General features: G+C 37.5%; 1 long non-coding RNA gene and 1 other non-coding gene across 2 annotated transcripts; both read right to left on the bottom strand.

The window, feature by feature from the left end:
* Nucleotides 1-3768: 3768 nt before the first annotated feature.
* On the bottom strand, nt 3769-3872 carry LOC122737637. Its single transcript, XR_006354451.1, has one exon. It is a non-coding gene; the product is annotated as a U6 spliceosomal RNA (small nuclear RNA).
* An 11023-nt stretch (nt 3873-14895) lies between these two features.
* Nucleotides 14896-39226, bottom strand: LOC122747044. Its single transcript, XR_006355606.1, has 3 exons — nt 39070-39226; nt 17500-17584; nt 14896-15124 (listed from the first exon to the last, which is right to left on the bottom strand). It is a non-coding gene; the product is annotated as an uncharacterized LOC122747044 (long non-coding RNA).
* Between the last annotated feature and the right edge of the window lie 32863 nt (nt 39227-72089).

Raw genomic sequence — 72089 nt, 5'->3', positions numbered from 1 at the left:
TGCTTCAATCCTCTTCCCATTGTAATCCATCAATCATACAACTACCAAAGTGATTTTCCTTAAGTGTAAATATGACCATATTACTCCTCTACTGAATTAACTGCAGTGGCCCCCTATTACTTCAAGGATCAAATATAGACTCTCCTGTTTATGATTTTTCAACTTCACAACATCCACCTTCACTTCTCTCTTGCCTCCTTAAATATTATTCCTGTTTATGCACTTATTGGTCTGTTTGTCCCTCCCAGAGGGACAACACAGAGGAGTTTATGTTTTTTTTCCTAGTGCTAAAAGAAGCCACCAGAGTTATCTGAATAAGGACTCAAATGCCCACATCTAAGCTTAAGGAAAGTCGCTTTGGCAGGATTGTGAAGGATGGACTGAAGTGGTAAGGGACTTGAGGCAGGGTAACTAATTAGAATGCTGTTCCAGTAATTTGGGATAGAAGAAATGAGGGCTTGAATTTAGGTAATGGCCATGTTGGTAAAGAGAATGGGTCAAATGTCAGAGATATTGTGAAGATAGAAGAAAAAACAGCAGGATTTGATAACTGATTGGATATGTGAGTTTGGGAGAGTGAGGAGTGGAAATTGTATAGAGATTATTAACCTAGGGCATTAGAAATATGGTACTATCTTCTACCATAGGCAGCTTTGGAAGAGGGTAAGGTTTTGGGGGAAAGATAATGAGTTCAGTTTTGGACATGCTAAGGTTAAGATGTCTCTTTTCATCCATTTTAAAATGTGCAATTGGTGATGTGGGACTGAAGGGGAGAAAACAGGCTGGATCTCTATGCAGAATATATTCATACACACATAAACATGCATGTGAGTATATTTAGCTATGTTTTTGTATCTGAGTTGTTTAGTCATCTGCATAGTGATGAAGATGATAGTTAAACTCATGTGAGCCAATGAGGTTACCAAAACAGAGGTCAGAAGGAGAAGAAAAGAGGATCAAGGACAGAACTTTGGGGAATACCCACAGTTAAAAATAGATAATAATAATAACAACAACACTACCACCACTACTACTATTACTACTACTACTACTACTAATAATAATAATGGTGTTATTTTATGTTTATAAAGCATTTTACATCTATCATTTTATTTGTTCCTCATAAAAACCTGGTGGGGAAGATGCTATTATTACCAACACTTTACAGACAAGGATCCTGAGTCTGAGAGACTTTAAAGGGCTTGCTCAGAGTTAAGTAACTAATAAGTGTCACAATTTCAACTCAGATTTTCTTGGTTCCAACTGCAGCACTATGCCACCTAGTTGTCCTTTGCTAGAAATGTGTTATGGATAACAAGCCAGCAAAAAAGACTGAGGAGTGGGGTTCTGACAGGTAAAAGGTGAATCTGAAAGGAGTTCATGAAAAGCCCAAGGAGAAGAAAGAAGACCTAGGGCAAGCTGTTGCCCTGAAAATAATAGGTGTCAAGTAAATGTTGATAAAGTATGGTTTCTTATACTCCTCAGGGCTCGGGGATACCACCACTTGTGTAGAATTTTTCTCAGGAAATGGATTTTCTTTGAACATATTTCAGTTCCACTGATGACACCAAGAATGCCTAGTAACTAGGATCATGCATGCATGTGAAATTGTTTTGTAATTCTGTAAAACATAAAGTATTTTTAAGTAAAATAATTTTCTTCTTTTTTACCCTACACACACATTGAACTGGTAGTCTTGAGGGCATCTGAGAAAATTTCTCAGCCTACCATTTCTGGTCCCAGTTGTGCTGGTTGTCCAGATTTTAAAGGCATATATTTTTGTTTTTGTTTTTGTTTTTTTTGTTTTGTTTTGTTCTGTGGGGCAATGGGGGTTAAGTGACTTGCCCAGGGTCACACAGCTAGTAAGTGTCAAGTGTCTGAGGCCAGATTTGAACTCAAGTACTCCTGAATCCAGTGCCAGTGCTTTATCCACTGCTCCACCTAGCCCCCCCAAAGGCATATTTTTAGTCACAAAGTGAATAGGGAAGGATTGTGGATGGATTACAAGAAATCCTTCTTTGATTTTATAGAAAAGCTCATAGAATAACAGGAATTCTGGCTAGAAATTAACTAAGCAATCATATAGTCTGACCCCCTGCTTTTACATCAAGGAAACTGAAGACTAGAGAACTAACCTGATTTATTCAAACCACACAAGTAGTAATAGAACTAGAGTTTGAACCCAATTCATTTGGCTCCAAGTTCATCATTTGTCCGATGCTGTGTTCCATGTTTTATTGATGTTGGCTAAAAAGTGCTGACCATGTATAGAGGACTTTTGGAAGTCAGAAAAAAACATATCATCGGACAGTATTAGTTCTTTAAACAAGCAGAAGAAGAAATCTGGTAACTTCTTATGCTGCATAAATGGAGAGAGAGAGGAAGAGAGAGGGAGGGAGAGAGAGAGAGAGAGAGAGAGAGAGAGAGAGAGAGAGAGAGAGAGAGAGAGAGAGAGAGAAGGAGGGAGAGGGGGGAGGGAAGGAGGGAGGGAGGAAGGGAGAGAGAGAGAGAGGGAAGGAGGGAGAAAGGGAAAGAGAGAGAGAGAGAATGAGTTTAATCTGAAGCCCCCAGGAATAGGCAGATTTCCTGGATATTATTGTTTGAAGTGCTGATCAATCAGAGGAATTAATACAGTTTAGGTATGGAAGATTACCTAAAATCAATGGTTCCTGAGGCTATTTCAAGCATCCATGCTATGGGCCAAAGTTAGAAGAAACTGAGATCCTATCTATGCTCTTTCTGACCCTTGCCTGGGATCTTCTGCATCTGGGAAATGTTCAGCTTTCAATAACTTTGCATCCATCTTCTGGATTTGATCATGTTTTTGGCAACAACAGCTAAAATCATGTACTTAATGGATAATTATTATGTTATGTTTGTAAAAACGGATCTTGTCCCCTTAGAAAGATGAAAAACAACTTTTAATTGCATTCTGCTCCAGTAAAAACTGCAGATTTTTTTTAAAGCACTTGCTATAGCTTTATTTTTATTTGTCTGACTAGTGAAAAATGATGTTTTTTTGCTGGTTGCAGGAATATCTTGTGCAGAGCAATAATGATCAATCCCTGATGAATTGTGTAGCAGCTCCAGGCCACCACTGGCAGATACTAAGAACCTAATTTTTTTCATAACTTTGTTTAAATAAAGTACAGGGGATTTTTTGTTTGTTTGTTTTTCATGGAAATGACTCCAATAAGTCTAGGGGAAACATGAGACAGATCCTTGGTATTAGTTCATCTAATCCATATCTCTTCAGATTGAATGTCAGGATGAAAGGCATTGTGATCTAGGAGAAGGATTGCTGAGCTTGTAGAGAGAAGAACAGCTTTGAAGTAATGCAGGGTCCACCTGCTGGCCGTGTGACCTTAACCGGTCACTGAACTCTTCTCAGCATCAATTTTCTCAGCTATAATATGGAGATAATAACGCATATAGTACTTGTTGCTCTGACAAGTAGTTGTTCTGACAAAAATAGTTAAAGAATAGAAGATAAATAGCAACAAGGGACAGTGGGAAAAAATACTGACCCTGAATCTGAGAACCTAGGTTCAAATGATGACTGAAACTTATTAGATATATGATCTTGAGCAAACTAACAAATGGTATGGGCCTGTTTCCTTGTTTTCAAAATGAGGAGGCCAGACTAGATAACTCTGAAAGTCTCAAGGTCAGGATCTATGATCTGGCAAAAAGTAATTTATAAGAAATAAAATGTTACATAAATATTAGGTCTAATAGCTTCCTTTCCCAAGAATTGTTGTGAGGCTTAAAGACATTTACTACATGAATTTGCGTGTCATCCTTGGGCAAGGGCCATGCTAATGTTCTCTGTATTGTTCTAATTTTAGTATATGTGCAGCCAAAGCAAGCACCTTAAAGATATTTAGTATGTAAAATTACTCTGTATTGAAAAAACCCAGTATAAATATAAGCCATTATTAGTATCGGGGTCTGGGGTTCTATTTTCAGAGGATGGTGGATTGAGACCTAACAGAAGTTTTAGATATTATTTCAAAAGTTCCTTGAGAGTAGAAATTGTTTCTTTTTTTGTTTTTTCTATTCCCGGTACCTAGTTCTTGATCTAGTCCAAATCCTTCATTTTACAGATGAGGAAATTAAGGTCTGGGGATTTGAAACCATTTCCTATGACTTCAGAGTCACTGTCTTGTTTTGTTTTTCACTGTGTCTGGATCATATGCTTATTGGCCTCTATTTCTCAGTCTGCACATCTGCAGATAGTTTTACTTGCCTGTTGCAGAGACTGACCTGAGATTTAGTCCCACAATGCTTCCCAATGTGTTGCAGGTCTCTTACATAGAGTTCTTGAGTTGGAAGTGAAATTAGGAAGTAGAATGTTAGCACAGAGATTATTAGAACATAACATGCTCAGAACAAGAAGAGATCAACTAACAGCTAACTCCCTTCATTTCCCAGTTACGTCCCAGAGATGGGAGAGGATTTTTTCCCCCAAAGTCATGGTCAAGTTAACGGCAGAATTAAGACTAGGAACCTAAGTTTCTGAATCTGAGTCCATTTCTTTTTCCCCTGAAGCACACTATTGCATCTCAGGTGGCAAGACAGCCTTCAAGTACAAATCTTTCCTTCTTTCCCTTATTCTTCTGGGAACCTGTTCTTTATTCTTTCCAAGTCCATTTCTCTTTAGTGGCACTCTTGATTACATTTGGGGGACTTTTCTGGGCAGAACAAATCTGAACATAATGCAGTCCTGGGGCCTTGGTCATAGATCACAGCTTATGGCTTCTCCCCTGGGAAGAATACAATCCTTGGATTGGTTCTAAGTGTGTGTCACCATGATATACATTGTTTTCTGTATCAGTATATCATGGAATGGAAAGGGTGTCTCCCATGGACTGAGAGCATCCATTCTCCTTTCCTGACACTTCTCCTTTTCTGAAACAAGACATCGTTGTACAAATTATATTTTTGTCTCACTTGCCCACTAATGTTTGTCTGCAGAACAGATACTGGAAGGAAGGTTTCTTTTTGATATTTTATGAAAATGAACTAAAGGAAAGTCAAATGGCAAAGTCAAAGGTTTTTGTTGTATGATTTGCACATACCTTCTCCATCTCATTTCTTCAGCAGTGGTTCTCTTAAGAGTTCAGTAGAGGTTCTTTCCTATATATTTCTTCAGTCCAGTCATCAACTAGACTATCCTTCATAGAATCTTTGAGTTGGAAGAAAATTTAAAAGTCTTCCAAAATCACCTGTTTACCAAAGCAGAAATTCCCTTTACAATACCTCTAAAGGATGCACATCCCTTCTCTGATATACAATTTTCAGTGATGAGGAACTACCATCATATAGCAGACATGTTTTAGTAGTTAGCCTGAACCAGCTTTTAGTTTCCTTTTTTTACAGTGCTCAGTGACTGGAAAGCATGTGACAAATGTATTTGTAGTTAGGACTGCATTTACATTGAAAAAACAACAATATAGATTTATACACAAGAATGAAGAGCTAAGTCAATAAGCATTTATTAAGCACCTACTCTGTTCCAGGTAGGCAGCTAGGTGGTACAGTAGATACAATACTGGGCCTGGAATCAGGAAGACTCAGCTTCATGAGTTCCAATCTGGCCTCAGACACTTATTAGCTGTATGACCCTAGGCAAGTCACTTAACCATGTTTGCTTCAGTTTCCTCATCTGTAAAATAATCTGGAGAAGGAAAGGGCAAACCACTCTAGTGTCATTGCCAAGAAAATCCCAAATGGGGTCATAAAGAGTCAGACATTACGGAAAATTACACACACACACACACACACACACACACACACACACACACACACACACACACATATACACACACACATGTTCCAGGCACTGAGTTGGCTAAGCTTTATAGCCTTTTAATTACATCTTTGGTGCTAAATCTTCTGGCTCTTTCTATATTTACACCATGATCTGTTTACTTTGCCTATTAATCTCAAAATCTTTTTCTTATTCCTTGTGTTGTGTTTTTGGTTTCCAATCCTTTCTGATGCTACTTTCCTGGATTCCTCCTCTATCACTGATAATATAATCCAGAATTATTTACACAACATACTTAACTTGAACAAGAAACTCTTACCAGGACCCAAGGTCAAGGTGTTAATCCTCTCATCCACCCTTGGGATTTTCATATTCTCTGCCACACCCAATACAGGGTGTAACCTATAATGGGTATTCATTCATTAAAGAACTATTGATTCATTGGTTGATTACATTTTTCAGAGCCAGAATTTCTATGCCATTATTTTTCATTCTAGGTTAAAATCACAGGATTCCTTGCTCATCCCAATTCCCAGGGCAGCATGGAGAAGCAGCTATGTTTCAGTGGACTTATTGGCTCTGCCTGTATTTAGGATTGTGTCTCATCTCCTACTGACTTTATCTACCTGCAAACAATCCAAATAACAAACATCCTACATAAAGTTAAGCTACTACCTATAGTAAAAAGCCAACTGTTTCTCCCTGGAAAGGCTCAGGGGAGCAAACTAACAATTACTAATGTTATAAACTCACCCAAACAATCCTTCAACTACTTTATTTCTTTTGCAAGAAAAAAAAAAAAAAAGATGGCTCCTCTCAATATGCTGATGCTGAAAAGAGCACTGACGTTTGTTTTCCGAGTGATGTTTGACTGTGAGAGCTCAATAATTAGAAATATTTAATGCGGGCAAACATCAGCAAGTTAAAATTGTTTTCTGCTTAAATCTTGGCATTTGCCAGAATGGAAATGATATGTTAGACATGTTGCACTCTTTCTCAGTATGATAGCAACTAAAGTGGCTTAAAATTGGATTCATTTATAAAGCTGGACACTATTAATATCATTCCCTGCATGATGGTAATTCATTTTACTCTGCTTTGTCTCAGCAGCAGTAGGGGCTCCATTCCTTATATTCAGATTGCAGTCCTAATTAAGTATTCATTATAGAATACATATTTTTTCATTTAAGACAGAATATCAAACATTTATGTGCTGTATTACACTTGTTTACCATTGGGTCAATGTATTAGGAGGCTGCACACCCAGTTGTTACATGCCTTCAACTGGCAAAAGGAAGTACCTGATGTGGTTTAGCCGGAACCCAAACCTGTGTTATCTTCCCAATTGGTTATTGTCTCCCTAAGAAGGCACAAAGGGAGGGGGCTCCCAAACCATAAACAGTCTCTTCATTCCCTCTTCAAGTGAAGAGAAGGTGCCCTGTGCCCTGTAAAACAGAAACAACATCAGTAACACTGGATGCGTTGGAATGCTGTGGTTTTGCAAACTTTTACTATTGGCAGTTGAAGGGGGGTAAACACTAAGGAAAGAGGGAGCAACACAGAGAGGTATAATGGAATAAAATTAAACCAAAGAAAATGGAGTTAGAACATCAGGAGGAATTGCCATCTGGTGAGATCTGTTAAACTGTGGAAGCATGTTGAAAGGAAAGTGTTTTGCAAGAAACGAATCTGAAAGCCTATTAGTTGAATCCTTTCAAACTTGACTTAATTGGCAATGGAATATGGATGTAATAATAACAAGACAACACTGCATTTATGTGGCACCTTCACTCAAAGAGATTAAAGGTCCCTGAAGAATTTATTTTACTTAAAATCTCACTATCCTGACTAGTGCTGGAGCTCTCCTCCATGTGCACCCCCCACACCCAAAGGCAAGCAAAGCTGAATAATTTCCACATGGGGGGAGGGGATTGTAATGAGCAAAGGCATGGTTGATAAGGAAGTGAAAAGCTCTTTCTCAGGGTGGTGTGGGGGTGGGTAGATAGTAAATGCCCCCAAAGGATAACTGTACATTGTAAGCTCCTGGAAGTCAGAGTGGCTTTCTTTTTATAAATTATAAGCCTAGCTCTTAGCACCATATGTGGCTCATAGTAGGTGCTTAATAGGTATTTGTTGGATTAGAAAAGTATTTTATTGTGAGGGCCTCGAATGAATATCAGGCTAAGAATGTTTGCTCTTGTCTTGTTTCTACCCATGTGGAGTGATTTTGGTGACCTACACCTTTGCTGCACTGTTCCTCCTCCCATGTTAAGCTCCTTCCTGATATCCTCTATGTCCTTTGTATTACTATTATAAAAATCTACAGTTCTGTAAAAACTGCATGTTAATTTCCTTGTAATAAACGTAGCTTTCACATAAGTCTCATGATGCTGTGATTGCCTGTTGACAGAAGCTGAGACATTATCTTACGTGTAGGAAATTACAGAACCAGAAAATGTCAGGGGTGAAATAGACTTCAGAGACCATATAGTTCAAAATATATGTGACAAGAAATCTCCTTTATAACATGCCTGAAAATTAGTCATATTCAGCCTTCATTAGGAGGAGTGATAAAGAAGTGATAATGGATCATGTTTCCAACTTTTTTGGAAAATAGTGAAGGCCTAGAGGTGAAGAATAGGGCAAGATTTTTCATATACGGTCAAATTATACATATATTTTTCCCCAGGGGAGGGCTTTTATGTTGCAAAAAATGTCTGAAACTTATGGGAGTAGTAAATGGTTATGATAATGATACCAAAAAAAATGAAAAGAAAGGGGAAAAATCTATGAAACATTTTGAAAATCATACCAAAGAATGAAGGAGAAGGTTCAAAATATACCTGCTAGGAAAATAAATGACTTTTTAAAACTGCCAGCCATTTGAGGTGGGATTGGAACTCAGATCTTTTCCTGACTTCAAATCCAGCAATCTATCCACTAAATCACTAAGTTTCCTATAATGATAGAGATTTATGGTATCATTCACACAAACACACACACATATACATATATACATATTTTCATTTTTATATTTATCAAGTTCATAATTGTTAAAAAAATAATTTTCATGGCTTCTGATGAGGGGCACAAACTATTGCTTCCTGAAGCCATCAGGACTACTTTTAGATAGTTCTAGTCTAATTCTTTGGAATTTTTTCTTTAAATCAAAATTAAATTTACTTCTCTACAACTTCCATCCATAGCATTTAGTCTTGCCTTCTAGGGTCAAGTGTAATATTTCTCATCACTTTTCTTTTCCTGCTTCTTATCTTCTCTTTTGTTTTTTATGATGTATAAATGTATATATAATACATATGTAATTTAATTTTTTATAAATTTATAAAATCCCTCAAAATAGTTCATTTTTATAACATTGATGTTTTTAGTATATATTGTTCTAGTTCTGCTTACTTTGCTCTCTCTCATTTCATGTCTTTCTATGACTTTTTAAAAAATTTAAACTTTTATTTTTAGCTCTGACTTTTCTAATCACATTTCCACATGCAGTTTTTCAAAGACTTGACTACAGCAGTGTCTCCCCTAAGTCTTTTTCCCCGCTCTGGGATAAATAGTTCTAGCTCCTTCAACTGTTTTTCATATGACATATTCTTGATTTCCCTCAGCCTCCTGGTTGGCCTTCCTTTACTGAGCTCCACCTTGCAAACAACCTTCCTAAAATTTTGGGCCTAGAACTAAACACTGTATTCCAAATGAGGTCTGACCAGAATAAAATAGAGTTGTCTGCCACCTTCCATATTTTGCCCACCATGTCTCTCTGAAAGATAGCATAGCTTTTTAATGGGAAGATTTTTAAATAGCAGGGTAACATAACAATAACGCTGTTATAAGAATATTCATTTGGTGGTGGTGTGCATTAATTGGAAGAGACATAGATTAAAGTGGTGAGATCATAAGTGCTTAATGGAGATAGTCCAGGCTGGAGGTGATAGGGACCTGAATTAGGACATTGACAGTGGAAATGAAAGAGAAAGTACATATATAAGAGATTGTTAAAAGAAATTTGACAAGACAACTAGTTCTGAGTGCTTGAGACCTGAAACAATCAAAGTTGGCTCTAATGTTCTGAGCATGGCTTACAGGGAGGATTTCACATTTAACAAAACCAAAGGGAAGAGGAGGATCATTTAGAGAGGAAAATGGATGTGTTCTATGTATTGTGAAATATCAACAAGAAATGAGACAATGAGCCTAATGAAAATCAAAGGACATACCTAAAACATATTTTAAATACTCTATTTTTCTAATCCTTTTGTGTCTCATTTTTCTTTTGGATTTCATGGGAAAATAAGATCAGTGATTAGGCCTGCATGAAGCTAAACTATATATTTCCAAAACACAACTGAATTACCCAGCCCCGCTCTCTACATAGGTAAAAGTATTCAAACAACGGAAAAAACCACACCCTATATCAAGGTGTAAATCCCAGTGAGTAAAAATTAATTTCTTGTCCATTCCATGGATGACTTAAAGTTTCTTAACAAGGTGCAGGTACCAGGGATGGGATTAGAAAATGAGTTTTGTCTTGGGTAGGAAATTGAACTTGCTGATTTCCTTACAAAGTTCAAATTTTATAATCTGCATGTTCAAATTTTGTAAAGTAAACAGCATCCTGAATGGTTGGCAGTGGAATGTAGGGTGTATATGTCTAAAATGGTAGTCTGCAGCAGCTTAGTGAAATCTAACTTTCTGTGTCCCCTACCTAAACGACTCTTTTATGAATCATTTTTAAAGACTGATAGTTTTCTCCATTGGCTCCATTCTTTGTTACAAATCTCAGCTAATTTTCCTGCTTTGTGACTTTATGAAATGTCAGAAGAACAACAATGGACTGAAAATGAATCCAGGGGTCAAAGAAGAAAAGGCCCATTTAGATAAACTGTAGACTCTAAGTCATCTCTTCATTATAATTCAAGAGCAAGAGGTTGGTACTTTCTGAACCCCTTGTGAGTGATTCACCCATGCAAAAATGTCTATGTAAGACATCACACCAACAGCCAAGAAAGCCTCTCTTATACCATTAAACTATTGTGTCTCATTTTTCACCTTCAGAGGTCTTTACATAGATCAGCTAAATTCATACTGCCAGGGCTGCTGGGAAGATGGCGGCTTTACAAATTCTGCCTTTGACAAATTTCTCCCTGGAGAGACATTAAGAATGTTGATGGTAGAAATGCATCTTGCCAAGATCAAAACCCACTCAGGGCATGGAGGCTGACAGTTAGAAGTGGAAGGTGCCCTTTTGGGCTAAGGATATACGTATGTCCCAACTGAAGTGAGCAAATATTTATCAAGTGTCTCTTATGCTTAGAATATTTTTTTATATCCCTTATTCCGATGTAGGCTCATTGTTGGTAGGGTTTATTACATTTTTAACATTTATATCCCCAGTGCCTAATAAATGTTTGATGATTGGTTGATTGAAACTGATTGGGAGAGATAAAGTTTAGATAAAACATAATGTCTGCCTTCATGGAGTTTACAGTATATTAGGGAGATGTGATATATTCATAAACAACAACTATATGTGCACATATAATACATACACTGTATAGTTATATATTATATATATACATATATACACATGTATGTATATATATGTGTGTGTATATAAAGATATAAAGGTATGTGTGTATATAAATATATAAATATATCTGTCTATAATATCTATATTGATCTCCCTAAATATCTATCTTTCAATATACATATATGTACCACCTTTGTGGTAAACATAGGAAGAGTTTAACAAAAGTCACACAGGATGGGCTGAAATCTGCATTGATGGAGGGTAGGCCCAAATTCTATTACAAACTCTTTTGAGTATTTGAGTTTTACAACTGCACTTGAATTTCACAAGCCTCTTTTTATGTTAGGGATTTAGACTTAGAAAATACTTTGATGTGGTGCTCAACCTCTGATCCAGGCAGAAGGCTTTACTTAAACAAACATATGATCAACCTGGAAAATGGAGTCATGAACAGAAATACAATTCATGGATTTTTTTTTTTAATCTAATTACTTTTTGCCTGCTGTGGATATTATTAGTCTGTGGTAGGTATTTGGTTAGGTATCTCCTTTAAAGGGGGAAAAAAATCTGGTGAACATGTCTGTTTTGTTTTTTCATGGCAACAAGTTATAGTCAAATGAAGCTTAAGTAAGTCTCTCATCTCATTAAAAGTAACAAATAAAGACAAAACCTTTTTGATTTTGGATATGTTTTTGTGGACTATCATAGCCTTAATTTAGAAAATGTATGTAAACTTGGAATTGGGGGGAATTAAGCACTAAAGAACCTTTGGGAATTTTTAAAGGTCAAAGGCTTTGCCAAAGACACTGCAGTGGGATTTTAGTTGGGAAACTAGGACCTCTGGAGTTAACAGCTTCTTCTCAGACCCTTGGAGCATATCTTTCTACAGAGTAGAGAAGAAATTGGCTACCAGAACCAGCAAAGTATATTTTTCTCTTGGTCGGTTCCTTTAAATAGAGGAAATAGATGACTTTTCCAGGGTTAGAATCCAGAATGAGCTAGAAAATATCCTACTTATGCAAACCCGTGAGAAAAAAGGATATGCTTTGAATATGACTGAATAAGAATGAGGGCACACAAACTCGGCAAAGGGAAGACATGTTACAGTGCTTAGCAGTAATGGTCACAGTCTCAATTTCTGACAAACGGGTATAGAATATAATCACAATGTGAGCTCCATAATTAAGGCAAAGGAAGCCGTGACACTTTTATTGTATATTTCAACTGCTGAATAAGTTCCTTTCTTTAAAACTCTCCTAGAAATTATTCATTGCACAGGCAGGAATAAACCAGAGACTGAAACTCCTAATTGCACCTAGTCCCCTTCTAAGAACAACTCCAGGAGAGGGTGTCATGTGTTAAATAGAGGAAGTCAAAATTCAAAGTAGGATACAAGCTCAAGTTCTGAGTTTTCTTCTGCCCTTTGGTCAACCAATACAATCTTCATGAGCCTACCCGATAGGACTGGATATTAAAATGTGGATTCTCTGTAGATTCTCCAGGTTCATTATGCAGAGTGAAGGTTAAGACCTCAAAAATGGGATAGTTTAAATGGAACCTCCCATTAAAAATATTTATGAGCTCAGAGGATAAAAAACAAACAAACAAAAAATAAAAAGCTAGCCACAGGCTAGATTGTAGATGACTTTTACATATCATTTGACTTCTTTTAGGCTTTACTATAAAAAACTTGGATGCTTTCCATGCTTCCCCTTGTCCCCTCTTTAGCCTACTTCCCCCATACTTACATACTCACTGATTCATAGAATATAAGAATTATAAGAAATTTTGGAGGTCAACTAGTTCAACCCATACCTGGCCAAGAATTGCCTTGATGACACTGATTACAAGTGTCCTATAGTTTCTACTTATAAACTTTCAGGGAAGGGATAGAAAAGAAAAAGATAATAGTACACAGTCAAAGAAAAATCTGTGTCCCTCCACTAGACACTTATCTCCAAGTTGACATCTTCCTATTTTTATCTGTTTTCTCCTTTGGTCAGTGAACTGGTTCTAAATCTACTTCACTATACCAGTGTAACCTAAACCTATGTGTCTCCCTTGCATTCACAAGGAAAACAGGAAAATTTTTCCCAAATATCTCACTAAGATCTGAGTTTAATTTTTCTACACATTCTAACAGTTCATGAACTCTAAATGCTGTTGTTTTCTAGAATTTTGCCAGCAACAGAATTCAAATGCAGTGGCCTGATAGTTTAAAGACTTTCACCTTTTTTGTTTGTTTGTTTGTTTGAAAATCGGAACAATGTGTTTTCTTCCCCAGTCCAGCAGCTCCTCTTTTGTCTTTCCCTAATCTGACAAATACCACTGTTAGCAGCACAGCAATCACATCTGCCAGTTGTTTTTCATAACTTAATATAAAGTTTGTCTGGGCTTGGTGACTCACTGAATACCCCATACTTATCTTTAGTTTCAAATGTTAGTCATTTTTATTTTATTCTTCTTCATCTACAATGGTTATTTGTTGGAAGAAAAAAGGAGTAAAATAAGAATAAGGTATTTATATATTTTCTATCCTCTTCATTGTTGTTCCATCCACAGTAAGAAGAGGTACAATCCCCTTTTTTAAATCCTACTATTATATTGAACGCACCTCTCTTCTTGATATAATTAACCCAAAATTTTTTCTTAAATTTCAGCACTACATCTCTGCCTGTCTGATGAAGTTGGATACCCCATAGCTATTTCAACCATAACATGTCCAAAATATAATTCATTGTTCCCCAAATCCTATCCTTCCTCCAAGTTTTGTTGTTTCTATCCAGAGTATTACCATTCTCGTTGTTACCCAGGCTCATACCTTCATTGTCATCTTTAATTTTTTCCTCCTCTCCCATAACTAGTTCACAAGTTTTGTTCATTCTACCTGCCCATTTTTATTTTTTGTCTGTCCCCCACTCTTTATTTAGATAAGTACCACTATAGTTCAAGACTTTTCCATTCACATTGGCTATCATAATAGACTCCTGATTTCAATGCTTCTTATTTCTCCCTTCTCTAATAAGTCTTCCATAGTTACACGTGTAATACATGTGTATGCCCATATCACCCTCCTCCTCAAAGATCTTCATGGGTTCTATATTGATTAAATAAACATTTTTTTCTCTCTCAGAATGACATTTATAACTGTTCAAAATATGGATTCAATTTACTTTTCTAGACTTACCACAGAATATTCCTGTTCATGTACTCTGTGTTACAACCAAATTGGACTCTTAACTATACCCAATTTAACTTTCTCTCTCCTGTCTTTGTGCATTTACATGTAGCCTCTTCCAGTATCTGGAGAAATTTACTAACCACCTCTGTGTCTCAAAATTCTTATCTTCCTTCATTGCTTACATCATGTGGTATATTATGTAAATTTACCCAATCCCTATCTTTCTGTGCTCCTAGTCATTAAATATACACTTCTTTCTCAAGTGACCTGGAATATATATACTGCACCTTCCTACCCCCACCACTAGTAGACTATCAGCTCCTTGAAGGCAAGGAGTATTCTCTTTGTCTTTTTAACTCTAGCACCAAGCATAGAATAAATGCTTAAAAATCATTTGTTGAACTGAATTTATTAATGAATTATTTCCTTCTACATTTCAGTAAGATGCCCTTGGTAAGGAGATGACAAAGTGACATTGTGGAGTTTGGTGGGGTGGTAAATAAACACTCCTTCATTCTTGGCTGTTCACGAGCTGCCATGCTCTGCATGGTGTGGCATTCCATAAATCCTTCATCTTCCACATCTTCCTTTGGCCTCTCAAGAGTATTTCAGTACTCTGCAACTTGTTGGTGAAATTCATCAGAAAAAGGAAGTGAATAAATAATGTTAGTAGGTCTTATGAATAGAATCTCCAGAACATGCTTATGATCGATATTTCTCCAGACAAAAGATTAGCCCATCTGAGCTATAACAGCATAATGGACGTTTAGGTTCATGTCTATCCCCAACACACATGCTGTTCCTTTCTATTTGCCTTCATTGAGATTCCCATCTAGGATGCCCTACCCTGTACTGTCAACTCACATCTATCACTTCTTTAATGACTTGCTTAAGACCTACTTCCTCCATTTCATCTTTCCTGGTTAAATCAAACTCAGTCATCTTTCTTTTTCCCTGAATCCCTTTACACTTAATTGCATATAATCTATATCATGCCATTAAACTCCTTATCATATACTCCTCATCATATTCTATATTGGATCTTTTTACTTATTTCACGTATGTAGTGTTCTTTTTCCTCCCCAAGTGAAATGTAAATGACTCTAGCTCCCATTCATGTAGAGCACAAGGCCAGTTAAGCTCTAGAATAATAGGCACCATGATGTAGATGAAACAGTAGGAGAAGCCAGAAAATTGGCCCTGAGCTATACCACTTAGGGCTTTGAGACAAGCCAGCTAATACTTCAGTTCAGTGGGTCTTTTAACAACTCATGCTGGATTTGCTGATCCCTCTCCTTATGTCTTTGGAAAAGTCACTTTCCTGTTCTGTGCCTCAGTTCCTTTATTTGTCATATGAAAGGATAGGAAAACGTCATTTCAGTGGGCCCATACAGTTCTCAATTCAGGAATTTCTTATTCTACTATTGTTACCTAAACTTAGCTAAACCATGTGATTAGATCTGGGATCCAGCCAGGATCTCACCCCTAAAAAGGGAAGCGAACTTTAGCTGAATATAAGCTCTAAACAATGCCAAACCTATGTTTCCTGAAAATGTTATGATACAAAGTTAAGGCAAGATCAAGCTGAGAATAGTTTTGCAAATGAAATGTTCATGGAAAGTTTTATCATGTGTTTACACATAACAGACCCCCATTTCCATCATCCTGGAACTTTTCTGACATCCTTTCCAGATGGATCTCTAAGTTCTGGGGTAGAGTGGTCTCTGATTTTTGCTTCATCCATATCAGCTCTATTCTGCCCTTGTCCCCTTAAGAAAATTCCAGATCAAAGATAAATCTGCCACATGAACTGATTTGCTGCACAGCAAGATAATTCTTTTAAGTAGTTTCTATTATAGGAAAATTAATTTCAAGGCACTTCATACAGTTCTAGTAAAATCCTTCCGCTCAGCGGGGGGCCATGAGCAACATTAACTGCACAGCGCTCACTGTGCACGCCTCGTTTTAACTTGGTGCAGTGAAGAATTTTTCAAAGTTAGGCTGTTTTTTTAATATGTTTTTTTTTTCCTCCTGCTTGCATGAACACTGAAAAGAGAAAACTATTCTTTGCAGTATTTTCTATAAAACCCTGAATCTCCTTGCCACCTCCTATAGGAGAATCAAAATGATTCTCCAAGGGTAATCTTTGAGGTTTCTGAGGATTCAATCCCCTAACTTCCATAGTGGTAGGGAAGCCCATTGTGTTATTTAAGGGTTACCAGGTAATGAAGCATGTGCCCATCTACTAACACATGCTTAAGAGTGCCAGTGGTTTGCAAGAAAAAAGGATACAATGAGACTTCACTTAAGCACAGTTTCATAGGAACATAACTCAAAAACTGGAAGTGACCTCAGAGGCCATTGACAAATAGAGAAACTGAGCCTCCAAGAGGTGAAATGATTAATCCAAATTCACAAAGGAAATGAAGGTGTCAGAGGCCAGATTTGGAACCGGATTCTCTACTTCAAATCTGTGCTCTTACGCCTCTATTATTATGGCTATTTTGTTGAACAAAAGTAACTATCTAGAACACAACAAGGAATTGGGAAGGTAGCAAAAGAGGTTGTTTAGCAGTGGGGGGGGAAGGACAAAGTCCCTGCACTATTTTCACACACTTGACTCACAGGAAAATTTCTTAAGCCTTCATTCACTCAGACCTCATTTACTCTTATTTTGCATATCATTCTAAAAAGGTCAGTCATCTGGTTTCTCAGCTGTATAGCTAATCAGAAACTGTCAATTAGAAAAATGGGGCAGGGGATACTGCTAGAGGCAAACAATTTGAGGAGAAGTGAGCATAAATAGGATGGAAAAAAATCAATAAATACCGACAGAATACCTCAAAAACCATAGAGACTTGTGAGCATTTGGGGTAGGGACAAATGGCCTTGGTCATGACTCTTATTCCCTAATGGCCGCACTTTTTTACGACCTTAAATAATGATGTTTGTCCATAACCAAAAGCATAAGACACAAAAGAAAAGGTTAAATGATACCTCGGGCCCACAAGGCTGTATTTGCCTCCATGGTGGCAGAGCAATAATTGTTCCAGGGGGAGGTATCACCTCTGATGAGTGGGCCCTGGAGAGCCAAGAAAGGTTTAAAATACAGTCAGCATCTGGTGCACTATGTTAATCCTTACAAAATTAATAAAGTATGCTTCTACTGCCGCTAAATTAGCAGGACTATTTGCTTAATAAAATATGTGTTGCTGTCTGGGTTTTATGAGCCAAGTCATAAATGGCAGTCTTCACCCTGGTGTTAGAGAGTATTAGACAACCTTTCTATGTTCCCATTCCAAGGGTGATCATGACATGGGGATGCTCTCAAGGCTTTTCAAATGAAGTTTAACAGAATCACAGGGTAAAGTTGTCTGCTTCAACAGAAGTGGTCACCTGTCCTGTGTTTAGGTTGACTGACCTCAGATAGACATGCTGCTTTCCCCTAATTAGCAGGGTGAATTTTGCCATCTCACTTAAACCCTCCCAGACCCTGTTTTTTCCTCTCTGGAAGAACAAGGGTCTTGAGCAATATGGAACTTCCAGAAAGCTATAGATATTTTTTGGGGGGAGGGGGCAATGAGGGGTAACTTGCCCAGGGTCACAGAGCTAGTAAGTTTCAAGTGTCTGAGGCCAGATTTGAACTCAAGTCTTCCTGAATCCAGGGCCAGTGCTTTATCCACTGTGCCACCTAGCTGCCCCAAGAAAGCTATAGATTAAAAAAGGAAAGAGCCCCAGATTTGACATCAGAGAATTTAGGTTAGAATCCCATCTTTTGTACTACCTGTGACGTTGGTCAGATTATTTCCCCCCTCTAGGAATCATGGGTTAAATGAAGGAATTGGACCAGATGGCTTTAAGGTTCCTTTTAGCCCTAAATTTGTGATCCTATGATTTCCCAACTCTAGAATACTTTATTTGTATGATTCTGAAGGAGGTCAAATAGAGGGATATTTTGTTGTTGCTGTTGTTTAGTTATTTCTGACTCTCTGCAACCCGATTTTGGGGTTTTCTTGGCAAAGATACTGGAGTAGTTTCTATTTCCTTCTCCAGCTCATTTTGCAGTTGAAGAACTGAAGCAAACAGAATTAAATGACTTGCCCAGAGTCACACCGTTAGTAAGTGTTTGGACTCATGAAACGAGTCTTCCTAATTCCAAGCAAAGTGCTCTATCCACTACACCACCTAGCTGCTCCTTAAGAGGAGGGATAATATATGAACAAAATGGGGATTAGGGGAGTATGGGATTAATCTTCTCTGATCTCTCTGATAAACTGTTCTCTACCAAGTAATTGAGTCAGAGAAGAAGAAAAGTCGCCTCCTGTTTGCTGATTTGATTTCTGATTGTGTTTTTTCATTGGTCCTACCACCTGCAAATGTAGCTACTCTGGAGCCAGTGTTATTTGATGAATGAAGATGATTTGATATTCTTCTCAGGTTGTCAAGGAATAGGAAATACTTTTAAGTGTTTTCCCCCTCATAGGAAGAAACAAAATAAAATAAAATAAAATAAAAGAGGCTTTTAAAGGATTAGCTGACACAAATGGCAGCTTTTGTGCTGAGGTCAGGTAGATGCTACTCAACTCTCCAAATCAGAACACTGAAGACTGCAGGAAGGGTGGGGGAGGTGAGAGGGAAGTGCTTCAACTGAAAACACCAAATAGAGGCAACTTTTAAAAGGGAGATGGAAATGGATCAATCATCTCCAAAATAAAAAATGCCATTTAGTGGTTGTATCTCATAGAACCTCCCATGTTATTGATTGGTGTCTTTCTCCCTTTTGAGAATGAGGAAGAAGGAGGGGTGAATTAATATCTTTCTTGGTGGCCTGATTAGAAATTATCATATTCAGTACAGCAGCCCAGGTTTTTTTGGTGAGGCAATTGGGGTTAAGTGACTTGCCCAGGGTAACACAGCTCGTAAGTGTTAAGTGTCTGAACCTGGATTTGAACTCAGGCCCTCCTGAATCCAGGGCCAGTGCTCTATCTACTGTGCCACTTAGCTACCCCTAGCAGACCAGTTTTGATGTCCTGTGGGAAAACTTATTTTAAACAAGATTTTGTGATATAATGAAAAGAGCTCTGGACCAGGAGAAGAATGATCTGGGTTTGAAACATGGCTCTGCCACTCACTAGCTATATGATCTTGAGGAAATCTCACTTATCTTTTCTTTAAATTAGTCAATTTGACTCAATTCACTTTAAGCTCTAAATCTTTAATTATATGACTTCACAGAATCTCAGTGTTTCATCCATAAAATGAAGGATAACACACTGGAAATATATTACTCACAGGCATAATGCTAATAATCCCATCCATCTGTATATATGCTCTGGCTCCATGGAGATATGTAGGTGCATTGAAAGCCCCCTTCATTCCCATATCCAGAAGTCAAAAGCAGAGTTGATGGGGGCAGCTAGGTGGCACAGTGGATAGAGCACCGGCCCTAGAGTCAGGAGGACCTGAGTTTAAATCCGGACTCAGACACTTGACACTTACTAGCTGTGTGACCTTGGGCAAGTCACTTAACCCTCATTGCCCAACCAAAAAGAAAAAAAAAAAGTAGAGCTGACATTGGATATGTCTCAAAAGAGAAACATGTCCTAAAAAAGGGATGGAACATTTCCAGAGTTCCTATATCCTACTGAGGGTGGAGGGTATACTTGATCATATGACCATATTCATTCAATCCACCAGTCATGAGCTGCTGCACATATCTTTATCCAAAAGGTCCCAAGACATACCCCACAAAAAGCAGCCAATGCATATGTCCATTCCCATGAATCCAGAGTGCTTTTCCAAACCCACCAGATTATAACTATTGTAAAAAATTATGGTTAAGAAAGCATTTTGAAAACATAAAGTATAGTAGAAATAATATCATCTTAGTACCAGTTAAGCAGATACACAAGGACAGAACTGTATAATAGTTACAAGCCTTTCCCAGAATAAAAGAATGGTTTAATTCTTTCTGCCTTATAGGCAGGGTCTCTTTTCTGTGCCCTTTCTCACTGCAATGAGGTACCCCTTTCCCAACACCACAGGTGTCCAGTACATTAATATTTTCTTGCTCCCTACAAGTCTTCCCAGGAAAAGCTCTAACACGTCATTTCTAACACAGTATGAATGCAAATCACTATTGTAGATGTGTGGAGGGTGCATTTTAAGGTTTGTTTTTTTTTTTTAATTTTGAAAGGAAAGGTTTTTTTACAGGGATTCTAAGTATCATTGTATGGAAAAGAAAATAATTGGAATAAAAGGGAGGCCTTCTCAACACACCTAAAATCAAGCCACCAAGGCCACCATATGGTATGAGGCTAATAATATGACTGGACCCTAGTGCTTCCAATTATACTCAATGATGTGTCCAACATCTCTATGTGAATAAAAACTGAAAACTTCAATCTCAACCTGGCTTTTACCCCTTATCTTGACTTTGCCATTATATGGAATCAATGTGAAGATTTTGGGGTGAAATATGGATTTTTCTTCTAGTTCGTTGGCATAGTGTAGATATAGTTGGGGACCACACTTATGTGACCCATCTATTCTTTTAAGATCATGCTGATGCTAACTCAAATGCTGCTGAGCTCCATTTTTTTTCATTTCCCATTGAACTAGAACATGGAAGGTAGTTATAATAGTAATAATATAATCCACAACCAGGCGAGAGACATATGTTCCTTGGCATCCCCTCTTCCTTTCAACACTCAGAAATTCAAGGGAGAGTTAATACTTGATATTTCTCTAAAGAGAAAGAGCATCTAAAAGAAGAATGCAATATGATCCTTTAAGCCCCCAAAGAAGAATTAATCTTTAGTAATATATATAGTATAGGGTTTTTTTGGGGAGGGGGAGTTGGGGAAATGGGGATTAAGTGACTTGCCCAGCATCACACAGCTAGTAAGTATCAAGCGTTTGAGGTCTGATTTGAACTCAGGTACTCCTGAATCCAGGGCCAGTGCTTTATCCACTGTGCCACCTAGCTGCCCCTTCAGTAATATTCTCTAAAGGTTTTAGTAGTAGAGTGTCAGGCATCAGCAAAAGTTTACCTGGGAAATCATTTTGAGCAGAAGGACATTCTTCTTACTTCTGAGACTACCACATCTACTATTTCTGCCCATTCTGTTTAAACTCTACTCCTTTATCCAGGTACTCATTGCCCTCATGCAGTCTCTTAACTGTTCAGGGTTCTCCATAAGTCTTTTTTTTCTTTAGCACATATGCTAAGGAACCATCTAACAACACTTCTTCCTCCTTCATAAAGTGATTCTCTCATTAAAAAAAAAAACAAAAAAAACAAAAAAAGGGGCAGCTAGATGGCGCAGTGGAGAGAGCACCGGCCCTGGAGTCAGGAGTACCTGAGTTCAAATCTGGCCTCAGACACTTAACACTTACTAGCTGTGTGACCCTGGGCAAGTCACTTCACCCCAATTGCCTCACTAAAAAAAAAAAAAAAAAGTGATTCTCAACTAGAATTCAGCCTACTCAAATTAAGGTGGCAGTGAAAATAATAGTGATAATGATAATTATGATGACGATAACAACAATGATGATGATAATGATGTTGATTATGCCCAGTTTTGTAGTGCAGTCCTATAATACCTGTTACTGAAAAAAGCTGAGTCTTGCGGATCACTTGATTTGGGGAGTTATGAGATTGCCTACACTAATTCTGGAGACAATTTGTTAAACACCATCACCCAAAAGGCCACCAGATTACCTAATGGGTGTGAAGTGAACTAGGTCAGAAAAGCAGAGCATATTGAAGTTTCCCTGCCAATCAGTTGAGAATGAACTATCAGTAGCCATTGTACTTCCAGTTTAGGCAAGACAGGAAAATCCAGTCTCAACAACAACAACAACCACAAAATCACAGATTGATGATGGGTTGATAGATAGATAGATAGATAGATAGATAGATAGATAGATAGATAGATAGATAGATAGATATAAAGAACGAATAACCATTTATTAATCATTGGATCAGACATTGTGGTAAGCTCCAGGGATACAAGTACAGTTCAATGGCCCCAGTTCTCAAAGAATTTACATTCTAATAGTAGAAGACAGAAAAAAGAGTATGTAAGAGAAATAGGATCATGAAGGAGGGTGTCCTATCAGATAGAATGAGTGATTTGGAAATGAAGTGACCCTGGCAGGGACTCAACAAGAAATGGTAATTTTCCCATACTCCCCTACCCCCATCCCCAACCCCATCCAAGGGATATACCAATTAAGAGAGAACAGGTCCAAGGTACTATTCAGGGCTAGGTGGTGAAATAACCCAGAAAGAGTCTTAGGTGAGAAATAAACTTAATATTCTTAATATTCTCCCTCTCTCTTAATATAAAGGGATCATAAGTAGGATAGTCCATAGAAATGAAGTTCCAATAATATGTTTTCACATATCTACTATCGTACTGTCTAGGTGATCTTCTTTGGCTAGGATTTTTTCCCATTGTCACTTGAATCATTCCATACAAATGATCATTTATCATTAGTCTTTAGAAAGGATGAGCCATTCACCCATGAGTTTCTCTCAGTAGTCACAAAATCATAGGCTATCTCTAAATTGGGAAAACCAAAGTCTTAGAGCACATTTTTTTTTTTTTTGCTGTTAACCTAAAAGATTTGTGGTAGACTGAAAAACTACAATTTGTTTTTCCAAGAGAAGCTAATTACTTAAGGCCAAGGTGGTCTTGAAAGTCTAAACCCAGAGTAGGATTAGAGTTTTCACACTAATGGAGGGATTGTCATCCCATCCCAGCCCTTTAGCCTGGCTTATTCCTTAGTCTGATATTGAATCAACATCATCTACAAAGTCCTTGAATGCCAATTTTAGTGGTTTTCCCAAGCAACTTCCTCTGGAGAAAGGCTTATTCATTTACTGTTTTGTACAGTTGATCAAAAACAGCCCCTTTCTGTGATTTTTTTTTCCATAAAAATCTTTGTTACCATGTGCCAAACTATATTCTGCATCAGGTTTGAACACATATACTTACATGTGTATGTACCCCTAGACACAGTTACTGTAATAACAAATATCACCTCTTTTCCCTTTCCTGGCAAAGATGCATGAAAAGGCTAAAAAATTCATCATTTTATAATGTGAAATTGGTCAAGGAAAGAATAAATGGGTTAGAAATATTTTCTCAGTGAAAGATTGGCATTTTTCTGCTTCAAAAACCAAAACTAAAGGGGAAAAATAACCTTTAATTTTCCCTTTCATCCCATTACCAACATTAGCACAATCATCAGACTCATTAAGGTAACATGGTGCTGATCAGGAAAGGGACCATTACAAATCCTTCCTTCTATGTCACAAAATGTTATAGATGTTTAGTGGGTTTTTTTGTTTGTTTGTTTGTTTGTTTTTTTTTTTTAGTGAGGCAATTGGGGTTAAGTGACTTGCCCAGGGTCACATAGCTAGTAAGTGTTAAGTGTCTGAGGTCAGATTTGAACTCAGGTACTCCTGACTCCAGGGCTGGTGCTCTATTCACTTCCCCACCTAGCTGCCCCAATGTTTAATGTTTTGTGGTTATTACTGGAACATCAATTTAGATCCATGATTTTATTTATTGGGTATTCACTCCCTTGAAACAAATTGCAACCCTTCTGTATCTTTTCATCTTGGGCAGAGTGTGTCCTTATTTTTCTATAAGTTCACCATTAATAATCTACCCAATGTGATCTTTTAATATCTCAGGGACATCATTGCCCTGGACTGAATGTTTATGAGTTAACTTATGCTTACTATATGACCATTCTACTTCCTCATCTGTTCTGGACATCAATTGTCTTCAATAATATCTTTTTACACCATTTCTTTTGGTAAGGCCATCATTGGTATCAAGCCATAGCATACTTATTATATCCACCACCATTCATTTTGGGTAATTTTCCATTTTTATTCTTTATAGATATTGGTGTACCATGATTTACAAATATATAACTTCTCTAGGAAAATGCTGCTTTTAAAGAGATGGGCTTTTGTGACAGTAAACATTATAGGATAATTGGAAATGCTATACAATTTCGGATTTTCTTCATTTCCTGGACTATGAGCTAAAGCTGTAAGGCATGGGCCATTCAGATATACAACATACATAGCCTAGGTAATATTGAGTTTTCATCCACTTTTTTTTCTCAGTGTGGATGGTTGAGTGACCTGTTTTGCATCACTGTGGGTTGAGAAGGGTTTTGTTTTGCTATAGGGCTTGAATAAATTAATGAAATATTATCAGTTAGTAGCAGCATTTAATGAACTCCATTAAGCAGGAATCCTTTTCTTTGGACTTTATTACATTAATCACAGGCAAAGGTTGTAGGAGAGCATTTATTTCCCTGCTCGATGACTTGCTGAATATCTCTGTAAAGCAAGGTACAAAATATATTTCATGGAGAGGCTCAGAAATTCCAGAGTTAAAAAAAAAGCTTCCTTCATTCTTAGTTGCTAGTTCACCCCATAGCTTTTGTTACTATATCAGTGTTGACTCACAGATGTTTGATGTGTGAGGAAAAAATGATAAAAACTGGAATATTTGGGGGCAGCTAGGTGGTGCAGTGGATAGAGCACCAGCCCTGGATCCAGGAAGACCTGAGTTCAAATCCGGCCTCAAAAACAAGACAAGCTGTGTGACCCTGGGCAAGTCATTTAACCCTCATTGCCCTGCCCAAAAAAAATTGGAATATTGTAATAGACTACTGGCTTTGATTTCATATAGACGAGAGAAGCTCTCAAAATAAGGCCCCAATCCCCAACTCTCAAAGATACATCATTTTCATAATGAGGTAAAACATTTAAATAATATTACAGATTTAACAAATAGAAATACACCTTGGGAAGTGTCAGTGACAGCAATAAAATCAGTGGGGTGATCTCAAAATCTGTATCTTTAGTTCAGATTTTAGTATTAAATTTGTCCTATATTTATTAAGTGCTTAATGGACATATAGCCTTGTATGTCTTTTATGTACCTTAGACTAAACATGTCTAAAACAAAGTTAATGGATATACGGATTTATAGACTTACCAGTTCTCTGACCTCTTTTTACTTTGCAGCTATGCCTGAGGGAGAACTCACTTGAGCTGCACCTCCAGAGTTAGAAATGGGAAGAGACACTACCCTGTCTGTAGTACTTACCTGTAAGCACATGGCATCTTCTGTCTCTATTTGTTCTATTTTGACCTTCAGCTTTGGTGAAGAACATTCATTGGGGGTACACCCTTACATTAACTATGGAACCTGGGGCATTCATTTTTCTTCTTTGGGCTTATGTTTTCTTTTTTGTGTAAAATATGAATCAGACCAGGTGACTTCTTGATGACACTTACATCTCTAAGCCCCAGTTTCCCCAAGTGTAGGATGGGGATAATACAGGGTTGCTGTGAGCAAAGTGCTTTGTAAAGCTTAAAATGGTTGGGATGAGTTATTAAATTCATGAGAGCACTGTTTTTATAGAAAGGATCCCTGGGCCTCACTCTTGATAGGGTTTAAAAGTGGAAAAGAGGACAGAAATGGTGCAGGAGTATAGGCACCAAGGTCAGTCTTCACTGTCAGAAGTTTTTTGTTTGTTTGGTTTTTTACAAGTCCTGGATCCTTTCTTGATCTTGGTTGACTGCTGTTCTAATCTGTCCTTATTGACTGTTGTCTCTGAGCGTAAGATTTGGAACAACATCACTGAAAAATCTCCCATTCCCCTGGGCAGTCATCAGACACCTTCCTAAGCCTATTCATTGCTATTGCTATTTTGGATTACTGCAGCATCTTTCCTCTGGGGAAATGGGGGCTCCTCTGGCTCAGAACGAGCCAACACAATCCTCAGAATCCCCTGTCATCCAGAGGGATGGGAGAATAAATTATATAGAGGGAAATTTTCTAATTTCCCTTCTTTTTTTTCATCTTCTGTTGACTCACCTCCTCTTACTCAATATCCCCCAGACCCTCATATATGTCCCTGAAAACACTTTCCAATAGGGATACTGTTAAAGAGAAGGTAGAAGTATGATAATACTGAGGACTGACCATCTCAAAAATCCTCTAGTTCAGAAAGGTCACCTTTAGCAGGGTACAAACAGTTCTGGACTGGGAGTCAGAAGATCTGGTTTCAAATCTCACTTCCAATGTGATCTTGAGTACAGCACTTAACCTCTTTGGGTCTCAGTTTCCTCAGGTTCCTCATCCTCTTCACTGAATATGTAATGATGTAGGAAATACTTAGGTAAGGTTTTTGCCAACTTAAAGTAGTATCTTTATCAGGGGAATCTTTTAAAAGCATATCCTGGAAAAGGGGGTTCCTAACTCAAAGAATTATAGAATCTAGGATCAGAAGAGGCACTTTCAGTATTCTGGCCCAATCTCCATCAGATACAAGGATCCCCCCACCCCACCATCTCATGTTGCCCCTTGCATATGGTAGGCCAGTCTTAGTTTCAGTTCCAGTGATGGGTGGTCCTCTCCCCAGGGAGGAAAACCATTTCTTTTGGCATAACTCTAATTGTTGGAATATTCTTCATTTTGTTGAGCCAAGATTTCCCCCCTGTAATTTCTACCCTCCCAGAAAGATTCTGCCATTGGAACAACACAAAATAAACCTGTTTTCTCTTCTGAAGAATGACACTTTACATATTTGAACCATTTAGATTCAAGTACTAATTGAATGAATTTCTTCCATGAAGATAATAGGGTTGTTTCTTCACCTATGCCTTTGTACTGGCAATCCCAGGGACCTAAAATGACCTCTCTCTTTACCTCATGTTTGTAGAATCTTTCTCTTCCTTCAAGACACAGTTTCAATACCATCTTTTACGTAAAGCCTTTCCTGATCTCCCTGCTAAGAAGAGATCAAAGGCTCTCTTTCTATACCTTCTTTATTTTATTCTCTTTATATTTAGTTTGTATATATTCGTGTATGCAATCGTTGCCTATCTCCTCCTCACTCCCCTCCCATGCAAGTTCCTTGACAGTAGAGAATGCCTTATTCTCCTTATTCATATCCCCATCATTTAGCACAATGCCTGGCACATAGTAGACACTTGATGAACATTTGTTGATTAAATATTTGTTGCTGATTGATTCAAAGGCTGGACAAAGGGACTAAGGCCAGTGATGATTGGCTGAAGGAACTGTGTAGCTTGGAGGCAATGGGATTCTTATACATAGTTTCACATATTTGAAGTTATTGTGAAATAGGGTTTAAACTTGTTTTTCTTGGTCCCTCTTTGATAAAACTCAGAACCATGGGAAGAATTTGTAAAAAGCAAAATTTTCCTTGATAGAGAAAAAGGAAATACTTCTTAATGAGATATAGTATAATCTAATGTATAGAGAATGGGTTTAGGATCAGCTTGACCTGTCTTCAGGACTTACATCTAACACATACTGGCTGTGTGACCCTGAGCAAATTAATTACTCTCTCAGTTTACAGAAATTCTCTAAGACCATAAATTGCAGAGAAGATGTCTACCTGCATTGGTAGTTTCCTTTCAGAGAATTCCCTATACTCATAAACTCACAGGCCCCATTTGAAAAAATTAATAAAAACAAAAATAGAAGCAGTCATATGGAGTAGTACATAGAGAAAGGTCTTTATGGTTGAGTCAGAAGGACCTGGGTTCACATTCTACCCCTGACATATAGTGGCTGTGTGACCCTAGAAAAGGCATTTAACCCCTCAGCATTCCCAACCACTCTCTATGACTATATGCTGCCAAAGAATTAGTGATTTTCATTGGCAGAGGGAATTCATTCCATAGATATTCCTTATATTTATAAAATAAAAAAATCTGTATATAAAAGAAAAATTTCCTATAGTTTAATGATATCTGAAGGGGAAAGGACTTACTTGTCAGGAAGGTATGCATTGAATTAGAAGGCCACTGAGCTTCCTTCAAATTCTGAGGTATTGTTATTCTATGAGTCCCAAAGCCCCTTTGAGTGCTTAAATTCCTTCTTTTCCCATCTTCTCTAGACTATACATATGCTATGAATTAATTTCTCATCACTACATTTCAGAGGTTGTTGCACCTGGGGTGGGAAGACCTTAGGATCATGGAATCACAGGATATTAGAACTTAAAGACCTCTTAAGTATCTTCTAGTTCAACTCCTTTCTTTTAGAGTCAAGAAAACTTGTGCTCACAAAGGTGAGCAGTCTTGTCTGAGGTAACACACTTAGATGGAGGCACAGTGTAGATTTGAAAGTACCCAAAAGCATTATTTTTACAACCTGTAATTTGATTTATTTTCTACCTAATCTTTTGTCCTAAAAAATTCTTCAGAATTTTTAGTCTCTTCAGAATCATAGTCTCTTAGAGCAGGGAGGTATAAGGGAACTGGAGATAAGAGAAGTAAAATGACTTGTCCAAGAACATACAGTTCAAAAATATTAGAAATGGGACCTGAATGCAGAGACATTGTACAGGGTTTCCTTTCTAGCACCTGTCAAACAACATCATTTGTGTTATCAGTTGCTTAGCCAATCTGTCATGTCATACCTGGTGAAAAACAAAATACAAAACAACAAAGATACCAACAATGACGACAACAATAAAAACCATGAGCTCAAAATAAGTGATAAAATAATTTAGAATGGTAGGAAAAGAAGCACTGAGGAGAGATCAAGGAAAAGGGAATAGGCAGGAAAAAAAAAAAAGAAGGAATAGCAGTGTTGGCAATTCTTTCCTCTCCTCACTGACTAGTGGAAGAAGTCTCCTTCATTAACTAGGTTCCTGAGGAGTAGTTTGCCTCTAGAGGGATAAGACATCTGACATCTGAGAAGTGGGAAGCTCAGTTCCCAGGCCTCAGCTTCTGAGACATGACTGAGCTGCCCCTTCTGACGGCCTTTGTTTTCTAGAATCCATCCTTGCTCTGTGCATTGGGAACAGAAGACATTTCCTTTAATCATGCCTTATAAAAGCACGAGCTGGTTTATTGGCACATGGATCAGGGATGATTTGGGAGCCTGTCTTGTCTCTGGGAACAAGAAGTCTCCTCTGTCAGCCCCCATGGCATACCTTTTGGTGTCAGATGTATCAGTGACTCTAGAGCTTAGGGGAATTTTCTTCTACTTGTGTCTCAGAGAAATGTACTCAATGATGAAAGAAGAAACTAAGAAAAGATTTTTCCACTAGGTCTTAGGTTTCTGCATAAATGAATGGAACGCTTTTGGAAAATTTTGATTCTAGTTCCAAATTTTCCATTTCTGGTTCATGGTGGGAAAGCCACTCCCTGTCCCCATTAATTCTAATGCATGAAAGACTAAGGGGAAAAAAAGGTAGATAGCTTAGCACAAACTCATTTTTATTCAAAAACATGAATGATTAATAAATCAGTAGATAAAATTCCTGGCGTGGGAACTCTTTTCTATAAGTCTATGATAAAAGGAAGAAGGATCATACTACAGGTGGTGGAAAGGACCTCAGAGGCCATCTAGTTCAACTTCATCATTTTACAGATGATGAAATTAAGGCCAAGAGAGGGTAATTGACTTGTTCAATGTCATGCAGATAAGGTCAAAGGCAAGGATTGAACCCTGGTCCTCTGACCCCAGAGCCAGTCCACTTTCCTGGTAACATGCTACCCCCAATGAATAGATAAGTCTTATGGAGTTATCCAAGGGAATTCAAGGTTAATCACCTTTCCATCAAAGCCTTTCCCTATTTTGAATTTCCCTGTGATTGTGGAGGTCAGTCACCCAGATCTACAACCGAGTATCCCTCTTTTTCTTATTTTCCCTCCCTCTACAACTTCCTATCTCTCAAATGTCCCCTTCTCTCCAGTCATCATGCCATAACATTAGTTTAAGTCCTTTTCACATCCACACTGTTACAGAAATAGACTTCTAATTGCTCTTCCTGCCTCAAGTCTTTGTCTACTCCAATTTATTCTCCATTTAGCTGCTACTATAATTCTTTTACCTTAGAAAATGTGACCCCTTTGCTTGAAGAGCTCCAGTGACTCCCTATTATATCAAGGATCAAATATAACATCATCTGTTTGGCATTTATAGCTCTTCATATCCTGACCCCTTCCTATCTTTGAAGTCTTCATATGCTTTGTTCCCCTCTGTGTGCTCTATGGTCTACATCAGCCCATTTGTTGAAGAGGACACTCCATCTCCTATCTATACCTTTGCACTGTCTGACCTCAGGACTGACCCCATTCATGTCTACCTCTTACTTTCTCTGTCTTTATTCAAGAGTTAGATTAAATTCAACTTTTACAAAAGGCCAGTTCTGTTCACCTAACCCCCCCCCACTCCACTATGCCTTCCTATTTCAGATTACTTCCACATACTCTATACAGATCTTCTATATGCCTGACAATATTTAAATATTGTCTCAGTTATTAAATGTATACTCCTTGAGAGCATGAACTGTGTGTGTATATGTATCTGTGCACTAGCATTTAACACAGTGTCTAGAGCAATGAGTAAAATAACTTGTTTATTGAATGACTTACTCAGGGTCCCATAGATAATAAGCATCAGAGATGTGATATGAATTAAGGTGTTCCAGACTTGAAGCCTAGAACTCTATCACGTATCAGAAGCTATCTCTCTAAATTTACCTTTGATATTACAAACAAACAACTTTACATATTTCCTACAGATGACACTTTAATCATATCCTTTCCAGTTATAAAGGGTGGTGCCTAAATTATTAGAACCATATATAGTAAAATATGTGTATATCAAACATATGCAATTTGCTACAATACATGTACTCATTCATATTCCCTTTGAGTGTTTGTTGTATATGTGTATTCATGAGATGATTAGGTCTGTCGTAGAAACTAAAAGAACTTATAATCTATGACTTTACCCGAGGCTCCAACATGAAGATATTCATTTCTTCTTCCTTGGGAAACTCATTTCCTCTCCTTCCTTCCCCCTCCCCTCCCCCAGTCCATGCAGAGAATTATCCACCAGTGGACCTATTCCCTCACCTGTACACTTGGCAGCTTCTCCTCTCTTATGACTCCGGGACCATCCCAGTCCTCTCATTACTCCCTCTCTTTGTAGGTGATTGTCCTTGAATGTTTGCTTGAACTAGGTTGGGGGAGATGTATAATGAAAGGATCATGCACCAGCCTCTAATATCTGTTTGCCCAATAGCAAATTCAGTCATTTCAGTTCCTTATCCTCTGACTTGCCTTCACACTGTATTTTCCTTCTCTCTACTCTACTGTTAGCAAATCCCCCTCTATCTTTAAGTCTTCATATTTCTTATTCCTCCCATTTTCTGAAATTCAGTGAACTCTAGCTTTCTCCTGAAGACACCACATCTCTTGGCACTTCCTCCAAGTCTAGTTGTTCCTTCTTTCATACTCCATCATCTACAGAGTCAGGAAAAAGAGTTGACATAATCTTCCTTTTGTTATTATCACTCAAGGAGATTCATGCTATTATTTCTCTTTCTAAATAAGTTTGGTTCCTTATCCACAGTCTCTTTTTCCACTACAGCCCTTGCCTTCCTCAAGCTTCTGGCTTTCACTTCCTCAACCTTACTCTATTCGATCTGTCCCAGGTACCAGAATGGGCCTTTGATTGGGCCTTTCCAAAAGTTAACAGCAGAGCAGGGGTCCCAAGGTGAGTTCCAGATTGGAATAAATGAATGAATGAATAAAAAGTATTTATTAAGTGCTTACTATTTGATAAGTACTTTGCTCAGCACTGAGCAAATACAGTTTTCAGAGAAAGAGGTATCAGGGTAAAGATGAGAAAGCAAGGTCTCGGGGAGTTCAGAACCAAGTAGAAGATATTGAACCAGAAATGTTCAAACCAAAGCTGTTAAACCATCTTCCAGGGGTGCTTCAGAAAGAACTTCAGTACTTCACAGGAACTTAGATGAGATGATTTCTAAAGTCTTTTTCAACTTTAATAGGTATAGGAAGGCCTCATTCCACAGGTGAGTAGAGGTGACTGAACCTGCATGGAAAGAAAAGTGTAGGGCTAGCAACTGAAAGTAGATGCTTGCACTGTCAATAATAGACATGGCATATATTTACCATTTAATAAGAAATCATGCAGAATAATTACTTTCATTAAGCCGCCCTTCAAACAGAGCTTGCAAGTGATAAGCATCTCCATGAAGGGGGGGCACAAAGAGTGGGAATGGATTGCCCAGTATATTACTCATGGCTTTGAAGTTGTTTGAAAGAAAACTGAATGAGGCCTGTAGCTGCCAGATTAGATTTAGGGAATACTGGGAAATGTTTGTGATCTGAAGGTTTTCAGTTAAGAGCAGTTCCAAAGAAACAGAGTTTCTGCTAGTCTGAGACTGTAATTGAGTTTCCCTTTTTGGTTAAGGAAAATGTTATCCCACAGCTATCTTGGGAAAGGCCTTATAACAGGAACTTGGAAAGATGGGAGGTGGAAAATGAAGCATAGGTCAGCAGTCAATGCAGGCCAAAGCTACGTAAGAGATAGAGATCCTCAGGCTTCAAGAGAATCAGAGCATCTGAGAACTTGAAGGTAGAAGGGACCAAAGAGATTATGTATGTAGTCCCCTGCTTTGCCAAAGAGGAGGCAAAAGCCCAGAGAATGATTTGCCCAAGGTCCTACATCAGGTAAGTGAAAGAGCTAGGATTTTAATCCCATATTTTCTGGTTATATATTCAGTGCTCTTTCTCTAAGGCATATTGTGACCATGTCCAGAGAGGCCTTTCGGTGAAAGTAGAATGAGCATTAAATGGGATAAAAACTCTCCTCTCCCCTCCCCTACCCTGCCCCCTTTATAAAATTTGATTTTATTGGCATATTGTGGGGAAGTATTTTGGAAAGATCAAAATGCCAGGCAAATTTAAGTAGTGAGTTCCTATTATTCAGATGATATAAAGACCTACCACTCATCCAAGATCATTGTTCCTAAGACAAAAGAACTTATGGAGCTAAATAAATCTATAATTGGAAGGTAGCACACTTATATCTTTACTCAGATGATTCTCTCTCTTACAAGAGGTAGGTCTGGCAAATCATATATTTTCCAAAAGAGAGGTTCCATTAGTCTGAGGTATCGAGATTATACTTACAACTGTGTATAACAAGTGGTATGAACTGAAGAAATCTTAGCATATCCCTTACCCTGTCCCTAAATATTTCCCCTTATAGACTGCCTGAAATTACATTGGATATTCATGCCTTTGAGCTAAGACACTAGCTCCTGTTAAAATACAAATTATCCAATCAAGGAAACATATTTAGCTATTTTAGTCATTGTTAGTCATCTCTACTTCAGCCATAATTAGAATATTGGAAATAACAATAATAAACTTTCCAGCTATCACAGCACAGATCCTTCAGGGTTAGTATGTGGCAAAATGTTATTGGGTAGCATGATTTTTCCTTTTAAAGGTAGTTGCTAACATTAATATAACACTTTTTTTTGCATTTATTATCTCATTTGATTTTCATAACAACCCTGTTATAGGTGCTATTGTATTAAGGAGAAAACTGAGACCCATGTTTTCTTGGAATCCCATATTTAGTAGGCATCTAAGATAGGGACTTAAACTTGGATGTTCCTGACTATCTACTGTGCCACCTAGCTGGCATTTCAGGAAGCCTAGAAATGACAAAACAAATGAACAAACAACTGATTTTCCCTGGATCTCTCCTCATCATCACGTAGTGAAAAATAACAATAATCCCAAAGTCTGAATGTTTGTTTACAAATCTTGCCTTTGATACTTAACAGCTGGGCAACTTTTGTTTAGCAATTAAACTCTCTGTCTTGGTTTCCTCATTTGTAAAACAGATCTAAAAGAATCCTGGAATTTCCCGGTCCCTAGGCTGTGAGGAAAACTCTTTAAATCTTAATTTATTGATGTATTTATTTTGCAGAAAAATGAGGGTTAAGTGACTTGCCCAGGGTCACACAGCTAGTAAGTGTCAAGTATCTGAGGCCGGATTTGAACTCAGGTCCTCCTGAATCCAGGGCTGGTGCTTTATCGACTGTGCCACCTAGTTCCCTGAAAACTCTTTAAATCTTAAAGCATTATACAAATGTGAGCTCTTCTTAACCCCCAGAGGTATTCTCCTGAGATTTTAGGCCACATGTACAATCACGCTTATGTGGTCCATAATAAAGAATTTAAATATTTTACTGGTTTAAAATATCATTTTGTTTGAAAAAGACAGAGAGCTAGATGACATGTGGTAGGGGCACGACACAAGATGGCTACGATTTTATAATGAGTTTGGGGACAGGAATAGATCTGAAAAGTGGAGAGATTGCCCAGTGAAGATGGTACTCACTGGTTTAATTTAGCAGGGATCTCTGAACAGTCCAAGGACAGTATAAGCACCCTGAGACCTTGGGGAGGGATACAATACACAGAGTGCTCTAAAAGATAAAGGGAGAGGTATGGGGAGGGGAATAAAAATGAAACATTTACTTCCCAACTGGACAAAATTCTACCCTGTTTAAAAATAATGAGAAAATTGCTGCTGCCTCTTCCTCTTCTAGGTACCCACCAATAATTTCCTTATTCAGTTGCAACTGTATTGGCTAGTAACACTGATGGCTCAGTCAATATACACACATGCACAACACACAAACATACTCAAAAACAAACAGGACTTTGACTGGATAGTGTTGATTGCAAAGCCTAGCATACCACCTGAAATATAGTAATTTTCTTTCGTGAATGAATGAATTAATGAACGAACAAACAAATGAATGAATGTAGAACACCTATTCTGAGTCTCAAGAGTTATAAGTAAGACAAGAACACCAAAAAGGCAGAGGGAAGCTTTTTTAAAACAAGGCTGAGGCACTGAAAAATTCTGATTTCCGGGATAGCACTAGGCCTCTCATTCTTCATACATTCTTTTACTCCCTAGCAAACTGACTATTCAGAGCTAAACAAGTTTGGTTTACCTTTTTATCTTTTTATTCTAACAACTAAGATAACTAGTTATTTATTTATTTTGGGGGGCAGGGCAATGAGGTTAAGTGACTTGCCCAGGGTCACACAGCTAGTAAGTATCAAGTGTCTGAGGGTGGATTTGAATCAGGTCCTCCTGAATCCAAGGCTGGTGCATTATCCACTGCGCCACCTAGCTGCCCCCATAGTTATTAATTTACAAATACATAGAAATTACCAACTGAAATCTTTGCAAAAAGAAATGTTAATTTCAGATTCCATAGAGGTTTGTACAATTTCTCCTGTAATCTGGTCCCTCTTGTTTGGGAAAGTTTAAGTGTTTAGGGTCTCATAAAAGAGTTCAAAAGAAAAAAAGCACAGTTCTCTCACAATATTTCCAGTTAAACACTATTACTCTTTCTAATGAAACATTCCAAGGTAGGATATTTTTGAGGAGTACATGAAAGAAGTCATTGTTGTCATCACCATCCCCATCACAACCACCACCATCATCATTGTCATTATTATCATAAACAACAGCAGTTATCTCACTCGCTTGTTTTCTTTGGGAGAAGGGATTAGGATTTGTGATCTCATCCATAGAGGTACCTTTCAGAATGGACTCTCTCCCTTGAGGCAGATAGCAGCATATCTATAATTTTGAGTTTTAGAGAATCTATGGGGACACTGAAAGCTTAAGTGACTCGTTTAAGAGCAATTATGTCCACAACTATTATGTTTTAGAGACAGGATTCAAACCTATATCTTCCTGAATCTCAGGTTGACTTTGTATGTACATGTTCTAGTACAGATATCATTAAGCCCATTTTGTGAATGAAGAAACTGAGGTTTACAGAGGTGAAATGACTTGCCTAGGGTCACATTGCTAGTAATTAATTTGAAACCAGGACTCTTAAGTGGTCCAGACATCATTGCCAAAACTGAACAATCATCATTTCTAACGTAAGCATCATCACCGAACCTACGAATTAACCTTAGTTTGATTTTTTTAAAAGTTAGACAAATATTAACTGAAGGTCTAATTTGCACTGTATATACTTCCACTCTTCATTTCAATGCAAACTTCTTAATTATGGAGCATTATACATATTTTCTTATCAGTACTATTACACTGGCATAAAGGGTTAGTTGGTCTCCAACTGTGAGCAGCAAATGTTAGAGCCTAGTTACAAACCAGAATCAAATTTAAACAAGTTCAGCCAATTGTGTAACCACAAATGAACCTCTCACCCAGTTACCTAGGCTGTAAACACAGAGAATAGTTACACATCAGATTCTCAAAGAAGTATGGAGGGGTGCGAGTGGTAGTTAGGGGGGGAAATGAAAGCTAGTTACAAACTTTTCCATGTTTACTGAGCAGTTTCTGATCCAATGCAGATTGTTGTTATTTATGATGATCATTTCAGTTTACACCACAATGCTGAATTGTAATTATATCCTCTGGTATGAATTGCTTACTCACTACTTCCCCCAATTAGTTGAACCTTTGTTTCCTATGTGTTTTTGTTGTTGCTTCAATATTTTGGATAAATAGCTTGCTAGAGAACTGTTCTTCAGCATTTCTGATAGATTTTTTTTCCTCTTCTCTTATAAATTGCTCAATAAAATTTGGGAACATAAAAAGGGCACCAGAGGTGATTAAATATTTGTATTTGTTGGGCTTTTTTTTTTAAGCAATATCTGATTGCTTACTGGTTACATTGAGAAAAATGCTTTTGTGTTTGTGCCCTGGGATGGCCAGGTGAACTCTTAACTATAGAATTTTATAAGGGAAGAATGGAGATATATAAGTGGCAGCATGGGATCACAGAAAGTACCCTGGACTAGGAATTCAGAAGTCTGGTTGACCATCTTCTCTCTTACCTTGTCTAGTTAGATAAGAAATTTGGATACTTGGATACTTGATTCAGAAGTACCTGAGTTCAAATCCAGCCTCAGATACTTGACAGATACTAGCTGTGTGACCCTGGGCAAGTCACTTAACCCCCATTGCCCTGCAAAAAACAAACAAACAAACAAACAAAACCAAAACGGGGAAAGGAATACTTGTATAACCTCCTTCACAGAGTTCTTTTGAGGAAAGATTTTGCAAGCAGTTAAACATTTTGTAAATGTGAATGGTTACTTAATAATATTGGAGAGGAGGGGGCATTTGGATAGCTTCACTGGAGATGCCCATTTTCCCCATAGAGCTAAATTTACACTTTCCTCACCAAACTAGAGAATCTGTTCTTTTTACTCCCCATCATTCTGTCTCATGGAGAATTTGGGTTCCCAGAGGAAGGTTTATATAAAGACCCCAGCCTTTGAAACAATCAAAGATTCATATTCATTACTGCATCCTGTCCATCAGTCAGCAAGTCTTCCCTTTTTAGCCCTACAGAAACACATCATTGAAGGTATAGAAGAAGTATAAGAAGTCGTAGTCCCTGCAATCACAGTCTAGTCAGAGAAAGAAAACCAATTTAGCTCAAGTGTCATTTCCTCTATGAACTCTCCTCTGATGCATTTAGTAAGAATCCCTCTTCCCCAATAGTATGTGTTTGCCCTTCTGTAAATACACTTAGCACACATGATTTAGTAAGATCTATCTCTGTTTTGCACTACATCCACCTAGTTACATCCAAGAAAATTCCAAGATAGTAGGAATTATGGGTCTTATTTAGTTTTGTTTCTTCCCTAGGGCCTAGTACAATAGCCTCTATGCAGTAGGTGTCTAATGTCTGCTGGAGCTGCAACTGTTAAATGCAAGACAATACAGCCAACTCCTCAGTTGTTTTCCAACAATAATTATTCTTGGAGCTTAGAGGAGAAAGATATCATCGTTATGATTAGAATAGCCACAGAGGTTTCTGGAGGAGGTGGGGCCTGAGCTGAACTTTGAAGAATAGGTAGTATTTGGTGGGGAAAGGAAGAGAAGAGAGGAGGAGAATACTCTCTGGGAAGAAGAGGAGAAAGCACTGGCTTAATGATTTAAATCTTAGCTTTCTGCCTAGTAGCAAACAGTTAAATAGGACAGCTAGGTGATGTAGTGAGTAGAGCATCAGGCCTGGAGTCAGGAAGACCTGAGTTACTTAACTGTTTATCTCAGTTTCCTCATCTGTAAAATAAGCTGGAGAAGGAAATGACAAAACTCTCAAGAAAACCCCCAAAAAGGATTGTGAAGAATCAAAACCAACTGAAAACGACTAAGCAACAACAAAATTACTCAAATAGCTAGTCAAATAAAATTAATCACCATTCCTTTCTTTCCCTTTTAATTCTAAAACATCTCTCACACCCTCTATCTACTCACAAGTTCAAATTGCCATCACCCCTTGCCTGGATTATTACAATGGCCTCTCCCCTTTTTGGTACATCATCCACCCAGCTACCAAAATGATATTCCTAAAATCCAAGTGTGACCATTACCTTCCTGGCGCAAGAAGCTTCACTGGATCATTATTGCCTCAAAGAAAAAAAAATATATAAATGTATATGTCTTATTTAAAGCATTTCATGATCTGGCTCAAAGCCTCTTTTATAAATTTATTTAAATTGTTCCATTCTCCACAGTCTACAATATCACCAATCTAATTGGACTACCTTTTGCTGTTCATCAAACTTGACGTTCTCTCTCATGTCCATTTGTATGTACAGTCTGACCCCCAACTTGGAATAAACTCCTTCCTTACCTTCACCTCTGAGAATTCCTGGCTTCCTTCTAAACTAACCCAAAGTCTGACCTCTTACATTCAGCCTTTTCTGGCCACCCTTGTAGCAGTTCTTACTTCCTCGAACCTGTTTATGCTTCTTCTTATTCTTGTTTAGTTATTTTCAGTCAGGCCTGAGTCTTCATGACTCCAAATGGAATTTTATTGGCAAAGGCACTGGAGTAGTTTGCTATTTGCTTTTACAGAATGAGGAAACTTCAGCAAACAGAAGCAAACAGGTCTTTTGTGACTTGCCCAGGTCACACAGCTAGGAAGTATTTGAGGTCAGATTTTAATTCAGGTCTTTCTGGCTACAGACCCAGCATTCTATCCACTCTGCCATTTAGCTGCTGTGCTTTAAATTTAATTTGTGTATATTTTTTATTAACATATACAGGTATATTGTTTGCACTGATAGACTTTAATTGGAATAGGACTAATAGAGCAATATAGAAGGAGTTTCTTTAGGAGCTTCTGCAACATATAGAATACCCTCCTTTAAAAAAAAATGTACTCTCTGGCTCATTACATACCCACTACAGAGTATAAGTGTGGGGAGAATCTCTAAAACAAAGCTTAGGAATGGTTCATGTCTAGATTCTCTCCAAAAATGACTAAAAAGCTTCCCCTCCCCCCTTTTATAGAAAGGTATCTAATGAACAAAGTAGATTAGATATCGGTTGTCTATTTATTTCCTCTACTGCAAAAGAAATACTTAAAACACAAAAGAATCATAAACACGCAATGATAAATACTGAAAACAGAGTATAATAAACCTACCATTCCTATTATACATTTCTGGAAGATTGACACTTAAAATATTAAAATGTGAACCACATAGCAATATTGTTCAATTCAAGTGGTTATATGGATAATTGAGCTCCTTCTAGTAAAAACAAAACAAAATAAAACCTATATTTAATAACTCCAGGATCAAATATATTTTGGAGGGCATTCAAACCTCTTTATAACCTGATCGCTTCCTACCTTTCTCATCTTTTTACATCCTAGACCTCTCCATGTATTCTATAACCCCTGTGACACTCTTTGTTGTTCCTCACACACAACACTTCATCTGCTCATTCCCACTGGCTCTTATCTCTCATGTCTGGAACACCTTGCCTTCTCATCTAAACTTCCTAAGTTTCCTGTCTTAGTTCAAGTCTCAACCAAATTCCTACCTTGTGTAAGAAGCCTTTCTTAATCCTGTGTAATCCTAGTGTTTTGCCCCTGAGATTGCTGCAAATTTATTTTGTATATACTTTGGTTTTTAGTTGTATGCATGTCATCTCTCCTGTTGGATTCTGAGTTCTTTGAAAAAAGAGATTGCTTTTCCCCTCTTTCCTTGTATTCTCAGTGTCCTGTATCTGCAACATAGTAGATATACTTGAAAAATGCTAGTTGACTGATTATTATCCCAATAAAGCTTTGATCTTATTGCTTTTAAGAAAGCAGTAGAAATTTCATCCCCTCCATGTCGTCTCATTTTGGGTAATTCTTGTCTGTGTCTTCAAATAAATTCTCCAAAGAAAATATACTCAATACACTGGAGGTCTACCTCTAAGCATTTAAGTTTTATGACTACTAGGACAATATCGATCCATTCATATCTTTTCCCTTGCTCTTTCTCTGTGAACATACCATGTCCTTTTTTACCAACCACACATTCCCTAGATGATACCTTTGATACTATTTTATATGTTCAAGTCATCAGGGATATGCTATAGCCGACTCATTTCCAGCACGTTCATCTTCATTGCTCTTTGCCTGACATACTATTTCAATTTGGAACTCATCATTTGAATCCATATAGAATCATTAGAATAGCGGTTTTAGCATAGAATGATTGTATGTGTGTGTGTGCATTTGGCACATAATCAGATCACTAAAAGTGATATACAATTTCCAACTGCAATCCAGGCCACTCTCCTATTCAAATTCTGGCAATAAATCATTGGCTACCTACAGTACCTATTCAAAATGAATGTGTTGTTGGACCAATGCAATGGCCTCTTGTCATAACTTAAACCAATAGGTATTTTCCTTCCAATTAGATTTTTCCAGCATAGGTTGTGAGACTAATCTCCTTTGCTTTGGTATGGATTTTATTGTGAAGTCCCAGTAGCATTTCAGGGCCTGATATAATCAGTACAATGTCATCTGCAAATAGAAGATTAGGAAGATGCCACTATGAAGTGAGAATCCCCCCACTATTTGGATCTTAACCAGGGCTATCTTTATTTATGTGAAAAACACCTTTTTCAAGCACAAATCTCCTTAGTTTCTATCTCACTTGATGTTAGTAATCAAAGAATCAAAGAACAGTACATAAAATAAAGTTGATAAGGGAGTAAATGGACTTATTACACTACCTCAGTGGCCACCTACCCTATCTGTTTGTAAGATCAGCTCTGTCCAAGGGGCAAATGATTATTGAGTGGAGGTGCTTCAAGAGAGTCAATGTTGTTTTGTGTTTGTTTCTTTGTTTTCCCCCTTTTATAAAGCTACTTTGGAAGTTCCTTCTTCATGGAGTCATTGCATTTGAAATTTCTAAACCAAGTCACCTACATAGAGTGACTGAAGCGAGAGGTAGGATACAAACACAATCACCATATCCAGAAAACAATGATGCTACTATTTTGTCACCTGAGTTTTATGTGACTCAACCATTAACTTTTTATTGACTCTTCATGACATTCCTGACAATTAATTCAACTTTCTCTTCCTATCAAAGTCCCAAACTGGGACTACCCAACTCTTTCAAATTCTCACCACTACTCATTTTAGCTCCAAATCTCTATAGGTTTCCTCCAGTTTTAGAACAAAACATGGCTACCCTCTTATTCAAAGATAACCCCTATACTTGTACCCTCTATCCCATTCCTGTCTTATACCATCTATCATATCCCCTATTTTTTATGCATCTTCAAATTCTATCTCTCCCCATTCGTACATTTCCTTACTCAATCCACAGATATGTGTAGGCATTAACCCTACAATTTGTTCCCCACCATGCCATTAATTCTCCTTATTGAGAAATCTAATAGATGATTCACTGATAATAACTCCAACTCAACCTACTTCAAACTAATCTTATCATCTTACCCTTCTATTAATGGTACCACCATCTCCTTAGTCATGTTGAGGACATTTGAAGGACTCCTCCTCCTTGGCCTCAAGATCCAAATTGGATTTTGAATCTTTTAAATATTGCTTCCAACATATTTCTCCTATATATCTCCCTTTCTCAATTATCCTTCCTATAACCCTTGTTGAGGCCCTTATTTCTTCCCCCTTAGATAACCGTAAGAACCTCCTAATTGATCTTCCTGCTTTCATCTTGTTCTAGTTCTAGTCTATCCTTCACAAATGTTCCTGATGTTATCTTCCTATTGCTCCACTATGATGATATCACTTGTCTAGTCAAAAACATTGAATGGCCCCTTATTTTCTCACCCCAAACCCTCCTATTATTGCCATTCAAATCTTTCGACAATTTGACTCTGACCTTCTTACACAGCTCTCCTTCATGAGTTCTGTGGTTTTTATCCATGTAGCCCCAAAGCTTGGTGCTGTCTCATTTTCAGAAGGTGCTTTTTCAGTGTTTACTAAAGAAATGAATGAGCTGTAATGGTGGAGATAAAATGAAAAACTATTTATGCGCAAGTTATAAGACCAAAGTTAAAAATACAGATCTCAGGACCTTGAGGGAAGTTTTTTTTTTTTTTTTTTTTTTTTTTTTTTTAGTGAGGCAATTGGGGTTAAGTGACTTGCCTAGGGTCACACAGCTAGTAAGTGTTAAGTGTCTGAGGCCAGATTTGAACTCAGGTACTCCTGACTCCAGGGCCGGTGCTCTATCCACTGTGCCATCTAGCTGCCCCAGAGGGAAGTTTTAAGAAAAAAAAATGCTGGAAAGTGAGTTCAAGCTGGAGAGTCAGGTTTTCTAAGTCAAGATGAGAAGCAATGAAAAGCAGGGTCAGAGGAAGCCCCCGAGTCCAGAGCAGAGACATGAGGCAGGTAACAAACAGGCCAAAATGCTCAGAGGTTTCAAATATCTAACTATACAAGGAATGTTCCCCTTATTCCCTTGACTCTTAGTCTATGATAACTCCTATATATGCAATCCATTCACTTTCTGGTCACTTCTCTGGCTTTAAGTTCCTTTGAGAAAGAAGCCACAAAACAAAATTCACAGATTTATTATTTATGAATTATTTATCATCATCATTATTATTAGCTCTCATAATTCTAGCCATGTTGTTCATATGCTTCCACTTTCTGCTTGAGTCATATAAAACTCAGCTGACAAAACAGTAGCAGGCATACCATAGGGAATTATTGCATGCTGGATATGGTGATTATAGTTTGGTTATACCTCTTATTCTGGTAACTCTGAGCATGTGACTTGGCTTGGAGATTTTAAATGCAAAAGCTCTATGAGGAAAAAAGCCTCCAAAGCAGCTGAATGAAAGAAGGCATCACCACTCAGAAACCATATCCTCTCTGGTAATTTTTGCAACCTTGGCAGTATTGATCTTACAAGTACTTTGGGTAGGTGGCCACTTAGGTCTTATGGTAGGAGAGGTATAGGAAAGGTCTATCTTCCTTCAAACATCTTCCCTTATGGATAATTCAGGTATGATTTTATTTATATTATTGAGTTAAATACTGACTTATTTAAACATTTTCAAATGAAAATTAACCAGAGAATACATTTATTCCATAACAACTCGGAATAAATGATTTCATAATCTTTCTTTGCACTGTCCCAACAGTGAGTGGTAACTCCCTTGGAGGGAAGGAGCACAAAAAAGGTAAGAAGGAAAGGGAGAAAAAGGGGAGATGAAGGAATGTTGATGACCAACTTACTGCCCCATTTCTTCATTTAGTTGCGAGCCAAGTTGGCCCTCTATCGCAGCCTGTTGGTCAACTGTCTTTACCAGCCTACCAACTTCTGTTCTATCCAATATGTCTCTGAGAGTTTATTCATCAGTTTTGCAAGAAACATACATATCTTTGCCTAATATTTGATGCTCAATGTTATTTTCTCTGTTTTTCTATCCAACATAGTCCTCTAGTCAGAGCCACCCTTTTGAGAAAACAATCACTCCCAGAGTTGGTTGGGTCCTTTAGGGTAGCTAAGTGGTATAAAAAAAGTTATAGAGAGTTGACCTTTAATGAACATAGAATATGTCCATAGGTACTTACCTAGGCAGAAAAGGTGAGAGTTTTAATCCATTTTCCCCATTTTCCTCCATTTCTCTTTTGTGATTGCTTTTCTAATTTTTATTTTAAACCTCATTTTCAAAGGTGTATAAATACTGAGAGTCTAGTGCAGAATAGTAGTATCTTTCAGTCTGTAACCCCCTACTTACAAGCCAATCTTCTCCTTTCTCAATGCACCTGGAGGTGGTCCTGTGCCTATGAAATAGAAACCATATACTTATATTCTCTACATTCAATCTCCAGGAGGATTTGAAATTGAGGGCCCCAAACCCTTCTAGAAGTGACTAAGCCTCCTGAAATTGGGCTTTTCTATATTTCACCTGGTCATTCTGGCTATAAGCTCTACAAACAAGAGCCGATATGTAGGGTCTATAGGCAGCACAGAGGATCAGAGTATGGAATGATGGGCTTGGAATCAGCAAGATGTGAGTTTGAATCCTGCCTCAGATACTATTTGACTCTGGCCAAGTCACCTAAAACATCTCTCAGCCTCAATTTATTCATCAGTAAAAGAGCACCTACTTCCCAGGGTTGTTGTAAGGGTCAATGAGATAATATTTGTAAAGCACTTAGCAAATGGTAAAGTGCTATATGAATGCTAGCCATCAGTATTATGCCATTCATTGCTGCCAAGTGAGATTCTGATGAGGGCCTTCAGAAAGCCAACTGGGCTAAGAGGCCAGGATCTTTGTTCTCAGACTAGGGTGTTGGAGGGTAATAATAAATAACAGTTGGATAGGAGTCTCAGGGGTTAATGTGGGAGAAGCTGCTGGCACACACACACACACACACACACACACACACACAATCCGTGTAGAGTGGGAAATTAGTCAGCAGAGGCCTGACAAAGTGCTTCCTACACATGCTGTTCTGTCAGGCTGCATAGCTTCTTCAGCTTCAGAGGTAATTACATGGATTTTCTGTCTTGTACTTGCAAAAACACAGCCCAGCACTCCGTTGCGGCCTGCTCGTAGCTGACGCCTTCGGGGCTCCAGCAGGCAGCAGGCAGCAGGCTGCTGGAGAATGTTTACACGTTTTCTTTTAAGAATTTAAACCCTGAGAAGCTGCCACCTTGGGGAAGGGGAGAGGGTCTTGGGGAGGTTGGTTAAGGGAAGTAAAAGGAGAGGAGAGAGAAGTCTTGGAAAACCATGCAAATCGTTCTTTAGCAAGAAGAGGACAGAGGGGGGTAGTGGAAATGTTTGTCTTCCCAAATCCACCAACTTTGTCTAACGCTGGGAAACCACCAGCTCTCACTCTTTTAATGAGTTTGGGCTTTCCCCCACTTCTTCCTTAATCAGGAAGATTAATTGGATGATAGTCTCCATCTTGCTCTCAAACAGTCAATCAATAGATGAACAATTATTGAGTGTCTATTATGTGCCAGGTGTTGTAGGAGATACAAAGTGGTAAAAGACACTCCTCAGCCAGGAGGAGCTTCATTTGGAAATGGACAGAAAGCTTTCCCGAATTGAAACCTAAAATTTCAAGGAGATATTTGAGAAGCACCAACAAATGACTACTACATGTCGAACTTCCTGCCATTAGATTGTCACATTCAGTCAAGCCAGAGGTCATAGGAAATCAAATCCCAAGGTATTAAATTTAATTCAACACACACTTATTAAGCATTACACATATATGCAAGGCCCTGTCATGGGTACCCAAAGAATAAATTGAAAAATAGTCACTACCCTCAATGTTCTTACAATTCTACTCACATAATTTGAAGACTAACAATAAGGAAATTCTTCCCATGGGTAGTGGTATGTGGAATGATCTTTGAAGGAAGCTCAGAATTCTAAATAGTTTGGGGGTGAGGAGGAAATGGATTCTAGGCTTAGGGGATAGCCTGGGGAAAATCATGGATAGAGAAGATGAAATTCCAGGTTAGAAGAACAATGAGTAGGCTAGGTTGATGGAGACATAGAGATCATAAAAGATAATAATGCTTAATAAATCTGAGTGAGGACTTCAAAAGACAAGATGAGAAGTTTTTTATTTCATCCCAGAGACAATAGAGGGACACTTAAAATTGTTGAGTATGGGAATGAAATTTTCAAACTGGTGCTGTGGGAAGATTATCTAGATAGACATTAAAAAGAATCCAAAAGCCCTGACCTAAAGCTGAGAAAGTCAGAAAGATGCCAGGGAAAACCCATTATGAAGTGGAATGACTGTTCACAAAATCAAAAGCAGTATCATTTTGTTAGCCAATCCCTGCTTGATTGTGTTGACATTGACAGAGGCTCAGGCAGAACACATATAGTATTTTAGAAGTTTACAAAAAGTAGAATTATTTCAGAAGAGATATAAAAAACTCACTCCTTAAAAGACCTATTTGTACAAAAATATTTCTAACAGCAATTTTTGTGGTGGCTAAGAATCAGAAATTAAAGGTAGGTCCATCAATTGGGGAATGCCTGAACAAGCTGTGGTATATGATGGAGATGAAATAGTATTGTACTATAAGAAATGACAAGCAGGATGATTTCAGAAAGGCCTGCATTTGTATGAACTGATGTACAGTGAACTGAGCAGAACCAGGATAAAGTGGTACACAGAGACAACAATATTGTTTGATTCTGTCTCTGCTATTTGTGAAACTGTTTAGTAACTTCCTGATCCAAGGGAATCCCAAAGGACTATTGAGGAAACATACTATCTACCTCTAAAGAAAGAAGTGATATTTACAGAACACAGACTGAAGCACGTTATTTTTCACTTTATTTCATTTTTTTCTTTTATTCAAATTTTCTTACACAAAATGACAAATATGGTAATATTTTACACAATCATACATGTATAACCTATATCTGAATGCTTAGCAACTCAGGGGAGGAGGGGAGGGAGGGAATGAGGGATAAAAATTGGAACCCCAAAGTATAAATAAAAATATTTATTACTTAAAAAAACCAACAAAAAAAAACCTCTCTCATGATACCCATGCTTAGTCTTAACCTCCCTTTTGTAGGATTTTCCTTACTTAGACCTATCTCTATGCTGAGGCCAATCTTCCCCCAAATCATAAGGTGGGAGGTCTTAGGGATATTTTGGAGTATATAGGCTATTGGACTTGAATTGATAAATGAATAATCAACCATTCATTAAGCTTTTTTAGCCTACCAGGGATTGCTTGAGATACTGGAGATTTGAGAGACAGACAGACAGAGACACAGAGAGACACAGAGCAAGAGAGCAAGAGATTGAAATTCAGAAACAGAGAGACAGATAATCCTTACTCTTAAGTCAGAAGACTTGGAGATCAGTCTTAACTCTTCCATGTATTCCATGATAGGCATAGTTAATAACCTCTGAACCAGTTTCTTCATCTTAAAAATGGGAATCGTATAGCTTAAGCTCTCTATATCACAATGTGACTGTGAAGAAAACCCTTTGAAGACTGTAAAGTGGTATAGCTATGAGAGTTATTATTATAGATGAAGTATATTCAAAAAGACAACTTGGGGTGAAGGGAAAAGAACTCTTTCTCCATCTAGGCTTCTAGGAGCTCATTTGTTCAGGACTTATTCCTACAAGAGAACTCTTAAAAAGTTCTGGATTGACACAGTGATTGGAAAGTCTTACAAACATTTCTTGGCTGGGTAGCTCCTTTAATTTGACAAAAGGTGGTTTGCTGCTGTCCACAGAAAGAAGAAACAAGCTGTACATCTTGCTATAGTTGCCTGTGAGTCAGAAATAAGATGAACAAACAGAAAGGCAAGTGGAAATCTCACCGGACAGATCATTCAATAAGTCAGTGACAGAAACAAGGTAAAAGGGTACAAGAGCTTGGGAATCACAATCTTAGAAAAAGGTCATTTGGGGCAGCTAGGCGGCACAGAGGATAAAACACTGGACCTGAATTTAGGAGGACCTGAATTCAAATCCAGCCTCAGGCAATTGACACTAGCTGTGTGACCCTGGGCAAGTCACTTAACCATCATTGTCCTGGAAAACAAACAAACAAACAGAAAAGGTCATTTGATTCCCAGGAAAAGACTCTTCTTTAAGTCTTATTGGAATTATTCATAAGTTTTAGGGCTGAAAGGAACCTTAGAGTGAAAACGCCTCATTTTAAAGGTGAAAAAACTAAAGCCCCAAACCAGGAAGTTACTAAACAGTTTCACAAATAGCAGAGACAGAATCAGCACCTTGGACTTTCTGCTGCAAATCTTTTTTTTTTTTGGGGGGGGGGAGGGATGGGGGTTAAGTGACTTTCCCAGGGTCACACAGCTAGTAAGTGTCAAGTGTCTGAGGCCGGATTTGAACTCAGGTACTCCTGAATCCAGGGCCAGTGCTTTATCCACTGTGCCACCTAGCTGCCCCCCTGCTACAAATCTTTTCATTGCACCATGCTCTCTTTAGTCAGATAAACAGTACTATAGGAAATCAAAAAGGAAGAAAGGGAGGAAACTGGGCCAGTGTGATCTCAAATAAAAAGCAATGCCTTACTACTTGGATATAGGAAGCAGGTGGGAACTTTGTGCCCTCCACTCATGTATATGGATGGAGTTATTAACTACCAATTTTAGGACCCAAGAGTTCCACAAACAACTAGGGAAAACGAACAAACAAGGAAAAATCTTCAACAAGACTTTTTAAACAAATTGATCACAATTTTTGAGGCATTCAGGAGGGAGGGTTAGCAATTGGCAAAGATCTCAGAACAAGAAGATGTCTGAGACAGCTGTGTCAGCTCTGTCTTCTTGCTAACAAAGAGATTTGTAAAGAGACAGAGATGGGTGTGGAAAGGAGTGGATTTAAAACATATCATTAGGTAGCTTCTTCATTTATCTATTATTCTGGCTTTAAATGTGCTAAGTTGCTTGGACATTTCTGAAGTCTAAATGCTCTTAATAATTAACCTCTATATTCCAGTGACCATGCATCTAGCCATGTGAATGTCTCTCTTGTACAGAATTTCCAGAATAGGTTAGACTCCATAGCCACTTTAGAATATTTGCCTTCTGAGGAATAATTAAAGTAAGGGTCAATAAGTGAAATGAGATGAAAACACAAAGATAATATTATGCATAGGTGGAAATGGTGGTGATCTATGTGGCATAATTTTAGGGGTTCTGGGGAGATGCACTTTCCCCAAAATATGTCTTACTCTGCCTGATAGAGTTTCTGAAATACTACCATTGCATGCATTCCTTTGCTCTGAAGGCTTTTGGGGCCTCCCAGAGTTTCTCATTAAAAAATAAATACCCCTGGGAGGGATAACAGAATAAGCCTTTATCAGTTAATAGCTTAGTGGGGATTAGGGAATGGGAACAATTAGGGGGCAACAATTAGATTGTGTATACTGGGAAGTTTTAGTCCTAGATCTGAAACCAACAAAATGACTTTAGACAAGTCATATTACCTTTCTGGGGTTCAGTATCCTCATCTGTAGAATAAGGGATTTTAGTTCAAATATTTTAAGATGCCGTGTTTATTTAAAAGACAACTAAAGCATGGAGTAGTAAAAATGGAAGAGTGAAGGACAATATTGTTGTTGTTTTTGTTATTGAGTTCTCTCAAATCACCACTTCTACAACAATATAAAAAGTTCACTAAACCAAATTCTGAACAGGAAAGTCAAGAAAAAAAAAAGTGATAGTGAATCATTTTTTGCAGCCCCCAGGAAGCTTAGGAAGACAGAAAGAGAGGATTGTGAACAATGGAGTAAGGAATGATCAAAAAGTGAAGCATAGGGGGCAGCTAGGTGGAACAGTGTATAAAGCATCAGCCCTGGATTCAGGAGGACTTGAGTTCAAATCCGGCCTCAGACACTTTACACTTACTAGCTGTGTGACCCTGGGCAAGTCACTTAACCCTCATTGCCCTACAGAAAAAAAAAAAAAAAGAAAAAGAAAGTGAAGCATAATAGAAGAGCAGGAATTGGTGTTATCTGACATTCCTGTCACTCATTACCCAGTACAGGGTCACAGTTCCACAAGCAAGGAGAATTGTCACAGTTGTGAAGAAGTAAGGTCCCTGCCTGGGTAAGAACCAGAGAAAAAACCAGAAGGGTTTTTCCATTCATCACACTACACTGAAAATACCCAAAACTTATAGCCCCACTCCCCCACTAAAATATTAAAGGAGCAAAAAGATAGAATAGACAGAAGCTAAGACCAGAGATCTACCCCACACAGAGAGGTGAGTAAAATACAATAATATATAATTTGTAGTAAAAAATTTGGCTGAAAAAAAAACAGTAAAAAATGAACTTGATTATACAAAAATACCACAGTGACAGGGAAGACAAACTCAGAATAAGACATTGACTGGGAAACACCTATAATCAAAGTCTCAAAACAAACAAAATGCAGACTGGACACAAGCAAAATGAGAATTCCTAAAAAAGCTAAAGAATTTTTTTAAAGGACCAAATTTTTTTTTAAAAATCATATGAAAACAGTAAAGAAAAAAATTAGGAAGGAAAAGAGAGTACTGCCAAAAATTATGAAAAGAAAATTAACAGATTAGTAAAAGAGGAATAAAAATAATTCTGAATAAAATACCTTCCTAAACATCAGAATTGGCCAAATAGTAAAATATACAAAAATTCACTGAAGACAAGAACTCCTTAAAAATTAGAATTGGGGGGCAGCTAGATGGTGCAGTGGATAGAGCACTGGCCCTGGAGTCAGGAGTACCTGAGTTCAAATCCAGCCTCAGACACTTAATACTTAACTAGCTGTGTGACCCTGGGCAAGTCACTTAACCCCAATTGCCTCACTAAAAAAAAAATTATAAAAGAATTGGTAAAATGATAAAAACCTCATGGAATAAAGTACTCTTTAAAATTAGAATTGGTCAAGTAGGAGCTGAAGACTCCATGAGACATCAAGAAAATATAAAACAAAGCTCAAAGACCGAAAAGAGAAGAAAATGTGAACTATCTCAAAGGACAAATAGCTTACTTAAATAACAAAACAAAACAAAACAAACAAACAAAAACAGTTCCAGGAAAGATAACTGAATACCTGAAAGCCATGATTTCTTTTTTAAAGAACTTAGACACCATTTTTCAAGAAATTATCAAGGAAAACTCTCCTGCCTTTATATTTTTGAACTAGAGAGTAAAATAGAAATTGAAAGGCTCCATCAATCTTTTCCTGAAAGAGACACCCTTCCCCCACAAATCAAAACTCCCAGGAATACTATAGTCAAAGTCCAGAGCTCCCAGGTCAAGAAGAAAATACTGGAAGGAGTCAGAAAGAAATATTTCAAGTATTGTACAGCCACAGTCATAATCACACAAGATTTAGCAACTACACCATAAAGAAGAGGCAAGTTAGGAATATGATATTCCAGAAGGCAAAAGACCTGGGATTACAACCAAAAGTAACCTACCCAGCAAAACTAAGTATAATTCTTTGGGAGAAAATGAATATTTAATGGAATAGAAGACTTTTATTTATCCTTTAGTGGGCATGAATGAATGAAAGAAAGAAGAGGGCAGAGCTGAATAGAAAATCTGTCATTTAAACACATGACTCAAGAGAAGCATAGAAACGTAAATTTGAGTGAGAAATCATGAGATAGTTAAGATGAAACTGAATATATTCCTTTATGAAAAGATGACCCATGTAACCCTTAAGAACTTTATCAAGGGAAGTTTGGAAGGAATTTATTTAGACATTCATAGATGTGAATCTATGTTGGCATAATCATAAAAGAGGAATGGAAGGGAAAGAAATAAAAATTCCCTGGGAGAAGGAGGAAGGGGAAAGGGGGAGAGAGAATGGAGTAAATTATATCACATAAATGAGGCACTCAAGGAAAATTTTATGCAATAGAGGGGGAAATGGGGGAGGGGAGTGGACAATCCTAAAACTTTTCTCTGATCTGAACAGAGTCAAAGAGAGAAGTACATACACACACACACACACACACACACACACACACACACAGCACAGAGAGAGAGGTGGGTATAGACATTTATCTTATCCAATAGCAAAGTTAGAGGAGAAAGGACTAGGACAACAGGGGAGGAGGAATAATAGGGAAAATCGATTTAGGGTTTTAGTGTAAAAAGCAAAAGAAAATCTACAGGAGGGTCCAGAGTAAAAAAAAAAAAAAATAGGACAAATATAAGAGAATTAGATGGAGGGAAATGCACACTTAACAATTATAAATGTTATTGCAAGTGACATAAACTCACCCTTAAAAAGGAAGAAGACAATAGAATGGATCAGAAATCAGAGTCCAAAAATATATTGTTTACAAGAAACATATTTAAAACAGAAAATACATGTAAAGTTAAAATAAGGGGATATAGTAGAATCTATTATGCTTCAGCTGAACTAAAAACAAAAGGCAGGGTAAGAAATTATGAGCTCAGACAAAACAAAAGCAAAAATAAATCTAATTAAAATAGATAATTAGTAGTTTGCCAATTCCTTTTCCAGAAAAGGCGTCATAGACATTGGATTCATATCAATACGGAACATATATGCATAAAATTGCATAACATCTATATCCTTAAAGAAAAAGTTAAATGGAAGAATAGATAGTAAATGTATGCCAGTGGAGGACCTCAATTTACCCCTCCTGGATTTAGATAAATCTAATTATAAAATAAATGAGAAAGAAGTTAAGGAGATAAATGGAATTTTTTAAAGTTACATATGATAGACATGTGGAAAAGATTGAATGAGAATAGAAAGGAATATATTTATTTCTGGCTGTGAATAGCACCTTTGAAAACAGAAAATGACTGGGTTTCAGGGCATAAAAACCTTGAAAACAAAGGAAGAAAAGCAGAAATATTAAATTTATCTTTTTTCTGACCATAATTTTAGAAATTATAATCAATAAAAAACCTTGAAACCAAGATAAAAATTAATTTTAAACTAAAATACTTAATCCTAAAGAATGAATAGGTCAAAGAAGAAATCATAGAAACAAACAATAATTTCAGGGAAAAAAATGACACAATGAGACAAGCCAAAATTTCTAGAATGCAGCCAAAGCAGTGCTGAGAGAATTTTTTTAAATCTTTAAATGTTTACATGAACAAAAGAGACAAAGAATAGATCAACATATTGGGTATGCAACTAAAAAAACAAATACTAAATAAACAACAATTTTTGGGGGGCAGGGCAATGATTGTTAAGTGACTTGCCTAGAATCACACAGTTAATGTCAAGTGTCTGAGGTCAGATTTGAACTAAAGTCCTCCTGAATCCAGGGCCAGTGCTTTATCCACAGTGCCACCTAGCTTCCCCATAAACAACAATTTAAACCATACACACACATACACACACACAATTAGACACCGAAATGGAAATCCAGAAAGTCAAAGGAGAGATTAATAAAATTCCAAGTTTATAAACACACACAGACACATGCACACACACACATCTCATGTGGTTTTGTGATATACATATATAACATATATACATATATGCCCATATATACATATATGCTCATGTATACATATAACAATTTATAAACAATTTGATTTAAAAAATGAAGAAAATCAAATTACTATTATTAAAAATAAAAAGTATGAATGTACAGCCAATGAAGATGAAATAGATATAATTGCTATTGCTTTGATTGAAGCAAACTACATTTATTACTGAACTATAATGCATATTACCTGTACCATGATTTTGGCAATAATATTTTTTTTTGCATTTTCCCTTTTTTTGAATTGGCCCTTAAGTGTAGGAAACATCACTCATTTAACCCATAAGTATTTTTAATGGCTTACCGTGTGCCAGCCATTGTGGTAAGCACTGGAGATAGAAATTTTAAAAGTGAGACTTTCCCTGCTCTATAGGAGGTTATTTGCAACACATGCCTTTTGGCTTATATCTCTTATCACCAGAGATTAGCACAGTGTCTTCTACACAAGATGATGTGGAAAGTGTTTTTCAATTAAACATGTATAAAGTTGAAAATAATGGCATTGAAGTAGTAACTCAGCCAAACTCTCCCAACATTCCCCTCCAAACAATGTTAAAGTAATGCATCAAATAGAATTCTGGAGCAGCATAGCCAAGAAAAGGTCAGGGTGAGACAATTTTTCCAGTCCAAGACAATTTAGCAGGTCAGAAGGAGAGGTCTACAACACCAAAGTGTTGGCCAGCCAGCAGCACATGAAGCAATAATGTTGGTAGTGGACCTTTGAAGTGGTGACAGCAGCAATAGTTTCAGGAGCTCCTAGACTATAAACAGTATAAGGGTCAGGCAATTGGTCAGAAAGAGATTACCAGGGGACTGTAGGCTGACCCTGGATAGAGGAATGGATGCTGGTTGGCAACTCCATTGTCCATATGCAGTTCTGGGTCACAGTTTCAGGACTGAGAGAAGTACTTGTGGTCAATCACAAGGGAACAAGAGCCCTGGTTGCAGTTCCAGACCAGAGAGGAACACTAGCATTTGTGACTACAGGGGAGCAGAGGATCCAGGCACAGTCCCAGGGCTAGCAGGAAAGGTTTTGGCTATAGGGGAACCCTAGCTGTGGCAACAGTTCTAGTTCTCTTCCTGAATAAAGACCAGGGTACAAACCAGGAAAGCAGTAACAACATCTCTCCCAGCATAACATTACCCTGGAAGCATTGACAACTTGCAGATCCTCAGATCTAGCTCTGATAAAAGTAGTGCAAAAAAAGTCTGAAATTTAGTATGATGCTTCCCTATCCCTAGGTAAGAGAGTCCAATCTTAACATAACATTCAAAGTCAAGAAATAATGTGAAAAAATTAGCAAAAATCAAAAATCTTCTTTGGTGGCAGGAAAGTCAAGACACAAACTCAGAAGAAGATAAACAGCTACAAACAAAACCTCTAAAAATAAAAAAAAATACAAATTAGACACAAGCTCAAAATTTCCTAGAAGAGCTAAAGGAAGAAAAATTGGGAAAAGAAATTAGAGTAATGCAAGAAGATTATGAAAAGAATATTAATAACAGTAAAAGTGGAACAAAATTCTGAAGAAATGAACACCTTTAAAAAGCAATATTGTCATGATGATAAAAGTGGAATATAAATTCACTGAAGAAAATAATTTTGAATATTAGAATTGGGGGCTGGGGGGGGGGCAGCTAGGTGGCGTAATGGATAAAGCACCAGTCCTGGATTCAGGAGGACCTCAGTTCAAATCTGACCTCAGACACTTGATACTTACTAGCTGTGTGACCCTGGGCGAGTCACTTAACCCTCATTGCCCTGCCCCTAAAAAAATAGAGTTTGGCAAGTGGAAGCTAATGTTTACATTCGATATCAAGAACCAGTAAAGCAAAAAAAAAAAAAAAAAGAAAAGAAAAGAATAAAAAAACAGAAGAAAATGTGAAGTATCTCATTTGAAAAACCACTGAATTGGAAAATAGATAAAAGAAGAGGTGATTTTAGGAATCATGATGGAAAATGCTCTCCAAATCTAGAAAAAAACGAACTGTGGAATCTAGATGCAGATTGAAACATGCTATTTCTACTTTTTTGTTTTTCTTTTTTGAGGTTTTTCCCTTTTGTTCTGATTCTTTTTTTCTCAGCATGCCTAATGCAGAAATATGTTTAATGTGATTGTACATATATAACTTATATCAGATTGCTTGCTGAGGGGAGGGAGGGAGGAAGAAAAAATTGGAACTAGAAATTTCATAAAAACAAATGTTGAAAACTATGTCTACATGTAACTGGAAAATAATAAAATACTTTTATGATTTAAAAGAGGGAAGAGATGATTTTAAAATTATTGGACTATGTGAAAGCCAGGGTTAAAAATCATATTTAAAGGATAATATTTCAAGAAATTATAAAGGAAAATTGCTCCCTAAACCTTAGCTCCAGAGGGCAAAAGAGAAACTGAAAGAATCTACCAATCACCTCCTGAAAACACATACTTCAAACGATACCATGTAGACAAGTAATTTTGGTTATACATAGCTGACTCAGTGGGTGGGAGGTTTTAGGGATATTTTGGAGTAGATAGGCTATTGAACTTGAATTGATAAATGAATAACCATTAATTAAGCTTTTTTAACCTACCAGGGATTGTTTGAGATGCTGGACATTTGAGAGACAGACAGAGACACAGAGAGACACGGAAAAGTTCTGAGTGACAGATGTTGAGGGGGAGAATATGCCTGGTACATGGTACCTTCTGTGCAAATGCACAGATATGGGAGGAATGCTTTATGTAACAGCAAATAGGATAGTGCGGCTATAAAATGAGTGGTTTGGACTGCATGTTGTAATTAGAATTACAGATTCACAGTATCTTGAGTTGAAAAGAACTTGGAAATCATATAGTCAGACCCTTTCATTTTACATATGAAGAAACAGGCCTAAAGTGGTGGAATGACTTGCTCAGGATTTCACCTAGGCAAATGCTATGATCTCTTGTGTGCATTATTTGTTTATTCATTTTCTAAGTTAGTATTTCCATCATTGTATAGTCTTCAGGAGGAAAACTGGGCTTCCCTACCCCTTCATTTCCTTGTTTCCCTAGGTAGAAGAATCAGAAAATTCCTTTGCTCCTATTATCAGTGTTTGATTTGGACAGTGAGATGTTTGGGGAAGATCTGCATTTTGATAAAGTTAATTGATACTCTCAAAGACATAGACTTCCCTTTCTTCTTTCTCATTCCTCCTCAAATAAAAATGTTTAAATTTCCTTTCAATTCTGAAATTGCAAAGACCTGGTGAGCCAAATTGGCTGTGCTAAATGTTTTATTTACAAACTTGAAATAAACTTGAAATAAAAGAGAATAAGGGTTTATATATATACACATGTATGTATGTATGTATATATATATACACATATATATATACATATACATATATTTAATTAAAGCTTGTCTAGACATCTTTCATTTCATAGGGAGAACTTACTGGTAGTATCTGTAAGTCATATTTTAAGATAAAGAAAATTTGTCATAACACAGTTTTAAAAGATTTATTTTCACTGGAAAAAAACAGAATTCTCTTTCTATTCTTGTTCCATGTCCTATTACTTCCATTTGTTATTGAAAAATGGAAAAAGATATCTTATATCTAAAGAAACATTGATTCCAGTGCATTTTCAATTCAAATAAACAGTCTTTACTCAACAATAAAATTCATATAAGGAATAGGAGTGACATTTTTTTTCCTTTTTCCCCTTTTTATTTATACATCCACAATCAGACCCACCATAACACTATCTAAACAACTGTGTGCATTAACAAACAAACATAGATCAATAGCTATAATTTGACACACATGCACCGTTTTCTATGAAAACATCAATAGTCTAAAAGCTGAGTGGGCATAGCTGGGGAAAAATATGCTCTGCAGACACAATGTTGGCAGAAGATTAAATAACCAGATGTCAGAGAGGAAAAAAAAATTCAATGAAACTGAATGCATATTGGAAATGTACAGGTATTCTGTTGAGCTAAACTGTTCAGGATTAATAATAAGAAAATTATCTTCTACTTGCAGTCATTCAATTACTTTGTGTGCAAATATTTTGGATTGGATGTCTCCTATTCAAATATATTACTATCTGCCTAAGGAGAGCTGTTTGGAGTCAAGGAAAAGGCAGGATATGAGTTGCACAATGCAGTCAAATCTGAAAACAATATCTTAAGTTGCTATATAGCCTTTCATAAGTGAAACCACAGATGACTCATGTCATTCAAAGCTATAGCCCTGTGATGGAGCAATGAAAAGGGAATATATAACTTAGTAATGGGCCCAGGCAGCTGAGAGCAGCAAAGTTTATGTAGAGCGTTTGATTGAAAATAGATGAAATTCAAGAGTGTGTCAACTCACCCAGTACCTCTGCACACCAAAAAGCAAATAAGCCATTTGCCGTTTTACTAGAGTGTGATTCAGATGCCAAGAGGGCAGTGCAGCAGGGACTGGGATGGCACACCATTTATTATTATTATTTCTAATGCTGTCGTATTGAATAATGCTTTGTAATTGCACTCAGTGGAACACAGATGATTTTCTACTTACCAAACAAATACACACAATGTTTATTTTCATGTATCCCCTATGGAATTCCTTTTCAAGGAATAACTTTTGGTTACCCAGACAGATCAAATAGTAAATAGTAACCACCATACAGGGAAGTGTCTGTTTACATTGAGAATGTTCCTTACTGCACATAGTTTTGATTGTACAGAATGGTATGTTTATACTAAGGGGTGGACTTAGGCGAAGTGATAAATGGAGTAGGAACCCTTCCTCTACCCGTATAGGAATAACTCTTCCCCCACCCCCCCATGCCCCAGAAACTCTCCAGGTATTCATTCATGTTCCAATTCTGCAGGGGTTTCCCTTTAACTTTGTGACTTGGGGAAATTATTTCATCTTTCTATCTCTCAGTTTCCTCATCTCCAAAAAAGAGATCTTGTACAAGTTTCACTCTAGCTTTAATTTTATATTAGTCAATGGATCTACCAACTAAGGATAAACTGACAATTCAGACTCTATACTAACAATTCCAGTTATATTTTAATTTGAATAAGACCACTCTGACATCTGGAAAAACTTAAAAACCCAAAGGAATAAGGTTATAGAAAGAAAAAGGAAGTACATTTGAATAGGGCTAGATAATGAAATGTAAAGGTGAAAGGGGCTTTAGAAGTCATGTATTTAGTTTAATTTCTTATTACAAATGGAAAAACTGAGTCTAGTGGAATAATGGAGAGAGTGATTGACCTAGCATGAAGAACAGGGGACATAGGATTGCAATTCAGACATTTATGAGTTGTGTGACATTTGACAAGTCATTTAACCTGAGTCAACCTCAGTTTCCTCATCTATAAAATGAAGATCATAGCAACTGTTTAGTGGGTCATTGAGAAGATCTGATCTTAATAAATATAAAATGCATTGAAAATGTTCAAGCACATGAAAATATTATTGATGAAATAAGTTGTTCAAAATCATACAACTCTGGGTTAAAGAGTCAGGGTTCAAGCTGAGGTGTTCTCACTCCAAATCTAATGCTAATTCTACCATAGCACGGTTGTTGCTTTAGATGCTCGCAGTGGGACTAGCTACCCTACAAGGTCCATTCCATTCAGTTCTATGATTCTATGTCTCAGTTTGGGAAAGCAAATTTTCTGCTACTACCTTCCTAAAAGTGAAAAATAGAAAGGACCCTAGAAACAATACCTACAGACACCTGAGAATCCAGGTAATGATAATGGTATGTAAAGTACATCTTAACCTAAACCTGGAAGGAAAGAAGCATGGTAACCATTTTGAAGATCATTTCAGGGCTAAAATAATTTTCTAAATTACTTCCTACCCCCACTCAATTTTCCATTTTTGTGACCTGTGATTTAGCAGTCAAAAGCTACTACCTATACAAATACCTAATTTTCAGTTAGCTGTAGAGTTATTTCACAGAATTATAAGATTTAGGGCAAGAAAAGACAAACTCATCTAAGCTTAATACCTTCATTTTGTAGCAGGGGGAATTGAGGCCTAAATTGGTATAATAATTTGCCCCCTCTGTTCTCTCTCTCTCTCTCTCTTTCTCTCTCTGCCTCTGTCTCCCTTTCCCACAGTTACATATACATAATATCAGCATGGAGTCCAAACCTAGCCTTGCTTAATGATTTTTGCAGCAGGATTGACTAAATAGAAGATATAATTCAGTCCTCAATTAAAATGGCTGAAGATACTGGATAATCCATTTGCAGATCCCGTGATTTAAAACATCTCCAGGGGCAGCTAGGTGGCACAGTGGATAGAGCACCGGCCCTGGAGTCAGGAGTACCTGAGTTCAAATCCGGCTTCAGACACTTAACACTTACTAACTGTGTGACCCTGGGCAAGTCACTTAACCCCAATTGTCTCACTAAAAAATAAAAAATAAAAAACAAAAAAACATCTCCAGCATGTAATGTTGACAATGATACAGTTTATTTACTCTGTGTAGATCAACCATGTGGACTACAGAAGATGAAAGTTGTTGAGAACCAAAAGATAATGAATGGATTAATACAAACCCTATTTTGGGACAGACATATTTCTCAGTTTGTATTTCTCTTATACTCTTATCAAGTTCTGCCTTCTAATATGCAAAAATATTTATATGGTTCACCACTTTATTAAAATGTAAATTCTAAGTGTTGGGAACGTGTAGTTTTCCAGCCTTTCATTCTTGATTAACTATTTTTTTTTTATTTTGTGTGACAATGAGGGTTAAGTGACTTGCCCAGGGTCACACAGCTAGTAAATGTCAAGTGTCTGAGGTCAGATTTGAACTCAGGTTCTCCTGAATCCAGGGTCAGTGCTTTATCCATTGCACCATCTAGCTGCCCCTTGATTAACTATTACAGTCCCTTGAAAATAGAGAGAATTCCTAATTGTCTGGTGAACTAAAATTTGTCTTACTTAAAATAGATCAGTAGTTTTATCTTTGTGTTAGAATGGCACCTCTTTATTAAATCAAACAAATCAGATGAAGCTAAAATAATTGTTAAAATTTATGTGGGTTGAATTTCAATATTAACCAAACATTTCCCACACCTTTTCCCTACCTAACCGGTAGAGAGAGTACCATGACATACCCTGGAATCCTGATTTTCTCATAAAGCAGAGAGTGAGCAACACCATTTGATACTGTCATTCAGTGGGATAGGAGGGCTTACCTTTCAAGTGGATAAGCCATGGTGCCATTTTATGGATGCTAAAGAAAAGTCCTAATAAGAACAATTCCCACCTCTGCTTTCTGATGGCTAAATTTCTATTGGCAAATACAAAGCTTTTCCTCATAAAACATAGAGATAAGGCATTAAAAACAAATAGTCCAAGAGGAGGGGACAGTAATTAATTCTCACCAAGGGGTCTCAACAAAGTAGAAAGTCTAGAAGCAAAAGAGGACCTGAAGTGGGGGGAAATGGGAGGAGGATGGAGAAAAGAGGGCAGTGGGTAGCTAAAGATAAACTTTCTTTTAAGATGTTTTTTCAATCAAGCCTGTAGGGCAGAGCCTGAGGCCAGAGTCCCATAGGTTAAATTCAGAATCTAGGAACTAGGACAAGAACCAGCAACTGGAAGACTTCAACCAGGTTGATTGTAGTCCAAAGGCATAGCCAGGGGTCAGAGTAAGGAGTCATAATGTTAACATCACTAAGGTCTAAGACTTAAGGAAGAACACAGAAAGCAGAAGTTGATGCTGGAGAAAAGTCTAGCAAAAATGATTTCAGCATCAGTAAAACCAGAGCAAGCCAAAGACCTAAACAAAGCTCTTCCCCTAGGTCCTGCCCTCTTTAAAGAATGGTAATAGTAAATGAATAGACCATTTGGTAAATGTCAATTTAGGACCCATTTTGCGGTGTTCATAATGTCTATATGATTTATGAGGTCAGGAACCAAAGGAGGGAAAATTCTAAACAGAAGCTGCCCAATGAGTCTTTCACCCAAAAGTGCTGAGTCCCTAGGTATGAATTCAAGCCATTTGGATCTTTCCATGCTGGGGCAGCTAGGTGGTGCATTATATATAAACCAATCCTGGGGTCAGTAGGACCTAAGTTTAAATTCAGCCTCAGACACTTGCTATCAGTGTGTCCCTGGGTAAGTCACTTAAACCCATTGCCTCCCAAAAAAAAAAAAAAAAAAAAAAGGATCTCTCCCTGCCCCTTAAGACACTCCCCTGAAAAGGAGCCATTGGCTCATTATTGTAGAAGCCACAGACTGCGGTAGATAGTGGAATGTAGTGTTCATTTAATATATATACTTACCAAGTGTCTATTAAATGCAAAGCACTCTGCAAGGGGCTTAAGGAGATGCAAAGAACTACAAGCCCCAGGCCAAGTTTTCAATGTCATTACAATCTAGCTGGAGAGACAATATTTAAAAAAAAATTAATAATGAATTGAGATTTAAGTAACACTCCAAAACAAAAATAAAGAGATTTTTAGAAAATACAGATTTAAGGGCTTATTCTGTACCAGTTGCTTATGAATTACTAGGACAACAAAGAAAAGACAAAAGGGACCCTCTTCTTAAAAAGCTTATATCCTCATGTAACAAGCTAATACGTACTAAATGTCATATAATCTATGTACATAGGAAGTGCAATAGGAGTTCAGAGGATAGGGGGTGTATAGTGAAGGAAAAAGTAAATAGAGTTGTCATGAAGTAATGTACCTTATCTGGAGAGTATATTTGTAAAGTGTTTACACGGTGACTAGTGCATAGTAGGCCCTATTATTTAAATAATTATTGCATTCTGGTCTATTCTACTTGATGTACTTTAATGGATGAACATTGTGAGCCAAGGTGACCAAGAAGGAGTGAATAAATAGTGTCCAAGTACAGCAAGGAAGCTAGCAATAATGTAAAGAGCGCTGCTATAGATTAAAAGGACTTGAGTTCAAATTTTACCTCTGACAATTAATAACTGTGTGACCTTGAGAAAGTCACTTAACCTCTCTGAGACTCAGTTTCTTCATCTGTAACATATGGGGCTTGGATTAGATGACCACTGAGATCCCTTCTAGTTTTATATCTATGCTTTTATGACATTATTTATAATCACATGTCCTTTGTGTAGAGATAGTCCAACAGAAGTTGAAGGTTTTGGTAAGGTATACTATATGATGTTGAGTTAACATAGTTCTTATCTGTGGGGACCAATTTTTAATTGGGGAGTGCTAGCTAAGTGGCTCGCCACAATATTGGGGCAAGGAAGGAAATCGGTAGCCTCCCTCGAAACAGAACAAGATTTATTTTAATAAGAACGAACTTAAAAAAAAAAACAACACCACAAACAGGATCAGTAGGATCAAGGGAAAGGAAATAAAAATGGGGAAAGGGAAATTATAATACCTGAAAAATACCACCGCCCAGGAATCAGCTGAAAATACGCAACAGAATGCCTGTGGCTTTCCAGCTTCCACCTAGAATGCCCAATTCTCCTCCCCCAAACCTAGAAACACCTCACACAGTCCCAGCCAATGGGATGGCCGCTCTGACAGTCACATGACTGCCCTCACTAGGCTTCCAATCATTATAATTTTGCCAGACCCATGTAGGCGTCCGAGTGGTGATGACCTGAGTTGCCAGAGCCCTGGCAATGGCTACAACCAGTGGGTGGAGCAAGGCACCTTCTGCGGAGCCCCAGGCTAGTGCCCGCCAAGGCATAAAAACCTCAAATAACAATTAATTCTTTACATATCTCTGACCACAACCCACCCCAAGATGCCTTCTTGTATATTGTACCCACATATATACACACAAAGAGAGCAACCATATTAGTGTTTATGGAATGATTGGAGAAACATCCCTTACTCCTCACTTTCCACTCCATCCAGCATAGAAGGACCTCATTGGACCTGTCAATGACTATTTCTTATCCTAGGTCTCTGGATAAGAACAGCTACTTTTTAGCAAGAAGCTGAACAGAAATCTAAGACCTTGCCCCAGCTAGTGACAGTTTTCTAGTTGTGGAAAGCCACTGTCCTGATCCTTTCAGGGTTCAAACCTTATTGCTGTTGAAACCTCCTCAAGCTTGAGAGCCTAAAGTCTCCCCAGTCATAAACCACGAGGAAGGCACCTAGACAGTGGAACAAATAGAGTGCTGAACTCAGATTGAGGATGATCTTATTTTGAATCCTGTGTCAAACACTTGGTATCTATGTGGCCCAAGGTAAGTCACTTACTCTCTTTCAGTTTCAGTTTCTTCAACTATAAGATTGGACTAATAATGGCACCTACCACAGACGGGTTTTGTTTGCAACAAATGTGAATGTCTTTTGCAGCTTTATAACAATTTTTTTTCTAATGTTAAGATTGTCTAGCTAGTGTTACCCTGTATTGCAATTGTGAAAAAACTTCCTGGAATAGATATGCAAGATTCCCATTTTATATCTGTGTTACCAAGAACCTATTTTTAACTCATTTCACCAAAATTCCATAGTAGATTAGAAAAAAGAATGTATCAAGCATTTGGCAAAGTGATGCATAAATATGACAGTGTTGATGATAATAATGATGTCTAATGGATTGATCTCCACAGGGAGAACCCTTAGTCATTAGAGACTGGGTGGATTACCCATATAATGAAGATTTGGGAAGCCCAGTGCCATTAGTGGAAGAGGTAGGGTTCGAATTCATCCTTGGAACAACTGGATTAGATCAAAGCTTCTTAAACTCTGGGTGGGGACCCCATATGGGGTCAAATAATTGAATGTGAGGGTTGCAAAAAATTTGACAACAGTAAAAAGTTATATATCTATATACCCAGGGTCTATATACCTATATACCCTAACATATATTTATATACTCAGGGTCGTATAAAAATTTCTCTGTAAAAAAGAGGTTGCAAGTGGAAGAAGTTTAAGAAGCCCTGGATTAGATAATGGGGCCCAGGTGGATAGATGGCTGCAATAATACTGGGGCCCATCACCTAATTCCCGAGAGTATTGGTTTAAGTCAGAATGCAGAAAAGTGTTAAAGAATTGCTCTGAAATGCAATAGTCTGGATCTGAGTGATCTGCCTCTCACATTCTAAGTAAGTGGTATCAATGATAGCTTTAACTAGATTTCCCATATCTTCATTCAGTAAACATTTGTGTACAGTTTGCTGTGAAAGACATTGAAGGAGGACAACCATGAACAGAGCAAGTTTTATTTCTGTGATGATTAACTTACACAAACCTCTTGTTGATAATGATGACAATGATGATAGCTTAAAGGTCTGCAAAGTGTTTTAAGTAAGTTATCTCTTTTGATCCTCATAAGAATCCTAGGAAACAGTTGCTATTTTTGTCTTCATTTTACAGATGAGCAAAGGAAGGTTTAGTGTGGTTAAAAAGACTTGTTCAGGATCATAAAGCTATTAACTGTCTGAGGCAGGATACTGAATCAAGTCTTCTTGACTCCAAACCTGCCACTCTAGCCAACGAGCCAGCCACCTAGCTGTCAATCTTTCCTTTGCCCTCACCTAGCCTACTGTAGCATTGTCAAGGGGAACCCTTCCATAGCTTGTAACTTTTGGTCAAACCAACTAGACCCAGGAGGAAATAACAGTCATAATCAACTCATAAGCCTCTTTTACAGTGAGTAAAATCTATTATTTTTTTTGCTTTTTTTTTCTCCTATTTTTTCTTGTTCAGTCTTCTGAGTCTTGATACCTTTTGCCTTGCTTTTGTAGCTAATCCATTTTTTTTTTCAATTTTTCTAGTGAGATCTCTGTCATTTATTGGCAGGAGTCTGTGTGTTTAAGAGGCAGTGGGGAGTCAACTGCAAATAGAATGACACCAACTCTATAAGTTCAAATAATGACAAAGTAATCTTCAAATATAGTTTCTGCAAATCAATCAATACCTAATTAAGCACTCCTCCCAATTGTTATTCATTTGTATAGCACTTATATATTCACAGAATATATTACAATTGTATTATTCTTTATTTTCTGTAGCCAAAAGAAAAATGAAGTGTGATTAACTATAACCACAAAGAGATCCAATGACTTGTCCATACTCACACAGATCAAAAAGGAAGGTTAGTTGTTACTTTCAATTTCTTAAGGACTCTTATTGTGTATGTCTTAATTTTCTTACTTTATAAAGAAAATTTTCTAACACTGTTGAATTTATGTTGTTGCTAATATAATGTGAAATACATGTGTATTTTATTTGTTCCTGTGAACATTTCTGACAATCAAACTATTTATTATAGTAATTACTGTTAATTAATGCTGTTAATATCCTGATAACAATGGTCCACATTCTAGTTTGTCTTTTCTAGCTTTAAAATTAGTAAGAAAAACAAACAAACAAACAAACCCTTTCCCCCCCCAATAGTAAGATTGTCTAACTAGTATTATCCCATATTGTGAGTGTGAAAACCTTGCTGGAATAGATGCACAAGCTTCCCATTGGAAATCTGTGTTACCAGAAAACTATTTTTAAATAATTTCACCCAAAGTCCAAAGCAGAGTAGGAAATTAATGAGTTAACCCAGCACTCATAAGACTGGAGATTTCTAGAGTCAAATTCATGGAACTGAAGAACAGGGCTAGTAGTTGTCAAGTAATTGGTAATTAGATGAAGTAGAGGACCCTTTATTTCCTTTCTACCATCTTTCCTCCCTTGCTTATCTCCTCCCCATACCCAGACTCTTAGTTTCATTGCCTGATTCCTTCTCCCCTACCCATCTATTGTTATCTTCCTTAGGTTATGTCCCCTAATCTAAAATATTTTCTACTCCTTCACTCCCCTCCCTCACTTATTCCCCCACCACAATGTAACTGGTCACATTAACAGGCATTACCCATACATATACTGTTTGCAATTTACAAAAAGGTTATCCTTTCAACTGGTCTGGGGGAAGTAATATAAGGATCCCTCCTCTTTTATGGATTAGGAAACTTGGGGTTAATGAGATTAAGTGACTTTCCCATGGCCACACAAGTAGCAAAGGTTAGAGCTGAGACTCAAATCTAAGTCTCCTAGAAGTCTAATGAACATGTTTTTTTCTACAAGTCAAATGGTCTTTTCATTACACCTAGAATTTCTAGGTTCATTAACATGGCAGAGTAAGAGGATATACATAGCTATTTATAGGGCAATGAGGTGGTGCAGTTGATAGAGTAGCAAGCCTGGAGTCAGGAATACCTCAGTTTAAATCCCATTTTAGGGTCACTAGCTACATGACCCTGGGGAAGTCACTTAACTTCCATTTGCCTTAGTTTCCTCATCTACAAAATGAGGATAATTATACCTCCTACCTCCTAGGGTTGTTATGAGGATAAAATGAGATAATAATTGTAAAGTTCCTGGAACATAGTAAGTTCTATATAAACATTAGCTGCTAATGTTGTCTTGGTTACCTTAAAAATCTTACCTGATTAAAAAGGTCACTTATGACCTTTCCTTAAGTGGAAGATCAGCAAATAGAGGGATAAAATAAAATAAAGTTTCCTAAGGAGAAGTCAGGAGACATAGGTCAAATTTCAACTCTTTCCCAAATTAACTGCATGTCATTGGTCATCACTTTACCTCTCTGGACCTTTTTTCTGGGCAACTAGAAAGGTGAATTTGGGCAACTAGGTGGTGCCATAGTGGATAGAATGCCAGGCATGGAGCCATCATCCAAAATCTTTCACAGTTCAAATCTGGCTTCAGACACCTACTAGCTGTGTGACCCTGGGGAAGTCACTTAACTTTGTTTGCTTCAGTTTCCTCATCTGTAAAATGAGCTGGAAAAGGAAATGACAAACCACTGTTGTATCTTTGCCAAGAAAACCCCAAATGGTTCACAAATAGTCAGACAACTGAAAAAAAATTGAACAACAGAAAAATCGAATATAATGGACAGGACACTGGGCCTGAATTCAAGAAAACTTGATTTCAATCAATCACTTAAGCTCTTTTTGCCTGTTTCGTTTAGTATAAAATGGAGACAATAATAATACCTACCTCCCATGGTTGTTCTGAGAATGAAAAAGAGATAATATTATAAAGTGTTTAGCACATAGTAGATAATGAATAATGTTTATTCTCCTTCACTTTCCCTTGTACATCTATAAAATGAATCAACTGGAACAGTTAATTTCTAGGACATTTCCAGCTATAACGGTCTAGGAACTTTTCCTAAATTGATTTGATTTATTGCTTTAAATCTCAAATTAGTTGTTTTTGAGATCTTGTCTGTTTGATTTGAACCCAGATCTTCTGATTTCAGGGTGAGTGCTCTTTCTGCTATTCGAAACACCAAGGGCAAACTGCACCATCCCAGTCACTCTTATAGATTTCTTTGCCAGGTGTCAATCACCCTACACCTTCCTATTACCCTATTGAGAAGCAAATCAGCCTCTTTGATAGGGAGACTGACAAATTATTTCAGAGCTTGTCCCTGAAAACTGGGTTCTTCATGGGCAATGTATACCACTTCCAGGTACACCACACAGGGCAGCCAAACTCTGGGCCTATGCTCATCAGATCCTTCTAAGACACATCAGCACCCAACGCACTGATAACCAGGAACAGAGCAAGCCAATGAGGTATAGAAGCAAAAAGAGAGTCCCACATACTTTATAGCTGTAGGGAAATTAATTTTCAAATTAATAGAGGATAGTGATTTCATGTATACATAAAGCCTTAGGAACTCCTAAAAGGGAGGGGAAGATATTGCAGTGTCTTCTCTTCATAAAAGGGAGACCCAATTCTCATTATTCTCCTTCAAGGTGATAAATTCTACAACTGAAAACAATGTTTTATTTTGTCATGCTATGATTTAAACAGATTCTTCTATGCAGTAGCAATAGAAACCTATTTGCCCTTACTCGTTGTTACTGTCAAAGCTCAGAAGGATCACCCCATTCCTGTGAAATCACCTCAGAATTTTTGTTTGTTGTCTTTCACGTGTTTCCTTTCCACCACATTCATAGACTCACAGAACATCAGAACTGAAAGGGACTAAAGAGGTCATCTAATCTAAGTCCTATCCATGAATGAAGACATGTGGGCTCACTTCGTAAAGTTAAATAACTCACCCAATGTTATATAACTAATTAGTGACAGAAGTGAGGATTGAGTCCAAGTCTTCCGATGCCAAGTAAAATATTTAGTGTTTCATCTCACTCTTTTTTTGTAATTCCAACCAACAGACATCTTAAGAAGATATCTTTATAGGTCACACTGTGCTCAAATTCCTGAATCATTTTCTATTTCTTACTTCTTCAAAATGTACAAGTTATTGCCAATATTAATAGAGATATCTAATCTCCCCCTGGCCCTAACTTAGAAGTCAAAATGATCTCCATATTCATGTCTATTTTGATGGTCTGGAATCTCTCCAGCATACAGTAGACATATTGCTATGGAAGGCCCAGATTCCCCATTCTGTGATGATGTTTTAGGCCATTGGTACCTCATACATTAGATAATTTCCTGGTATACTCTTGTTAAAAGAAACCATAGGGGCGGCTAGGTGGCCTAGTGGATAGAGCACCAGCCCAGGAGTCAGGAGTACCTGGGTTCAAATCTGGCCTCAGACACTTGACACTTACTAGCTGTGTGACCCTGGGCAAGTCACTTAACCCCCATTGCCTGCAAAAAAAAAAAAAAAAGAAACCATAATGATATCAAGGTCAGTGTAAAATGAGTTTTTTTTTTCTTTTTCTGCTGAAGGTACTAGATATGTGAGGTAAACCTCCCAGGAGACTATGACAAGTCATCAACAAAAACATCAGCTAAGGATGTAAATTTTCATTCCCTCTGTAAATCTTTAGTATGTGTCTCTCATGACAACTTCCGCCTGTTACCATCCAGAACAACCTAAGTTACCTGCACTGATTTCATCACAGATGGGATGAGATTATAATTCACAGGTAGTTCATCTTGCATAGATCTGTTCAGTTTGTATCTCTAGCTGCAAAATAAAAGGACATTTCTATTATCCTGAAGGTATATGAAGGCTATGTGGGGGAGACCTTTTAGGAACCATGATTTGATGAGGATCGGTCTCCATTTATAGTGTCAGAATGCCCCACAGCTTAAGACTCAGAAAAGTGGAGAAAAGAGAAAATAGTGAGTGGTTTAATTTATAGACTGACAAATTATTTCAGATTATTTTGAGATTTAGCTTCCCTAAAAGGGAAGCTGAGCTCTGGCATTTTAGACCTTCCAAAGACATATACCCTATGATGTGTGCTGAAAGCACTTCTTGCTATCAAAAGACTTGGCAAGTCTCTGAGAATGCTTAACTTTCCTACCATGGAAAAAATCTCATCATATGTAGTCTCTTAAATGTCACCAGAAAAATAATCTCAATGAGATTAGTGTTAAGCACAACATCCACCTACAACTCAAGGTTCAAGAGGATATAGAGTAGCCTATTGCTTTTGAGTTGGGCAGACAGTGCCAAGTGAAACTCCACTGTTTATTTAAAGACCAGCACATGCACAAACCAGGGCATGTTTCTATGATGATTGAAACATGATTAATATTAGCACAACACCACCCTCCATCACATTATCTTCCCTTATTCCCCTACTCTAAATTACAACCATGGGCTTTTTTGTTTTGTTGTTTTGTTTTGTTTTCCTTTTCTAACCCCCTAAAATACTTTCCATTTTTCTACCTTTGTTTTTCACTTGATCCCACCCTCTACCCTGTTAGAAAACTTTGAAGCATATGAAAATGTAGACTCAATCAATCATTTCATCCACAAACACTTATTAAGTGCCTACTATGTGTTAGGTACTGTACTAGGTGCTGCACATACAAAGGTCAAAAGTGAAATATTCTCTATTCTAAAGAACTTTACCTTCTATTGGGGAAAATAACAAGTATGTGTAGGCTCACAAAAATAATTATCAACTAACTGTAACACTCTTTCCCTTTCCTGAGAATTTAATAGTCTATAAGCAGAGGAAAGATATATGCATTAAGGCTGCACATAACTGTCATATGAATAGGTAAGATTACATTTCTCGTAAAAACTAAGAGGATGTGTCTATCAATGGAGTCTGGGAGTCATCAAGGAAGGCTTCATGAAGGGGACTTGTGATTGTCAGTGGGGAAAAAAATGGGAAGGCAATATAAGAATGGAAAATTGTATGAGTCAGGGACAAAGGAGAGAAAGCAAAAAGCTATGACTGGGGGTGTTGAGTAGATCAATTTGGCTAGAACAAGAGTTAAAGGAGGAGGGGGCAGCTAGGTGGCACTGTGGTAAAGCACTGGCCCTGGATTCAGGAGTATCTGAGTTCAAATCTGGCCTCAGACACTTCACACTTACTAGCTGTGTGACCCTGGGCAAGTCACATTGTCCCGCAAAAAAGACAAACCAAAAAAAAAAAAAAAGTTAAAGGAGGAGAGGGATAAGAGATAAAGCTAGGAGAGGGTTGGGTCCAGGCTAATTTTTCCTACTTCTGTAGCCACTGGTTTGTTGCTCTAAATGCCAGTGCCTGTGTGATTCTGGTAGGATACATCTCTGCTCTGAGAACCTCTCTGATTTGTTATATTCCTCAAATGCCCTCTTTACACCCAGGCATCTGCAGATGACTGCCCTCAGGTACTGCTGTGATTTAAGGACTTAGGATAAACAGAGGGCTTCAGTTTCCTGTCTGATGCTTTTCATGAGCACGACATTCATTCTGAAATCTAAAAAAGAAAAACAAAATAATAGGAGCTATAAATTAAACTCTCCCAGAAAACTGGCTCGGGGAGCCTGAAACTGATCAACATGTCAAGATGCAAACATCATTTCTTTGCCTTGCAATGAAATGAAGATTACAGGAATTTCTTCAGTAATTTCTAAAATTAGAGTAAATCTAATTTTTCTTTGTCATGGGTTTCAGTCATCTAAAGCTGCTTACGTGGAAGGAAAATGAAAAGGTGATAGGCAATCTCATCCTTGGAATAGCCAAGTAATATTTCTATGATAAATCATTGAAAGCAAGGTGATTACCAGTGTTTATTTCTTCTATGCTGACCTGATTTGACACCAGAAAAGCCAACGTTAGCTACTTAAATATTCTTATAACTGACAACTTCACATTCACTCTTTAAATTTAAAATGCCCTTGTTTGTTCAAAAACCCTAAAACCTGACTCAGTTTTTAAGGCCCATTTTGCATAGAAAAAAGGATGCCTTAGGGAGTCTCTCAGTATCCTTTCTGGTGCTATAATTTTGTCATAATGATTTCCCAGGAAACTATGATTAGGTTATTGAAAGCAATGCCTACACTACAAGAGTGGTGGCTATAGTATATTGAACCTTAGAACATTCTCTTTTTTTCTAAAGGACTTTAACAAATGACTCACTTTTTCTTTCCCACTATAGTCATAGTATAACTAATGTAACATGTAACA

Source organism: Dromiciops gliroides, chromosome 1, assembly GCF_019393635.1.
Source record: "Dromiciops gliroides isolate mDroGli1 chromosome 1, mDroGli1.pri, whole genome shotgun sequence".
In the NCBI taxonomy this organism is placed as follows: domain Eukaryota; kingdom Metazoa; phylum Chordata; class Mammalia; order Microbiotheria; family Microbiotheriidae; genus Dromiciops; species Dromiciops gliroides.
Note: the sequence above shows the minus strand (reverse complement) of the source record. Positions and strands in the feature narration are given on the sequence as shown.